Here is a 72,089-nt window from a genome sequence, read left to right as displayed (position 1 = left end):
TTAGGCTATTTGTATTGCTAATCCTAACATTCATTATTATTAAATAATAAATTCATTCATTATTTGTATTGCTAATCCTAACATTATTATTTGCATTGATAATCCTAACATTATTCTGCTTCTTCATTAAAATACAGGTATCTAGAAATAAAGCTATATAAATAATCTAAATTCTTCCTAATATGAACAATGGCAATACAAAATTTAATTTCAAAGTGAACTATCCCTTTAAAAGTCCTCGTCTGTGCTCCTAATATTTTTTACCTTAAGACCTCTTTTAAGGGTTAAGATGCTTTCTGAATTACTTTTTTCTTTACTAGGATTTTTCTTTAAATTTAAGAGTAAACGCCCACATTTCTAAGAATTTTCGTAGAATTTTGTCACCCAGGTATCTAGAAATAAATAAAAGAATATATAACTAATTTAAAATTTTCAAAATAGAAATAATGGTAAGAAAAACAGTTAAAATCATAAACACAGAAATAAATGTACTAGCAACCATTAAATCCCCTCAATCTGCTGACACCAATGAAATGAGACATCAGCATAATAAATGAGGTGAAAACAGGAACTATTGTCATGAAATAAAGAGTGTTTTCAGCAGATCTGTTAATATTGATGAGCCTCAGACTATCAACACTCATTCAACAAGCCATTCAGGATCATCAGCAGCTCATCTCACTTTATTCTGAGTGTTTGCTGTTAGAAACACATTATTTGAGTCAGGATAGGTGATAAAAGCCTGTAAAACTGCTCCACTGAAAGACAATACTCTTATTTCTCAAACTATGACATGGATAAAACATCAATAACACAAAACAATGACACTCATCTTCCTCAACCACTACAGATAAATAATTACAGCAGCATAATGTCCAGATCAATCTAAATATAGTTTGATCTTATAATAACTACATTAATCTACACATTAAATTTGAAATCCGGAAATCAACACCAATGTACTTAAAGGTGAACTAAGTAACTTTTTTACCTTAACTGAACAGCTTCGGAGTCATTGGAATGGTTACATTACTTATTTCGGGTTGAATGGTGGTCGTTTCGCACCCCCCTGGTGCCCGTGAGCGGAAAATACGCACTTGCAACTTTGAAGTTGAACAACTCAGGAAGTCTCGCGTGATATCAGGTCTCGCGATGTAAACAATTGCTTTATGGCCAAAAGAAATCTGCTAAAATGCTGTCATTATTGCGCTCCCTCACGCTGTTCGAACCCGAATGAAGAAGACGTTTTAAAGAATGTCCCATCTGCTTTGATGTCGTTGATCTACTAGCCTCTGGGCCCGGTTTTTCAAAAGGTTTAATCCGGATAAAATTGATCCGGATTTAGTAATCCTTTTTTTTGCAATCCGTGATCACGTAATCCGTCTTACTTTTGAGCCAGTTTTTCAAAGCAACATCGGATTGGATCAATCTGATCCGGATAGGAACTTTTCAGGATCACCAAATCCTGTTTACTAGAGCCTTAAATGGAACCAACAGTGTAGCCTACTGGCTTAGCAAAGAACAGCAGTTGGCAAAATACCGGTGGCCACAAATAACCGTTGTTTATTTTAATTTTAAGAAACAGGGGCCCGTTCTTCGTACGTCGCTAACTCAGTTAGCTGGATTTGATTGTTGACGATTTGGCATGATCTTGGATTGTTTGGTTCTTCGACGCTCATCCTGGACTTGCTGTCATAGCAACAGGTGCGCAATCTTAAACCTGCTCGGGAGCAGGCTTATTTCATGTTAACAGGATTAGACTGCGGCTCATAAACGGAGATGATACGGGAAGTCCAGCGCAGCGCGATAGTGCACTTTCTGATATATATTTTTTTTCCTCGTGACTCGTGAGATTGTCGTTTACATTATTAATTTGTTGGAAACGCACATTTATTTTCGATTTGTCGGAGTCGGGCTTTAACTACAGCACAAACTGTACCCTAAGATTAATTGCGAGTGGCTCTTTCCTTTACACTATTGGAGATGCGGAGAACTTGATGGAAAGTGCTGTCTGTAGTGTCATTCGGAGTTTACCTGGCGCTTTTAGGTTTAAAAAACAGTTTTAGTTTTTCTTTTTTTTTGTGGCATTTCCAAGCCACTGAAGACCCAATGTAAATCAGTTTTTTTAAGCAGCTTTTTTATTTTTTTTATTTATTAGACTATAGCCTACTATTTAAATATTTTTTTATGAAGATCATGCGATCATGACCATGCTGATTACAGTATGTCACTCAGGCTTATAGGCTAGACTGCCATCAAGGCCTCAATGAAGGGGATTATGTGAACAGAAAGGGGGTTCACAATGTAAATGTGCAGCCCAGTTACTATTGTGATTCTTAATATTCCAGATTAATAATATTATATCAAATAAAAAAAAGGCAGTTGACAAATCTTCCATATCACAAATGTGAAAGCAAAATGGTCAGGATCTGTGTATGACTTAAGAATTTTCAGAGATTCACATTTATGCACATTATTTGAAAGTGGTAAGGAAAGTTCCACAATTAAATATCAAGCTCACTGTATTACATACACTTATGCTGATCCTAACAGAACTGCATTTCTTCATAGGTGATTATGACATGTTCCTGCAGACAGGTGTTTTAAGACCCCATTCCCTGACCTGACCCAAACCAGTTACAATGCAGCTCTAGCCAGGACAAGGGCACACAATGAAATGATCTTTGGCTAACTAAAGGGAAGATTTCAGTCTCTGAAAAGTCTGAGGGTTGCACACCTGACAGGGCCTGTGACATTGTTGCATTTGCATGTGCCATATTACACAACACTGCCAAAAAAAAAAAAAAACACTTTTCATTAAATGTTTAATAAAAGACAAATATGCTTAGTTCCTTGAGTTTTATTTCAATTGTTCTTTGTAAAGAAAAGCCAGTGGTCAAGTGCCTCCAACAAGAGATATTAGACACATGCCTCATGCAACAAATAAAAGGAAAAGTTGGCTATACACTGCCCACCTGTAGGCCTCTGTCTCCTCTGTCTGTGCAGACTCTTCTGTAGGCCTTTCTGTAGATGTGGAATCATGCAACTTATATTGCAGCCATAAAGCATACAAGTATAAATGAAGTAAAGTTATTTATGCACTTGCAGGTAGGCTAGTTCCTCCATATGACAGTTATCTGAGAGGGTTTATTCACTGTCCAGTGCAATGGAAACAAATGGACATTACAAAGTCTTATACTTTCTTTCCTTTGGAAAGTTAGAAAATGTCCACTTAAGTTAACAAGTGTTGGTGTATTATGTAAAAGTGCACAAAAGAGGAAAACACAATGTCATTACAATGAACTACACTTGGGAAAAATGTGATCAATAACTCTTTTTGAACTCTTCTTCAATACATATTTTTACATTAACATAAGTTTATCAGTTTTTACTTCCACAAGTCAAAGCAATTCATCATTGCTCAAGATTTAACAGCTGAAATGACTATACGGCCTTAATTTAATGCAGCAAAAATACAGTGTAGGCTACTAAGATCTTTTTTTTTTTCTCAGCCTTTTTCTTGATTGCTTTTATAAACAGACAACCATTTATTTAACAGTGCCTTTTATAAAAGAGACTATAATATAACAAAAAATTACCATTAGAATATTTTTGTACTTCACTTTTATTTGTTCCCATGTTCTAGTGTGGTGACTCTGACATTACAATGAACAAAGTAATTATGCAATTATTAAAATACAAAAATATAGGCTAATAAGTGATAAAAACATCTAACATGGCCACTTCTAACGGATTTAAATTGTCTGCTACTTTTTGCCAGCCCTCTCTCCTGGCTTTTGCAGACTTTGAGGTGTTCCCTGGCGTTTTGATTAAAACATTAAAATTCCAGATAGCTATCCGATCTGAGAAAACACATGAAGTGGCCAGGTGTAAACAGCCCCAAAGAGAGAAAAATATAAACACCAATTCTGCATTTCCAACTTTAAAGAACTGTAAAATACACTGACAAATCATGTCTCATTGGCTCTTATTTAGAAGACGGGACTTATTCCGCCATATTGAACGTTGCACTTTTCCCCATTCAAAGCAATTAGAGTGCCACTTCTTGTGTTATTCTACAGTCTTTGGTAAAGCATTAGCTAGTGAAGCATTATCAAGTAAAGCGATGTCATCTGTTGCATCTGGACCAATCAGACACACAAATTACTCATTATATTTAACTCAATCTCCCAACAAAGGTCTATGAAACTTGTTGTAGCAAAAATTCTATTAAACAATTCTTACTGTGTAAGAGATACTCTGATTTGAATTGTCTTTTAAAAGTATTTATTCTTGCAAGAATAGGACCTAGTCATCGCACGGTCGGGCTGCGAGATGAGTGAGACAAAGAGGAAGAGTTGGCTGGCAGTTTTATAGTGTATCTAAAAAATTTCCACCACAAACTGCACCCCAAAACTGCATCTAACATCCCAAATGAAGCTTACACAGTGGCAGGACCAGGTGTTCTGTTAATTCTCGTTGAGGAGGATAAATAAACCCCTTTTAATTCTATACATAACCACTTGGAAAATGTATAAACATATTCATTCTCTCTTTTAAACTCTTTTGGTTTACTATTTCACACTTCACACGTGTGGCATGTTTGGTCTCTATAAAGGGTAATGTACGACAAGGTTTCTCAATCTTCATCTTGTTCTATTTATTTTGTGTATTTCTTTTACTCATCTGTCATATTGATCTGGATTATTCTCTCTGTGGGGATCTAGAGCTTAGATAGAGTTCTGTCAGCAGAGTATATATCAAGCCCAAGTTCTATCAATTCTACCAAGAATATTGAATTTTCCAGTACTTGTGCTCTTTCCGAGTCTTTCTCTTAGAACACAAATACTACCTTCTATTTATTTACTAACCGTAACTGCTTTTCATCACAATGCAGTGGTTTAGAAACCTAACAGCAGATGCAGAGAACTAACGACTTATAGTTACATACAAGATCAGATGGTTGTATCTTTAAAAATGAACAGTCATAATGAAAAAATATATATATCTTTAAATAATTCATCATAATGCATTTATTTTTTTTTATAAGCCCGAACGATGAAACTAGTTATTTTTAAAAGATAGGGAATAAATGACAAAAATAACAATACAACTGCTCTTTTCATACTGAGAATTACTGTTCACACAATCTTTAGGAATCAAGATAGATGGAGAAGGTGAAAGGAATGATGGAGAATGTGAGAGAAAGGGAAAATAAAAGGAGGTTGAGTACTCTTCCGAAGTTGGAGTTGGATGTTGGCTTTTTAGCGTTGAATTCAACAAATCCAGGTGGGTTGCTGCCCATGTAAGACTTGATCCAAGTCTGATACTGAGAAACTCTGGCAAACACACTGGGATATTTAGGGTTATCACATTTTCGTTCAGTAAAACTGGAAATGCCGGACTGAATCCACAAGGAGCTGTTCCTACTGAGCACTGGACCTCCAGAGTCTCCCTGTATTGACAAACATTCAGCATTTATTCAGCACAAGAAGTGGTTATGGTAAAAAAAAAAAAAAAACTTTTCTATGGGTAAAACGCAGCACTCCTCACTGTCACTTTTTACCCAACTTTCCAAATACAGGGGAAGGATGGATGAGACAAATACCACACTGGCCAACCATCACATCCTACTTGTAAACTATAAATAACAATGGACGAGAAGTTCATATTTCTGGTCAGTAATTGTTGTTGAAACAAACTAATTAGATACTAGTAACACATTACTTCTGTGGCTTGTGCCTCCAAAGTGCTCACAATGCCTTATTTAAGCAAATACTGTAGGGTTGGCAGTGTAAAAGTTAGCAAGTGACCAAAAACTGGCGAGTAGTGTTTAATGAATTGCTTTGGATTAAACAGGGTAAAATGAATGACTGGTATCTTACCGGACATATACTTTTCCCTCCCACATTTAAAAATCCAGCACAAATCATATTGCTTGTGATCCTTACGTAGATCCCTTTATAAGCATTATCACAGACACTGTTGCTCACAATTGGTATCATCAACTCCTGCAGTACATCAGACCCCTGGGTGTCTGTGACACAGATCAGAGGACAGATTTTATGGCTTTTAAAAAACATTTCTACACTGTAATACATTGACCTGTAAATGAATGGTAAATACTGGCAACAGAATTCACTGTTAATTGTGCAGTTCTTTACTGTAATCTACAGTTACTGTGTGACTGTGTACTGTGTTCAAGTGAAATGATTTCATTTGCAGAAACCTGCAGGCTGCCTTAATTTGGCCAACTGCTATTAAATGTTTAAACTAATATTTATAACGTCCTAATAATGTGAGGATATTATTACTGTGAACAAATTTCATTTCAGTTCACTAAAAAAAATGAAAGAGATTTTTACTGAATCAGCAACTACACAGTCACTGCCTGTTAAATAAAGCAACACGCAGCGTATCATCAATGTTTCTAGATCTTCTCCTGGACTGTAGCTTTACTCTTCAGCACAATGGGGACCAACAAAACTCAATTTTACGGTAAACTATCTATATGTTTATATATGTTTTTTTATTTATTTACAGTTTATTACTGTAAGAGCCATATTTCATATTTCAGAATTTGTATTTTCACATTTTTATTATGTAAATTTTGTATAATAATTATTTGTGTTAATTAATCATATACTGTAGAATTTATTTATTTGGTTTATATTTGTTCGCACTGCACATGTTCAGTGATGTTTTTGACTATTTAAAAAAAACTATTTTGAAGCGCATACAAAAAGTCATTGACGCACATGCAATAAGTTAAGATTCACGGTGGGAGAACACAAAGCTTTTGACCATTTATCATAATAGTAACATTGACGCAGTGTTGCAGTGAGATAATTGTTGAGCATTAGTGATGAACACCTGCTGTTATCAAGCAGAATCACTGAACAGAAGTGAACAAAAAAAACAGAAACACAAGAACTACAACTGACTTCCAGCCATTACATATTATTACACTTATTACTAACAAGGGGTGCATTCCCCATACAACGACGCAACTCACTGCTTAACTACCATTGTACGATGCATTCAAAGCCCCACAAAAACAGGTTGTCCTCCAGCTGGAAAAAAATCCCCAGAGTATAGTCCACCAGGTATATCTCAGACCATAGCGTGCACATATGAAATGGCTCCAACGTCTAAAGGTACGTTCACACCGCCGCCGACTTGAGCTGCAAAGAATCTCTGGCCGCCCAGTCAAAGACGCTTGTCAAAAAGTACGGGGAAGCTTGTTGACGCTTTGGCCGCTCTGACGTAGCAGCATTCTATGTTCGATCATGGGAGAAGAGAAGTGTCACACCATGAAATGTAAACAGAAAAAACAATGTATTCGGCAATTTAGGATATCGCGCAAGATTTGTCAACACAGAAAACATTTCATCCCTGGAGAGTTTTTTTTCGACACCACCGTATCAATTTATTTTGATTAATATGCGCGAGGGAGAGAGAAAGCAAGAGTCTTGCATTCAAGACAGCGCTCGGGTGAGTGCGCGCGCGCGGCCGGGGTTCTCTCTCTCTCTCTCTCTCTCTCTGCTCGTTCTTATGCCCTGTCAAGCTGACAGGACTTTAAAACACATGCAAATGATACACTTTCACTCTATGATGGTTAAACTCTGCAATTAATATTTTTTTCTCGGAACTAATGTTTTGGTAGGAACGAAAGTTTACATCGTATGTTTCTCCGGAATCAGCCAGCGCGAAGGATGTCTATATTCCGATTGGTTGCTGGCGTTTGCCGCTGCTTGCCGCTGAACCGCGTCATAGCTCATTACCATAACGTTGAGCTTCTCTCAACTTTCAGATTGACGCTCAAAACGCTCAAAACGCCCAAAACGCGACGCCGAGGAATTTGACGCTCCTTGCAGCTGAGAGAAGCCCGCTTCCATTGAAAATGAATGACTTCCGGTAACTTTGGAAGCTCAAGTCGGCGGCGGTGTGAACGCACAGTAATACACCAAGTCTCTCTTCCCAGAGATCATTTTGGAGAAATTTACTCAGAGCTAGGTTAGCCAAAAAACCATGCCACCTCACCAAACACACTTTTCAAAATGTTTCACACCGAACAAAAGACCCCTCAAACAAAAAAGCATAGGCAAATGCTCAAAATCAACATACATGCCGAAAAATAAATAAACGATAAACATATTGGCATGGCACCTACACATATATATATATATATATATATATATATATATATATATATATATATATATATATATATATATATATATACACAGTGCTATGCATAAGTGAATACACCCATGCTAAAGTTGACTAAAAAGAGGAATAAAAAATCATATTTTGGAAATTGAACTTAATGCCTTAATTTAAAAAATTAGGAAAAATCCAACCTTTAATGACACCAATTTTCTTTGTGAATGAATAATGTATCGTAAATAAATAAATGTTCTTCCTTAAAATACATGGTGCATAAGTGAGTACACCCCTATGTTAAATTCCCATAGAGGCAGGCAGATTTTTATTTTTAAGGTTTTTTTTTTTTTTTTTTTTAGGATACTATGCATCCTGATAAAGTTCCCTTGGCCTTTGTAATTAAAATAGCCCCACATCATCACATAGCCTTCACCATACCTAGAGATTGGCATGGTTTTATTTCAGTTAGCCTAATAGCTAGTTTGATTTGCATTGAGAGATGATCTTATGGAAAGTACCCCATGCCAATCTCTAGGTATGGTGAATTCTATGTGATGATGTGGGGCTATTTTAATTCCAAAGGCCAAGGGAACTTTATCAGGATGCATAGTATCCTAAAAAAAATAAAAAATAAAAATACTTAAAAATAAAAATCTGCCTGCCTCTATGGGAATTTAACATAGGGGTGTACACACTTATGCACCATGTATTTTAAGGAAGAACATTTATTTATTTACGATACATTATTCATTCACAAAGAAAATTGGTGTCCTTAAAGGTTGGATTTTTCCTAATTTTTTAAATTAAGGCATTAAGTTCAATTTCCAAAATATGATTTTTTATTCCTCTTTTTAGTCAACTTTAGCATGGGTGTATTCACTTATGCATAGCACTGTATATATAAACACAGTAAACAACATGTCTTGTTTGTTTGTTTTTTTACTTAAGTGAGCATCGTGCAGGGCTTTACTGTGGCAGTGTCACAGTATGAGCACACAGTGAGTGCGCTGTGAGTTACACTTTTAGCTCATTGTGACCTCACATTGATGACGTTGTGACCACATGGTGAGATCACTGTGAGATTAAAATGTTGACTGGGTTGATGAATCATGATTTGTTCATATAAAAGTTCATACGCAGATTTCACGCACAAATTCTGCAATTACTGAACGAGACCGATTGTGCTTTCACACTGACATTGTTTCTGCTACAGAATAGAACTGCTTCTAATACAGAAGATACTTCTGGGTTGCTATAGGTTTATTTCTGAGTTTCTAAAATGGCCATAAATTATTATTAAGTAAAAGCGATTTGAAGAATGAATGGAGCTTAAGACGTCTTCCCCATTATAAACGAAGCATTCATTTAATCAAGCTCTAATTACAGCTCAAACATATAGGGTTGTATCATTGCAAGAGCCATCGCCTCACACGCAGCAATTGGCAGCACCCGCTACTATTGTAAACAGTTCAGCAGAATCCGCACATGTTCTGACTAGGGGGCGTTAATAATTTATGCATAAGCACTGACGTTAGCCAATCATAACAGTGGGCGTTAACACTGAACTCTTAAAGGGGAAATACCCCCAGACTGTTTGAATCAGAGGATGAGAAACAGGGTGGGAAAAGGTCATAAATCACTGCATTTTAAAGTTTTTTTGTCCGAATACTTGTACTATATAATTGCACCTAAGGGAACATAAAAATAATAAAAAAAATATGTCATGACCCCTTTAATTTGAATGTGAAATTAGGCTCCACCTGTTCTGAGTTGTTTTCAATCAATGGGATGACAGTCAGGTATCAGTTTGTGCCCTGTTTTATTTAAAGAACAGGGATCTAGCAAAGTCTGAAATTCACAACAAGTGTTTGTGGAAGTGTATCATCCTCAGAAAAAGTGTTATTGTTGCTCATCAGATTGGAAAAGGTTATAAACCCATCTCTAAAGAGTTTGAATTCCACAAATCCACAGTCAGACACATTGTGATTAAATTAAGAAAATTCAAGACAATTGCTACCCTCCCCAGGAGAGATAGACCAACAAAGATCACTCCAAAAGCAAGACATGCGAGGTCACAAAAGATCCCAGGTTAACTTCTAAGCAACTAAAGGCCTCCCTCACATTGGCTAATGTTAATGTTCATGAGTCCGCCACCTTAAGAATATTTGGAGAAAGGAAAACACTTGTCCAGCATAAAAACCTTATCCTCTCTGTGAAACATAATGGCAGTAGCATCATGGTTTGGGTCTATTTTGCTGCATCAGGTGCAGGATGAATTGCCATCATTGATGGAACAATGAATTCTGAATTATACCGGTGAATTCTAAAGGAAAATGTCAGGACATCTGTCCGTGAACTGAAACTCCAGAGAAAGTGGGTCATGCAGCAAGACAACTACCCCAAGTACACAAGTCGTTCTACCAAAGAATGGTGAAAGAAGAACAAAGTTAATGTTTTGGAATGGCCGAGTCCAGACCTTACTTCGATTGAAAAGTTGTGGAAGGACTTGAAGCGAGCAGTTCATGTGAGGAAACCCACCAACATCCCAGAGTTGAAGCTGTTCTGTACTGATGAATGGGTTAAAATTCCTCCAAGTCATTGTGTTGGACTGATCAGTGGTTACCGGAAATGTTTACTTGCCATTATTGCTGCACAAGGGGGTACCACCAGATACTGAACGCACATACTTTTGCCACTCACAAATATGTAATTCTGGATAATTTTTCTCAATTAATAATTTTAAAAATATATATTTTTTGTCATTTGTTTGATTGGGTTCTCTTTGTCTACTTTTAGGACTTGTGTAAATTTTTGATGAGGTTTTGGGTCATATTTATACAGAAATATAGAAAATTCACAAACTTTCAAGCAGCATTGTATATCTAAATAATACTTAATAATCTGAATTTAGTAAAAGTTACTGATATTAAGTAATTGTGTGCGATTTCAAACATTGAGTAGTTTGCTCATGTATTTCACATTGCTTCATAAAAGTTTGGACACTATTCATTCTGTATTATTAGTATCACTATTTTCCACATTTTAGAATAAATTCATCAAATCTATAAATAAAATAAATGTAAGTATGGAATTTAAGTGGTGACCAAAACCCTAAACAAATCAAAACTATCTTTTAGCTTCTTCAAAGTCACCACCCGTTCAGACTCAGAACTTTCATTCAACCAAACTTGAACTGCATTGAACAGAATTCAACTCATCCTTTAAAATACATAGATTATGCATTTGTAGAGAAATTCATACAAATGCAGAATTTGAGTTCATCTACAGAACCAATTTCAAGCATTTAAGTCTTTAGATCCAAAGGTTTTTACAACCATGAGAAACATAAATTGTCAATTGCTGTTTCTCAGGAATTAAATGGCTTGTCAGTTATTAAACAATTGAAACAAACATTATTAAATTTACATCTAATTTCTAATGTAATATACTTTTTGTAAGATCCTACCTGCTATGTAGACAAGTATGAGACAGTTAACACTCAACGCGGTGTTAAACTTCATACTTCTGTTCTGGTCTGTGATCTGACTGCTGTTTCCACGACTGTCAGCTTTCTAATGGAATGTAAAGCAAGTGTCACTGCATTTATAAAGAGTTCTCTGCCCCACCCCACTGCGGTATTCATCTCCGACTCTTATTATAAGTGCAGGTTATTTCCCAAACATCAAACAAAGGCATGGCGTGGCATGAAAAGAGGGATGGAGTGGCCTAAAACCATGGACATGGACATGAGTGGTTACACAAAACAATACTTGACAAGGAACAAGGCAAACATGAGGGCTTAAATACACACAAGATTAATGACTGGACAAGATACAACTGTGCACAATACTCTTAGATCGACTACAAAATTATACTGGTGTTCAAGGACAAGCATTAAGCTGGTTCAGATCATACTTATCTGACCGCTACCATTTTGTCTATTTAAATGGAGAAAAATCGATCATAACTCCAGTAAACTATGGAGTGCCACAGGGATCTGTGTTAGGCCCTCTATTATTCTCAGTATATATGATGCCACTTGGAAATATTATAAGGAAACATGGAATTAGTTTCCATTGTTATGCTGATGACACTCAAATATATATTTCATCACGGCCAGATGAAAACGCTAAATTATCCAAATTGACAGAGTGTGTTAAAGATATAAAAGATTGGATGACGCGTAATTTTCTTTTATTAAATCCAGACAAAACAGAGGTACTACTTATCGGTTCAAAAAAACGCCCACAGAACCTCTCGCAATACAACTTTAATATAGTAGGATGTCCTGTTACTTTATCCTCTACAGTAAAAGACCTGGGTGTTATACTCGATTACAACCTGTCTTTCGAAAATCATATTTCATATGTTACAAAAACCGCCTTTTTCCACCTTAGAAACATTGCTAAGCTACGTAATATGCTATCAGTTTCTGATGCAGAAAAGTTAGTTCATGCATTCATGACCTCGAGACTAGATTACTGTAATGCTTTATTAGCCGGTTGTCCTGCATCCTCAATTAACAAGCTACAGTTAGTCCAGAATGCTGCCGCTAGAGTTCTTACTAGATCAAGAAAATATGATCATATAACACCGATTTTATCATCACTGCATTGGTTACCTATAAAGTTCCGTATTAATTACAAGGTATTGCTACTGACTTATAAAGCCCTAAACGGCTTAGCTCCAGTCTATTTAACGGCTCTTCTATCGCCCTATAATCCATCGCGCTCTTTAAGATCACTTAATTTAAGGCTTTTGGTCATACCTAGGATATCCAGAACCACCAAAGGAGGGAGAGCATTTTCACATTTAGCTCCAAAACTCTGGAATAGCCTTCCTGATAGTGTTCGTTGCTCAGACTCGCTCTCCCAGTTTAAAACTAGATTAAAGTCGCATCTCTTCAGCCAGGCATTCATATAATATTTGTAATTACAATCCGGCCTCTAGTTAGTAAACGCCAGAGGAGAACTGGCCCCCGACTGAGCCTGGGTTCTCCCAAGGTTTTTTTTCTCCATTGGGTCACCTGATGGAGTTTTAGGACACCATTAGGTCACTTGATGGAGTTTTTCGGTTCCTTGCCACTGTTGCCTTTGGCTTGCTCAGTTGGGGATATTCTGGGGATATCTAATTTGATTTTATCAATAAATTCCACTAGAAACAAACCTTGTTGTATTATTTTAATTTAATACTGTGAAGCTGCTTTGATACAATCTGTATTGTGAAAAGCGCTATACAAATATACTTGACTTGATTTGAATTGACAATCAAACAATGAACCAATCAGGGGCCGGTTCCCCAAAACGTTCTTATCGCTAAGTAGTTCTTAACCTATTCCTTAACCTCTCTCTTAAAGTTATTGCACGATTCCCGACACGTTTGTACGCTAAGTATATCTTCTTTAAGTCACACGTTCGTAAGGTTGGTCTGGACCATTCGTTAGCTCTCTCTTAGCATTGTTTGAGCTCAAGACGCTAGTCGCCACCACTGTGCAGCAGTCTTTAGAAATCAGCGCAGCGCAGTACAAGTCAAACTATGGTCTGTTCACAATGTTGTGGCCCAACGATGATTTATGTTATGGACATTTTAAGACTAATAAAAAAATATGTTCGCAATGAATACAGGTCTATTTATGAAGTTGAATTTATTTGTTATCAGAACTAATATGGTGGTAATTAGCCTAGGCTATTTCGTAATGTCATTAAAGCGTTCAAATTGGCAATCACTTTTGATAATTAAAAGCTGGCAAACAATTTGGCTCTAAATGGCTAAGATTTATAAATGGGTAAGCATGGTGGTGTCCAGTAAGCGGCCAACTATGGCAACGATCCAACGTGTCCTTGTATTGAATCAAAGACGGCGCCGGCCGCGGAGCCATTTAGTCCATGTAAATTTTTTTATTCGGCAAAACTTAAGCCCTTTTGACATTTTGCCTGACGTGGCTATATTAAAAAAAATTCGCCTCCCAAGACAACTCATTATGGAGCCATTCATATAAAAGTGTGTTACATAATTTTTAGAAGTCGTTAAACCCATGTCAAGAAGCGGCACAAGTGGCACAACGGAATAAGGAGGGTGGATGATTAGCGAGGGATACCCGGTTCATCTACCCGTCACAACATATCGTGTGAACATATTACTGACAATTTGATAATTTAATTAATAGTCTATATTTTACTGATAACTTAAACTATGTTAAAATAAATGTTACTGGAATAATTTGAGGAATGTTTCATTTGCATAGAACGTGTTGTCTTTCTTAACGCCATCATGCACCTTCGCGTGAAGTGGAAAATCGATTCCTGAGCAATCGATGCCAACTAATTCAGCACCTTCACTTGGGACAGCGCCTTTGTAACGTCGAACGTAAGAGGCAGGGTGTTAAGAAGCTTCCTAAGGGACACTTCGGGGAACACACTTAGGAACATAAACAACTTTGGTAAGATATATCTTTCGAGTCTTCTTAGACTTAAGAGTGAGCGTTATCGGGGAACCGGCCCCAGAACATTACACATAAGACAAGGGAACACATGGCTGGATCACATGACTAGAACAGGGGATCACATGACAGACATGAAACAAAATCAAAACAAGACTTCATCCTACATCTCCGAAAGCTTATCCTGAGCTTTTAGGTGTCTTTAGCGGATGTGGGTGGAATGTGTCTCCAACACTTTTTGCTGAAGTCGATTACATTCCCACCACCTTTGGAAAACCTTTGAAAAAAATGCCTTGCAGTAAGCATCTCCAATCCATCATTCAATTCATATATATATTATGAAATACACAAATACACTCTTTTACTGGCGTGATCGAAGTGATGAAGTTCATACCAAATGTAACATTTACAGACATAATCCACAATATAGCGCCAGTATATGGAGATGGGTTGTGGATTAAAGATATATAAAAATGTCTGTGAATGATACATTTGGTAGGATCTGTGTCATTTGAGACCTGTAAAATGATTAAAACTGTTTAAATTCACCTGTGCTCACTTAATTGGGATGTTGAGCTGAAAGAACACTGCCCACATAGCATCAGCTGAGATCTTCAGAGATTAAATGTGTTTCTTTTCTCTTCAGTTGATTTAATCTAAGGCTGTGTCTGAAGTCAGTTGTAGTTCTTGTGTTTCTTCTCGTCTCTTTTTCTGTTCTCTTCTTTCCTTCAGTGATTCTGCTTGTTAACAGGCTTATTAAGGCTGAGATGACTCCATATTTAATATACACAGACTTTGTGGCTCAGATAAGGTCCAGTTATGGTTTATTTCTTTGCTCTTGTCTGACATGTGGCATTGATATGGCCTGCTTGTGGCCCAGATCTGGCAAACAGGAGCGGTCCGCCCAAGTGCCATCATTCCACGCCGCATGTGGGCCAGATCTGGGCCGTCACAATGTTGCTATATGGGTGACTAATATGATATCTAGCTTTAGATGTAATGAGTTGAATGTTTTATCCAGCATTCAGATGGGCACATTAAAATAAACTGCATTGAGCCAAGTTTATTCAAATTAGCAAATTTCCATAACCACTGCACTTTAAAAAAATAAAGTTTTTATTAGAAAGACCCAAGACCAGATGCTATTGCCCTGAGACTGTCCTGCTTATGAGGAAGTTGATGGTGTTTTACCTTATCAGAGAAAAGACCTGCATGTACTTTCCTAACATGTAGGCCCCTATATCGTGTATGGCCAAAATGTGAGAAAACCAGTTTTCAGTACAGTCAACATTATTCATGCTCATAAGAGCAGAACAATCTTATCATCTTTAAAGATTCTTCTGTTGACAGGATTTCAGGCCTGGAAGTATGCAGAGGCATAAGTGAAACTGGAAATGACTACATTATGACCCTTTAAAAAAAAGTATGAAACTGGAGTTTTTACAAGAAGTGGATGCTCGCTGGTTTCTGCACAGTCACACAACAGTTAAAACCAGAGGACTTTCTACAGAAAAAGCAGTTTCCAGTAAGTTACATTATAACAGGGGAAATCAAACCCTCGTCATATCAAGGTGAAAATGTACTCGGTTACTGACGTAACCTCGGTTCTCTCTAGAGAGGGAACGAGTACTGCGTAAGTCTTACGCTAGGGGAAAATCTCTTTTCCGCGAGATACTGAAGCCAAAAATGATCCTTAATTTTTAAATAATGTAAAACGTGTTGCGGCAGCATGCAGACACAGGCGAGACGGCTCGCGCGCCTATTGCCTGCCCTGCGGCAACTGCAGCAGCCTATCGATAAGGCCCTTTCGTGACGTCAGCTCCAATGGGGGGCGCTTCGCGCCCATACGTCACGTCCCGCCAGAATGGGCGTGGCCTAGGGCTATAAATATAGCTTCGAGAGGCTAGCTCACTGGTTTTTCATCGCCGAAGCGAACCAGAGCGTGTGCAGGCACGGCAAGATACGCAGTACTCGTTCCCTCTCTAGAGAGAACCGAGGTTACGTTAGTAACCGAGTACGTTCTCTTACGAGAGGTTCTCTCGTACTGCGTAAGTCTTACGCTAGGGGAACAGAGTGTAAAACGCCGTGCATGCTAAGATCCAGCACCAAAAGTCCCAAGGGCAAGTGCCCGGGCTCATATAGTACATGATCATAAGGGACTCACAGAGAGCCCAGGAAAGAGTGGCTAAAATAGCATCATTCCTGTAATAATATAACATCCTATAAGGAGCAGTTATACTGATGATGTGTCGTACAGTCAGGGCGACCCCCGGCCTGGACTGACGAATATAGTGGGTCCCATAGAGCTGCGCGATCAAACAGCGAGCGTTTGCTCAAGTAGTTTCAGTATTCTGGCCCGAACACAACAGGGCAGACAGTACAGATTTTAGACCGAAAGCAGCTTAGCCTGCAAGGTGGGAACCTCTAGGTTCTAAAACCTTATAAATGTAGACAGGGAGGCCCAAGCCTGCCACCATACAGATATCTTGCAAGGCAATCCCACTAGACCAAGCCCACGACGAGGCCACGCCTCTCGTGGAGTGTGCTCTGACGCCTAATGGGCACTGTAAGCCCTTAGAGGTATAAGCCAGCGCTATAGCATCAACTATCCAACTGGATAGGCTCTGTTTCGACACGGCAAGTCCCTTAGAACGTCCGTAGAGTGAAACAAAGAGCTGCTCTGTCTGTCTGAAAACAGACGTGCGAGACACATAAGCTCTTAATGCCCTGACTGGGCAAAGGAAGCTTGCGTCTCCTTCCTCGTCAGAGACTGGTAGGGCTGACAGGGAAATGACCTGCGCCCTAAACGGTGTGTTGAGGGATTTTGGAACGTAACCCTGCTTAGGTTTGAGTATAACTCTTGAGTCATTGGGCCCAAACTCCATGCACGTCGCGCTTACTGAGAGCGCGTGTAAGTCCCCTATGCGCTTCACTGAAGCGAGAGCCAGAAGAAACACTGTCTTGAAAGACAGGTGTTTAAGATCAATCGTCTGTAAAGGCTCGAATGGGTCACCTTTCATGGCTTCCAGCACTGTAGAAAGGTCCCATACAGGGACTGAGGGAGGTCTGGGAGGATTCAGTCTCTTAGCTCCTCTAAGGAAGCGGATGACTAAATCGTTCCTTCCTACTGACTGACCCAGCGTTGTTTTTGAGAATGCTGCTATGGCCGCCACATACACTTTGAGCATGGAAGGGGTCATGCCCTTGTCCAACAGCTCTTGTAGGAAGGAGAGAACCTCCGTCACCCCACAGTCTAGGGGCGACACGCCACGAGCTGTGCACCAGCTGGAGAACACTGACCATTTCGAGGAATAGAGACGTCGCGTAGACGGAGCTCTAGCCTGCGTGATCGTGTTTAACACTCCGCTTGGGAGGTCAGCGGGTACCCGTTGATGGCCCAAACATGAAGGGACCACAGCTCTGGGCGCGGATGCCAAAACGAGCCCTTGGCCTGAGAGAGGAGGTCCCTCCTCACTGGCACTGGCCATGGGGCAGTGCTTGCTAGCTGCATCAGAACTGGGAACCAGGGTTGTTTTTTCCAGAACGGCGCTACGAGTAGCACTGAGCATCCTTCTCTGATCCGTTCTATCACCTGAGGCAGGAGAGAGACGGGAGGAAAGGCATAGAGCGGGCGGCGGGGCCATACATGAGCCAGCTCTTGGAGAAAAATTCCAGACAGTGAGCGTTTTCTTGAGACGCAAACAGGTCTACTTCCGCTCTGCCGAATTTCTTCCACAGCAGCTGGACTGTCTGTGGGTGTAGAGACCACTCGCCTGTCGGAACATTGTTCCTGGACAGTCTGTCCCGTCCTACGTTTAGGAGCCCTGGTACATGCGCTGCTCTCTGGCGATTTATGTAGGACACCACTGACATGTTGTCCGAGCGGACCAGGACGTGGTGTCCTCGTATTTGGGGACAAAAATGCGTCAGCGCGTTGTCTACTGCCAACATTTCGAGGCAGTTTATGTGTAGAAGCTTCTCCCGTTCTGACCATTGGCCGAAGAACGGTCTGCCCTTGAGCAGTGCTCCCCATCCCGAGGTGGATGCGTCCGTAGACCTTCACACTCGAGGAAGTCCCCAGGCTTACACCTGATTGGTGCCAGTCGTTTGCTTTCCAAGGTTCAGAGCTGCAATGCATTTCTGATTGACCTTGAGACGAAGCAGACCGGAAGCCCACGCTCGGCGCGGTACCCGCGCTTTCAGCCAGAACTGTAGAGGGCGCATGCGAAGCAAGCCCAGCTGAAGTACTGATGATGCTGAGGCCATGAGACCTAGCATCCTCTGAAATTTAATTCTGCGCCGCAGCGGAAAGAGCTCGCTGCGCGCTGAATGTCTAGTACACGCTGTGGTGACAGTCGCGCTATCATAGACAGCGAGTCCAGTTCTGTGCCCAGAAAAGATATTATCTGTCTGTGTTTAATAAATTGCTTTGCATTAAACAGGGTCAAATTAATGATTGGTATCTTACCGGACATATACTTTTCCCTCCCACATTTAAAAATCCAGCACAAATCATATTGCTTGTGATGATTATGCTGATCCCTTTATAAGCATTATTACAGACACTGTTGTTCACAATTGGCATCATCAACTCCTGCAGTACATCAGAAACCTGGGTGTCTGTGACACAGATCAGAGGACAGATTTTATGGCTTTTAAAAAACATTTCTACACTGTAATACATTGACCTGTAATTAATTAATTTCTCAAGTGAAATTATTTAATTTGCAGAAACCTGCAGGCTGCCTTAATTTGGCCACCTGCTATTAAATGTTTAAACTAATATTTATAACATGCTAATAATGTGAGCATATTATTACTGTGAACATATTTCTTTTCAGTCTACTAAATAGTCTACTCAGTCTACTTATATGAATTCCCCATACAACGACACAACTCACTGCTTAACTACAATTGTACGATGCATCGTTGAAGAAATCAACTAGCTAGTCTCGACTGTTTCCCGAAACCATATTATCGCAAAGTGGTCGTTCAACTACGTTGGTTAATGATGTCATGCACGTGGCGGAGTAATAACTACTTCTAATGAATCTGTTTGAGACTGAATTAATGCTAGATGTTTTGCTATAAATTACGGACAGGGCATCTGAGGACTATTTCTAGTCCGACACATGTCCAGGAAAATAAGGCTATGATGTTTTGATCGCCCCCTGGTGGCTGGCTGCAGTATAGGTCCCTATTCGCTATTTTCTAAATGAACTTGTTGTGGACTACATAAGTGAACTAATGTAGGAAATATTGAATTAGGGTATATTGTGTGATTTGAAACACAGCCTCTGAGTGTAAACGCTGTATATTTGCTTCATATATTTGCCGTACATACGAGTATATTCCTGCTACTTTCTTGAAAACTAAATATTACCCAGATTGCATTGTTTTCTATGGTGTATCACTGTTTTAATGGAAATGGTACTGTCAAAATTTGGCTTTTTTTTATAGCAAGGATTTACACAGTGTAGGTAAATTGTTGAGGTTCACAGTATAACTGGCAAGCAAATGTTCACTCACCTTCAGACTGCAGCTTGTCTGACTTTTGGGGGCTTAAAGGAAGGCTGATGCAACAGAGAATGCTATTTCAATAAAGTTGCATGGTACAAACTATTTCTCAAAATACCTATAGTAGCTTGGCCCATCCAGTGACCCAGCTCTCTGTACCTGCAGAAAATACACTACCAGTCGCCGCCAGACAGACAGGCTTAAAGTAATCAGAGAAATTTAGCTACATTTGTACACTATTATTTCCTCTGTGAGTGACTTTGGTCTGACCTTTGGGGGCTTAAAGGAAGGCTGATGCAACAGAGAATGCTATTTCAATAAAGTCAAATGGTACAAACTATTTCTCAAAATAATCTATAGAATGCATTACCATATTTGGTACAAGGAAGTGTGTATATATGTTAGCTGGACACTTTTTCTTGAGGGGTCTTTCTGCAGAGGGGCACTCGGCTTTGTTTGTGAAATAAAGTCTAATATTTATGGTATCAAAGATCTCTGAAGTCATTTCCCTGAAAAGAAAGAATTAAACCACAACAAATGGCGATGAGGATGGGATTTGGCTTAGGAGCTGAAGGAGCCACGAAGGGATCGCTGGTGACTGACAGACAACAGTGGCCGCTGTACTTTGAGTTGAGCAGTTTTTGCTTTTGAATAAGGTGTGTTAGTCACCAGTGGCCTGGATGTGGTAAGAAAAGCTTCTCCAAATTCAAAGAACTTAAAAAGTGCAGATCTTTGATTTCATAAATAATTGCATGCATTGTCTTTGTAGAGGTCAAGTAGTTGGTAATAGCGTGGGGAGCTCCCGATAGTGTTTACCAATTCTTAAATAATTCTATGTGGCTTATTTGAGATACTGGTACTGCTGATTTAGCGCTAAGAGTTTTGACGTACGTACGTAAGAATCTGTGTTTGCTTATCAAGAGGGCCGGATGATGAGCAAAGCATGCACACAGAGGATTTATAAGGATATAAGTTAAGTTGTGTTTACTTGTCAAGAGGGCCTGGAAGGATGACAAGCGTATTGATAAGGATATCAATTATTGATCTGTGTTTTCTTGTAAGTGGGCCTGGAAGGATTCAAGAATAGCATATATACAGAAGAAGCTAGGTCTTATTTCACTCTGTTGTGTTGAGGAAGTGAATCGCAGAGGTCTATGAAATAGGAGTGTATTGTTCAGATCTGACAAGGAGTACAGAATAGTGTGTGTGTGTGTGTGTGTGTGTGTGTGTTTGTGAGTGTCTGTGGGATCCTGTGACTATGCCATGTGGTTGAAAATAAGTGACCTCTGACCCTGGCTGCTTGAAAGGACAGAGAATGTGTGAATGACCTTTAGGGACATGAAATGGTGTGTATTAAAAAAAAAAAAAAGTATGGGAAACAATTGTTTCAAGATATTAATTATATAGATTATTGTAGTATAACATTAGTTAAAATAAGATATATATTTAATCAATAAATGTAATAATATATATTAATAGATAAATATAAATAATATTGCACGTGCTTAATATATTATATCTGAAGACGTCTAAAATTTGTATCTCGTTATCCCTGAAGACAGAGTGGAAAAAGTATTCCATTGCAGATAAATAAGTTTGTGTTAAGAGAAAAATAACTGGTGCAGTGCGCTGAATTTAGCAAGATTGAGGGACCAAGTTTCATAAATATTTTACATAACTCTTAGAATTGTAGTAAACGGGATTTGCCGATTGAGAATAAATGATAAGAGGAATACCTTGATGTTTATTGAGGACGATTTTAGTCACCATACTAGATTATTTTGAAGAGCATGCAAATATAGAAGAAAGATTGAAGTCTGATTTTATGATAGGGAAAATTATTTAATTGTATTATTCTCAGATCATCAGAGTTATTTATTGCTGATAAAGAAAAACAGAACTAGTTTGCTTTTCCTGCAACAAAGAACTTGCTTTACTAATAGAAGTGGGGAACTGCTGTGGTCAACCAGTGAGATTTTTTATAAAAAAGAACTAGTGAAAAGATGCATAGATAAAAAGCGAATAGCTTAACTGTAAAAGTTCAATTTGATTCATGCAGATCTCTGAGTGTTCAAATTTCAGATGGCTTCAATGACAGTGTCGAATGGAAGCAACAGGAGGGCAAAGGGCAAAGAGGCGAGTGCAGAAAGAAGAACAGAGAAGCGGGTGAGGGGTTCTCAGCTCCCCTCCTGAAGTTCAAAATGACTCAGAAAGGCTGAATTAATGCTGGAAAAGGTGAAACTTTCACTTGAGACTTTTCCTGAGGACAAAGAGGAAATTCTGAGATGTGGCATAATTGATCAAAAGCCCAAACTAAGAAGAGGCAGAGAAACAACAGAGCCTATTCTCCACTCTGCAACAACCTTTGAGTGAGGATTTAACCCTAACCCTAACCCTACACACTCTAACCCTAACCCCAAAAAAAACACAAGTCCCACCCCAAAAAAACACAAGTCCCACCCAACACAAGTCCCACCCAAAAAAAATAAGTCCCACCCCAAAAAAACACAAGTCCCACCCCCAAAAAACAAGTCCCACCCCAAAAAAACACAAGTCCCACCCCAAAAAAACACAAGTCCCACCCAACTCAAACACAAGTCCCACCCAACACAAGTCCCACCCTAAACAAACAAGTCCCACCCAAAAAAAACACAAGTCCCACCCAAAAAAAACACCCTAACCATTCACAAACTCCAGTCACCATCCACAATCTCCAGTCACCATCCACAATCTCCAGTCACCATCCACAATCTCCAGTCACCATCCACAATCTCCAGTCACCATTTTCGTTCGATAGGTCTCATCCAGCGCTACAAGAGAACAGAGTTTCAACCAATTCCGTTCAACCGTTTCCGAGATAGAAGCCAATAAAAACCCTGTCTTTGACCAGATGCAGCTCCAAGGCCAGACCACCCACCGCCGTGGGAATGGTCTCATTGGACGGTTCTCATTGGGACTGTTTCACACTGATCTTTCCAATCACTCACAGTCACTCCCAGGGATCTTTCCTATCACTCACACTCACTCCCAGGGATCTTTCCAATCACTCATACTCACTCCCAGGGATCTTTCCTATCTCACACTCACTCCCAGGGATCTTTCCTATCACTCACACTCACTCCCATTGATCTTTCCTATCACTCACACTCACTCCCAGGGATCTTTTCTATCACTCACACTCACTCCCAGGGATCTTTCCTATCACTCACACTCACTCCTAGGGATCTTTTGGGTTATCCAGGTCAAATGGGTATCACTGATATTCCCATCTGTCCATAAGGATAACTGTGAGTCAGAGTGAATAGAGGACTGTTGCAGGACTACAAGCACAAACACGCTTGATTCGATTAAGGTAACTTTAAAAAAAAAATTAAACATGTAATTTAAAGTGTTATAACCATATAAATGGTTAGTTACTGTGATATAAAGCAAAAAATGTCCCAATAAAACATGAAAGAAACATGAAAAATAAGTTTTTACAGAAGGTTTTATATTAAAATTAAACCATTAAGGAAAAACAGAGGAAAAGCAGTGCATTATGGGAGTTTTAATTCACTTACCATGGTTAGAAAACATGTGGCAAAACAGTATGTCCCTGAGTGAATACATACCATTTTTATACCATATTCCAGACCAGGAATGCTTGTCACCAACTGTTGAGTTTAATCTCAGAAATTGGTGTCAAAGAACTACACTTCCCAGAATGCACCAGCAGCAACAAACCGGCTGCTTATCACCTGATCAGGTATTATCACTGATTTGGAGCACCTGGGAAGACATGAGGTCCTCAGTCATTTAAACAAACAAACTTCACAGAGAAGACACTCCAAGTTCACTCACTCGTAGGTTCAGTCCAAAGACGCCAATGGTTGGTGAAATGTTTTATTTACTTTCATGGTGTTTGAAATGCTGCTTAATATGTTTGAACTATGTTTAACTGCTGTGTAGATTGGTTAAGGAACACATTGTAGCATTGATTTCATTGAATTTTTGTTAAATGGGTTCTTTATTCAATGTAAAAGGCTTAAGTGGGTAATTAATCATGAAATGTACTTAAAATTCATTAAAAATGTTTAACTGAAATGTTTAATTAAAAATGGTAATTTTTGTTCTCTGTCTTTAAAGGTTTACAACCTAATTCATTGAACAGACCAATCAACTGACAAAGCTAAAAGAAAAAGAAAAGTGATTTGAGTCGGAAATTTGAGTTGTCCTTGTGTCCTTTGGAAATTGAACAAGAGGAGAACTTGACACCAACTGTTGTCTTCGGTGAGGATGATGTATGTTTGGTTGCATTCATTCTGAGGGAGAAGAGCTGGTAGAAGCTTGATGTTCATACATCCGCCAGTTTGACTCCCGATACAAATTTTTAGTAGCATTTGCTTACTGTATGTGGGCTGTTCTTGATTCTCTTTGTTTCTCTTAGAAGCTGCAACTTATTTGTGGCTTATCTGAAACTTTTGAGACCATATCAGACCACTTTAAGGTAATCTGTGAAGGTTGAGATGGTGGTCTTGACTGCCATCCTCTGCTCTTTGAGCTCAATCTGATTTGGCCACCAGCTTTTTTTGATTGTGGACTCTTGGAGAGAATTTTACTCTGATTCATTGTAGTAAACCAGGGGTTCTTAACCTTTTTGATGTCGGGGCCCAAATTTTACAGTACAAAGTGGCCCAGGGCCCATTCAGATATTAGCACTGTATTGGTTTATTGATCTCACCCTTGGTTTGATTTGTATTCAATAACTAAATGAAATCCACTTGCAGTTTAACAGTTTATTATTCATGTGTATGTAAACCTGCACATACAACAATTAATCTGCATCAAGAACAAATTTAAAGGCTCAAGTCAGGCATATTAACACAAATCAGTTAGATTTGACAAATTGTACTTACAAAAAAATAGAAAATGTATATAAATAAAATAAAAACAATAAAATGTGTTGCTAAAATAAATAAATTCAAAATAATATTTTTCAAATTAAATAAGTTGTAAATGAAAATTGAAATAAAGTGCAAATGAAAAAAAAATAGCTTTATAATCAGCAAAATAATTTTTTCAGCAGTTTAAATTTTTTCATGGCAGAACCTGAAGTTGCTCTTCATATCTGTTATAAATGAACAATAACAGTCACAACAGTACAATTTGAACAAGCTACAACTCCCTATTTATGTTCCCCTCCGCACATATCCGCAGCGGCAGGTAAAACCAACTCTTCCGCTATCGTGAATGCTTAGGCCCCGATCACACCTGACGCGTTTTTTGCAGTGAGAGGCACCTATTGGTTTCCTATGGCAGCGAGCGTTCTGCATGCTGTTTATGCGCCTGCTGCGCCTCGCGTTTTTGCAGTTGAAAAAAAAGCAACTCCGAGCGGAAAAAGCGTCTGACGTCATCGCGTTTTTTTCCACTGTCCAATCACATGAATGGAGAGGCGGGCCTTCCGTTTTAGTGATGAAAGCTACAGTTGCTTGAATGCCCGGAGAGTGCGATGATGGAGGATAAACTTGTGGTGCTCTCACGGGTTACCAGGAGCTTAACGACTTCACGAATCGTAACTACCACAATGTTAACAGAAAGTAAATAAAGTAAATAAAAGGCTGATTTGACGTTTACTTGACTGACAGGACAGCTGTTACAGTGGTCGCCTAGCAAGCGCACTGCTCGTTCTGTGTAATGGTAAGTGCTGTGCACCTCGCGTTTTCAAACCTGAAAAACGCGTTAGGTGTGATCGGCCCCTAACTGAGACATTAACTTACTGCCACTAGTGGTGGGATGGTGTACTGCAACTGTCTCATGGATAGCAGTGGTCATTCTGGTGTCTTCAATTGATAACTTGTTTGGTCCCGCGGCCCTCAGGTTAAAAACGTAAAGTTTTTTGCGGCCCTCCAGGTGGCGCTCGCGGCCCATGGTTAAGAATAGGTGTAGTAAACCACTTATTACATAACATGTCATTGGTATTTGACTTCCATGAAGTTCTGGAGATACTAGGCCATTCTTAACATATCTGAACATCTCTGAGATGTTCTTATCTGCTTATTGGTTCCTGATTCTGGTTCTTTTTCCAAATTTCAAGCACTTTTGAAGTTAAGTCATGCTTTTCATGTTTACTGTGCGTTTCAGTGCTCTTAAAGTAATCTTTCAATGTACCTTTCTCGTTATGATTCTTTCCAGTATGTGAACAGTTTTTGATGACTATTCCTGCTCTTTGAATTAAACTTTCTTATTTTTTTAAATCTCTTTCAGATAATGGCTAACCTTGGACAACAAGACTACACTGATGAAGAACTGGATTTCCTGTATGGGTACCTCTTCAGTGACTCCTCTGAGGAGAACACCAAAAACCTACTGGATGCTATGTATGCACACAATTTTGTGAACGACTTCTTACAGAATGAAGACCTCACCATTCCCATTTTCTCAACAACAGTGCAACAAGCCAACCATGCCGTAAAATGTGAGTATGACTTTGATGGCATTGTTATTCAGATCAAGAACAAGTCTGCTTTGAAAATTCGGCTACACTATCTCTTTGTGGGAAAAGTTTTGATGCCCAGTCTGCAAAACCACTGGCACATTTTGAAAAAACATCTCCAACTCAACACATACAGCGGGGCTGGATTCTCTGCACTACATAAGCCCAATGGCACTGTGTTGGCCTTTGTGGATGGAGGACATTTTCTAAATTTGAGCATCTTGTCCGCTCAACACACTCACCCTGGCGTAGTTTTTGTCAGAAAATGCCGCCCGTGCCAATGCCCTAGGTACAATCAACACGGTCTTTCATGTGTTTGCTGAAAAAGTTACGAATCTGCCACCAGAACAGAAACAACGTGAAACAATAATGAAGAACAACAGCTACAATCTGGGACGGATGCACATCTTGAAACAGGATCAAGCATTTGTCCTACAACTACTGATGGAGGCAATAGGTGAAGTCGATTCAAATCCAGACCAATCCCTTGTTGTTACACTGACCAAATTTGGACAAAAGGACCCTGAGCCCATCGAGCTTGCGGAAATGATCGACATAAGCATTCAATCCATCTCTGTCCACGCAGCCTGCACCATCCGTCCGAAAGACTACCGCATGGAGATGATGTGGTCACGGCATGGACTGCAACAGGTGGTTGGACACAGGGGGTCCTTATTCACTGCATACGGGATCCCTGAGGTGAGCAACTTTCAGTCGAACCTGGACCAGTATCCCATTACAATCGAGCCCAATCTAAAGATGGTTTTCAGTGGAATGGAGCCAAATGCTGACTTAAACTTTGTACAACTATACGCAACGACACCTCACTGTCATGTGGGAAACACGACAAAGCACCCTGTCAGTCGAATAATCGCAAGGTGTGGTCTGCATAATCCACAGCACAGCCAATTGCTGTTGAAGCATGCAAAGGATTATGTGGATTACATGCGGGACCTTGCTGACAAAACCAAATGCCGTGTCTATACCAGAATGGAGGCAGTCTTTCTGCTTAAGGATAACATCCCAGAAAGAATTGAAGCACGTGATTTTTATGACGAAGCAGACATCTACGCCCTTCTGCAAGATTTTCCAATGATACTTGTCTTTAAAGACAACCAACAAAAATTGGGACTGCGGCATGTTATCCACCCTGTTGCAGAATGCCTCACTCAAAGCCTGTTTAATCTACTGACCGAATGCAAAGGACAGGGAGGGTATATGAACAGTTGGACTGCCTTCCAAGTTGAGCTGGCTCTCGAAGAGCTTTTCTTTGGAAAGCCAAACAACAGAGCTTCAGTGCCATTCTCTGTGAGCTTGGGCACGAATGGAACTAACCCAAACAGCTTAACCAAAAGGAGAGGCTTTCTTGGATTGTCTCCAGCAGAAAGTGCAAGCGTGGGAGAATGTCCACCACCGCTGAGCACCTGGTTCAATGACCCAGTTCAACAGATGAGAGTGATGAGGATATTCCGATTCACTGAAGACACCACCACTCATCATTGGTGAATCCCTGGTGCAAGTCCTTTTAAGTGACTTGCACGAACGTAATAATCGTATCCCAATCCCCCCTTTGTTTGGAAAGTTAGTCGGGTGCAGGACCGTCAGCGATTTCAGCAAGGACCTGGTGGAGCGGGATGCTTTCAAGTACCCACATACCTTCAAAAGGGCGCTACAACTTGTTGAGGCGGCTGGTCAGGACGTCAGGCAGTGCCTGCAGCTGGCCCTTTCCAAATTGAAGTACTTTCCATCAATTGTCTTTTGGGATGAGAATCGCCACCGAAGGCAAAAATGGAATAAAAGAGACTATATTGAGCTATATAGTCAAACTGAGATGCCATCCACTGAAGCTCAGGCAGCGGCACTAATGGGGGACATCTGTGCCAACATGGAAAGAAGCAATCTGACATATGCCAAACACATCCAAAAGTACAAAGAGGGGGGCATGCCATGGTTGGATACATGCCTACAACGTCTTCCAAAAACCATGTCAAAAGATCAGAAGATCTCCGTCCTCACTTTTGTGAGTTGTATTGCACTCATTCAGAACGGGGATTTTGTTTTGTTTTCATCCCTTGGGTCCCTCATTGCCAAGCTCCCAATGAGCCCACAACAGCTCCAGCAGGCACACCTGCTATCTCCACTGATCTTGATACACTCTCCACGTGTCAACCGGCTCCATGACACGGTGCCATACAAGGTAGCCGCAATCAAAGTCAGTACAAATAAACGTCCCCCATCAGTACAAAACCCCACCCAACAAGAAGAACCAGAAGATCCCACAATTAAACAAGCTGAAGAAGAGGATCAACTTATTGAAAGGGTGGATACAACAACAATACCTGCAAACGTCCAGGGGAGGTGGACAAATGAAGAGGTGGAACTAGTGATGGCTCACCCCAATTTGACCCATGCAGAGGCTTACAGTAGATACCTCACCACCTGTAAGCAAATGGGTTTAGTTAACTAAGCTTTAGGGTTAACTGAGGCTGGATTTGGTATAGTGAGGGCTATAATTTTCAACAACTATAGGGCTAAAAGCATAATAGAATTATTCTCTGGCAAAGAAAAAAATAGACGGAAACAGAAGGAAAAATAACTCCAAATAATCCAAAATTAGGAAATCAAAAATTATGTCAAAACTTGGATAATGAGATGGAAATGTTATTGGCCATGGATCCAAGATTAGGTAGAGATCTCACAAAACAAAAAGAATATGAAAAAGTAGACCAAACAAATGACAAAATGCATTTGAGAAATTACAGTTGGCAGCCTTACTCTCAACTGCACCAAATTAGGCCTATTATTCTGAAATACTTAATCTATTAGAGTTTGAAAAAAGAAAAAGAAAGAAGGGTTTATAACAACGGTGTTAAACTAAACATTAAGATCACTGACACACTTCTGAATAGTGTTTGCGTAGCTGTGTTGTGATGTTGTTTGTCTGGTTTCGTTTCATCCTCTTGTTTTATGTCTGTCATCCTGCTGATCCTACAATGTGTTCCCTTGTCTTATGTGTCATATTCTGACTGGTTTATTGCCTTGATTGTGGTGTCCCTTGTCTAGTCATTAGTCTTGTGTGCATTTAATCCCTCATGTTAGCCTTGTTACTTTTTCAAGTATAGTTTCACTGTAACTGCTGTTGGTAAGCCATCTCCATGTTCCTGTTTAAGTGTCATGCCACGCCATGCCTTCGTTTTATGTTATGAATAAATACTGCACTTGGGTTCTTCAACCTTGCCTCCAGTGGACTCTGTTACAGGAAGCCCCTGAAGCAAACACAATACTTGGCTATCAGAACCAAAATTTATAAAATTATTACTAGTGCAAGAAGAATCAGCAGAAAATAAAAATTGGACAATAACAATAAGTTTTCAATAAAATGATAATGAGTTTAATCAATTATTACTAGAAGTATAAAAACTAAGTAAAAATGAAAATGAACTAGGCAGCTCTCAAACAATGAAGAACTCTTCTTCAGCTCCCTGAACATGAAAGCTTAATTTTCTGGTGCTCTTCTTCTGAATGAGAAGGCAGAAGTGATTTCAGAACGAAGGCCCGAGTGAAACTCTTCCCGCATTGATCACATGTGTAAAGTTTCTCTCCGCTGTGGATCCTCATGTGATTCTTCAGCCTTGATTTACATTTGAAACGTTTTTTTTTTTACATTGAGGGCAGGTGACAGTTTTTTGGCTTCTGTTTTTACTTTCTCGTCCACGTCCATCAGATCTAAAAGAAACATTAAATCGTGAGATTTCAAATGAGAAACAAATCTGAAATGAAAAGTGAAGCTCAAAGTCAAGATCAATGATGAGTTCAATTGTCATTTTAATCTCATCAAATCTGGTCGACAACTGCTGTGCACGATTATGATCTATTTTAATGTCATGAAGATGATTTGTGTTATAAAACACCAGTTTGGTCATGAAACTCTAGATGGCGCTTGACATTTAATCTGTAAGAAATCACATCGTTTCCTACACGGCACAAGCTGATTGGCTGCTGCTGCTTCCGCAACCAATTTGCTTGTTCAATATTTAAATAGTTTGGTTCAGTGTTTGCTTCAAGCTGGTCAAACAAAAATGTTGAAACTTTCTCTTGAGAATTAAAGCACCAACCTCTTCGTTCTTCAGTGTCATGATGTTTCATTCTGCAGGTTCTGGATCACTGGCGTTCTCTCTGTCTTCTCCTTCCAAGATGCTTTCTGGCAGTTCTGCTAAAAACAAACAAGTTTCATTTCCAACAGATATGATGTGAGTAATAAATGTTTCAGACTAATCACGTGTAAAAAACAAAAACATATTGATTCATCAGGTTTTGTCGAAGCCACAGCAACAAAACTTTTCTTTGATTGTTTTGATGATCCAAACCATATTTTCAAAACTGCAGATTTGCTGTTTGGCCGTTCATCCACACACAAACGCAGCATCTGAAACCAAACTTTTTTGAAAACTCCTGCCAGAGTGAAGATTTTAATAAAACCTGATTGCAGTGTTTGACATGTAGATGGTGAAAACGTAGATTTTAGCTTGGTGACATCAGAGAGCGTGCTGTTATCCCTTTTGTTTGACGTCAGATTGTGCGCCACAATCTCCTTTGTTTACACGAGGCGAATCTGTGCAATGACTGTGTAAATCAGGAAGAAAGCGACTATTCTAGAGATGAAAATTGTGTCATGCACACTGTGGATGGACCCTTGCGTATGCGTAAAAACCTAAGCAGAAGGTTCTTCTGCTCTTTATTTTTGATAAGCACCAAAGCAAATAGAAAACACGGATGACTGTTTGATGTTCTCCGTAATGCCCGGTACACATTGTAGGATTTTGGACTGTATCAGACAAAAGAGGATCAATACTGGTTTTTGTGGTCGTGGCTCCCAAACCGTGGTGCTACGTCATACAGTGAGAGAGGTTCAAACATGGTCGTTGTCGCATTGCCGACCAAATAGTGTCTGCGATAAATTTCTAAAAGCGGCAGAAATTTAACATGATCAGCAGTGTTTGTTGCTACGACCCGTCTACTGACTGGCCAAAAAAAAAATGCAAGATGAAATGGCGTAAGGATCAACGTGACAGAGTGCTAAAACCTAAAACTATTTTCCTCAAGCTACCTTTGCATAAATTGGCATACCAAGATGGCCTCTTCCCAAGCCATGACCTCTTTCGCTTCCTGTTTTATTCAACGCACATAAAAAACACAATTACTGTGCGATTCACCTTGCCCTATTTACCATTAGCAAATGCTGATGACATTTAATTCTTCTATACTAACTTGCGTTGTAGCCTATGATTAAGTTTTTTTTTGCATTGGTCTGAACAGACAAATCTCATGAAAATTTTGCGCTGAACATTTGTGTTAGTGTGAAAATGTCCTGTCACTCATCGTGGCTGTTAGGAAAATAACTTAGAAGAGACATTTGTTTCTCAGCACATAAAGATGAACTACTTACCGTGATCTCAGACTGCGTTTATGTGGTTTCTCTGCTGTATGGATCTTCATGTGTAGCTTAAGGTGACTTTTAAAATAGAAACTCGCTTCGCACTGATCACATGTATGTGGCTTCTCTCTGCTGTGGATCCTCTCATGTGCTTTCAGATTTGATGGTTGACTGAATCTCTTGTCACAGTGTGAACACTTGTAAGGTTTTTCTCCAGTGTGAATACTCTGGTGCCGTTTTAAATTCTCCGCTGCAGTAAAAGTCTTCTCACATTTAAAGCACATGTACTCTCTCACACCAGTGTGAATTTTCTCATGTACTTTTAAATTTCGCCGCAGTGAAAAACTCTTTCCACACACAGAACATGAATGTGGCTTCTCCTTCGTATGAACTGTCAGGTGTGCCTTCAGGGCTGATGCCTGAAGAAATGTTTTGCCACATTGATCACATGTGAAAGGCTTCTCTCCGGTGTGAACTCTATTGTGAAGTACAAGACTATGTTTGAGTGGGAAACTCTTTCCACACTTTTCACACATAAACGGCTTCTCTCCAGTGTGGACCCTCATGTGTCCTTTAAGGTATGCTGATTGACTGAAACTAATCCCACACTGATCACACGTGAACGGCTTCACTCCAGTGTGGACATTCATGTGCCCCATAAGATATGTTTTATTTGTGAACCTCTTCCCACACTGATCACATGTGAAAGGCTTCTCTCCAGTGTGGATCATCATGTGCCTCTTAAGGTTTGATTTGCTTGGGAAACTATTTTCACACTGGTCACATGCATACGGCTTTTCTCCTGTATGAACTCTCATGTGCAGCTCACGACTTTCTTTGTATGCGAAGCTCTTCCCGCACTGATCACATTTGAAGGGCTTCTCTCCAGCGTGGATCCTCATGTGACGCCCAAGACTTGCTTTAGCTGTGAAACTCTTTCCACACTGAGTGCAGGTGAATGATTTCACGTCTATTTGCTTTAAAAATGTCTGTTTAGTCTTTGAGCGACTCAAAGGTTTTTCTCCAGGTTTGACATGATGTTCCTCCTCCACTTCACTCAGTTCTTCACTCTCCTCGCTCTCTCTGTCCTTTTTATCCAGATGCTGTCTGGTAGTTCTGCCAAAAACAAACAAGTGTCATTTCCCACAGACACGTTGTAAGATGAATAACAAATATTTCAGACTAATCATATAAAACTTTTTTTTTTTTTAATCCTGAATCCTCAGATTCAATGAAGCCATTGCAAAACACAATTCTATGGCTAAAACACATCTGAAAATAATGGAGGTCACACGGTGAGCAGCTGCAGGAAATGTGCACAAGCCAAGTTTTCCTCAACATGAAAATGCTTCACATCAAATGCTTTGAATAACACAGTTTTGCCTTGGACGCTGAACAGATGCCTATGTTGTTTACTCTGATGTGGTATTATTACAATTAATAGGCTACTCACTCAGATGAGTATTATTAGAATGGTATTCAGTATACAACGTGCACTGTCAATTGTTTAATGGAAGTAGAACATCAACTAAACAAATGGCAAATTATGAAAAAGGCATTTAAATATGTAAAGGAAGATCTTAAAAAAATGCATTAAACTGGCAGTAAGAACAAATATAGCTGCAAGCAGCAATTATTGGGGTCAAGCATAACAGATGCAAACAATGGAGCTAGCAGCAGACCAACTGCAAAAATTAGTAAATAAATCTAATAATTTTAAGCAAAATAGTTCACAACTCATAAATACATTGAGTAGTAATGAGTTCCCTTTCGAAAGGGAACTGACACTGTGTCGATGACGCTATTGGGGAATGACCTCCACATGAACCGGAAAAACTGAAAAACTATCCAATTACGGCAATCGAAATTGACCGGAGACAGCCTATGACGTCACTACTAGTGCGACCCGGAAGTGTAAAAGGGGCACCTAGAGAACATGTCATCCTCTTTTCGTCTTCAGGGACTGTTTTGTCTGATTTACAATTACCTGACACAACATCAGGAAGATCAGGCTTTTCCTAACTGAGCATGCAACACAACTTATCGAGCAGGCTCTGGTCATTTCTAGGCTTGACTAGTGCAATGCTCTTCTGACTGGACTTCCATCATGTGCAACTAAACCTCTACAAATGATTCAACACGCTGCAGCTCGTCTTGTCTTCAACGAGCCCAAGAGGGCCCACGTCACTCCTCTGTTCATCTCTCTGCACTGGCTACCTCTCGCTGCTCGCATCAAGTTCAAGGGATTGACGCTTGTTTACAGATCTACAACAGGCTCAGCTCCCTCCTACTTTCTCTTGCTCCTACGAGTCTACATCCCTACCTTAAGCCTACGATCGGTCAACGAGCGACGTCTCGTGGATCCATCACAAAGAGCCAGAACGTTCTCATTCACGGTTCCATGCTGGTGGAAAGATCTATCCACCCTCATCCGAAATGCAGAATTCCTGACAACATTCAAAAGGCAGCTGAAAACCCATCTACTGTATGTGTGCACGCAGAGAAAACCATCTCTCAGAGAGAGTGCGAGTACTAGATAGTTTAAAATTGAGTGTAGTATCGCCACCTGCAGCGCACTTGATGCTTGCCTTGTGCAACACATTTTGAGAGATAAGAGAGAAGACGTGAGTTTGAGAGAGGCGTTTCTCTTTTACAACCGTCAGAAGCTCGCGAGGGTGAGCTGCTGGATGATGATGTGTTATCTCTTACATCCTCTGATCCGGCAGCAAGTGCTCTGCTGGCACCTAGCCCAATAGAGCAGGAGATGACTGATGAGGGTGAAGAAGAGGTACAACCTGAACCCTCACACACCCTCCCTGTCCCGCGAACTGTTGGGTGTTATGGAGCGCGCTTCAGCTACCGTGGGGGTGCGTGAAGGAAGGACCTGTTCGCGGCAGGTTGGATGAGCGGTTCCTTTCTGACCATGGAATAACCCATATTCTGCATGCATCTATCGTCAGCAGCGGGCAAACTAGGCTGATGTTAAGGGGATGCGTGAACGTGTATATCTCGCTGCTGGAGAAGCATTGACACTTAAAGCTCTGGCCCTGCCGGCAGGGCATACGCGGCAGCAGGTCAAGCCAACCTGCTAAAGGATTTGGACAAGGGTCAGGGTCTTTACCCTGATGCAGTGGATGAGCTGCACCGCACCACAGATCTGCCTCAATTGGAAGTTTAATGGCAGTGACGGTGGCCACAGAGAGACATCTGTGGCTGAACCTCGCTGACATCGGGGAGAAAGAAAAGGGTCTTCTCTTTGATGCCCCTATTCGCCATCTGAACTTTTCAGCACCTCCATTGAGATGGTGGTGAAAAAGTTCAGAGAGGCGAAGGCACAATCCGAATACACACCCAGAAAGCCAGGGGGGCCTGGGCTATCCCAGTTTGAGGATCGGAGACAGGGCCAGAGGTTCAGGATCGCCTCTTGCGCTCCTCCTCCTACAAAGTAGGTCGCAGAGAAGGCGCAACTCAAAGAAGAAGAGGAATCTGAGGGAGGTGATCCAACACAGGCACACCCAGTGTCAGTGAGGGATCCCCTTCCTCTTAGGGTGAATAACATCCAGCCTCACCTCTATTCTTCCTCTCCCCCAGGCGCTTCTTACATCAAGCCTGAAGCCTGGACAGATGATGATATTTTCCGATTAAACGGAATGCTTCTGAAGGTCCGGAGTCGGGTTTGGTAGCGAGTGCACCCTTTCTAGCTTTTGGGTGGTAGGCCTTCATTCGAAGAATAGAATTTAGGCCACCGCTCTATGAACAGCAGGATGATCTTGGTAGGTCTTTATATAAGGTTGTTAAACTTTAGACCTCGGCTCCCTGTTTAGAAAGTTTTAAGGGGTATGTTTGATAGGAAAATATTAGAATTAGGATATTAGGGCCTTCAGTTAGTAGCTTTTTTATAGGTAGGCTTGCATACCTTATCATAGACTTCCTTGTGTTAGAGTCATCAGGTTTACTGTATGTAGTTGGTGGTGCCAATCTTGGTCACCCAGTGATGTACAGGTTGGCTTCATCTCAGAGAAATCTCTAGTGAGGTGTTAGATTTTGGTGTATTTGGCCGAGCAGTGGTGTGGGTGGCTCGCCAATGTATTAGATTTCTCCAATACATAAAATAAGTAAGCTTGACCAGAGTTCTTGTGGGGAGAAGAATTTATTGAAGGTTTGTAGTGTAGCAGTCCTTCAGCAGCGATGTTAGCATGTCGCCCTTCAACAATCTTAACCCCAAAGTTCTGTGTCTTGAGACAGAACTTTGTACATAGACATAGCCTATGGGCTACAAACAATAGAAACCTGTTAGGACCTCCCACAGGAGATCGATCTAACTTGCTAATCTACTCTGAGCAATGCTGATTCTTTTTATTTATTCACACCAATCAGTTTTTATGGGCCATACATCTGAATGGGTCATTCATCTGTATGGGCCATTTGGCACACACCTTTGCAGACACAGACAGAGTGCATTACATCTGATACACAGTCACAATGTAAATGAATCTGATGACTGAAAATCTTTCAGAGGCCACCATGCATGAGAGCCTCAAACAGATTCTGTTTCACGTGAGAAGGCTACCTCCCATTTGGGGGTTTTCTCCCTAGGCCACCGTTTTGTATAAAGCTCCAGTTAGACCAACCAAGCATTGGCCCGCATCGGGCCACCTTGATAGCCACCTTGTATTTGTATAGCAGGTCTCCTCTCACTTCTGAGAGTTGGTTTGAGACTTTAGCTTGGAACTCAAATGTAAGATATTCAAGTGCCATCCCCACAAGCGATGCCGGGACATCCCTAGTAATGATCTTAGAGGATTGCCGAAATTGCAGTCTGTAGCAGGCATGACAAGCGGGTGTCAAAAACAAAGTTGCATAGCGCTATTTTTTCCGCTTTACCAAGAGCGCTAGAGCCCTGCACGGGCCTCAAATCTAGGCCCGAGCCCGGCCCTGGCCCGAGATGCTCAGGCCCTCGCCCGACCCGTGTCCGACAGCTCATCAGAATTATCAGCCCGAGTCCGACCCGAGCCCGTCAAAAACATCATTTGAAATAAATCAAAAACAAACTTGCAGGTTATCTTACCTCAAAAATGCACCACAGAACATGGCCATTCTTTTTTTCCAGTAGTTTCCAACAGTTAAACGAAAATAAAGTCCAATCAAACGAAAAACGAAAAACATCAGTAGTTTCCAACAGTTAAACGAAAATAAAGTCCATTCAAACGAAAAGTTAGAACAGTCTCTTACAGAGCATCGTGGAGAAAAAGAATAGCATCCACAGTGGAAGATTTTAACCCAGTCCTCTCTTCTATCACGCGCGATTTTTCTCTTAATATTCTCCATTATTTGCACATGAGGTGAATCGTTGGTTCCGCTGACGGGAAACCACCTGTGTGCGCGTGCGTGCGTGCGACTGTCATGTCAATCATATGTCAGTGTAATTATAAGATTATGAAAGTTATGAGATTATTAAATGTCTTTCTATGTTTGTTTTTCTATCGTCGACGTCAACTTCTCTTTTTTTTTTTAATTAATGTCTAAAAATATAAAAAGAAGGATAACTCAAAAAAGGCCCGAGGCCCGGCCCGCATGTGAACTATGACGTGAAAATTGGCCCGAAGCCCGGCCCTAGGGGCGTAAAAAAGTCGGGGCCCGTCGGGCTCGGGCTGAAATGCAGGGCTTTAAAGAGCGCCACCTACTGTCAGAGATTGAATGTGCATTTACTGCCATTATTTTGCATTGGTCTGAACAGACAAATCTCATGTGAATTTTGTGCCGAACATTCGTGTTAATGTGAAAATGTCCTGTCGCTCCTGGTGGCTTTTAGGAAACTAACTTAGAAGAGACTTGGTTGATCAGCATATAAAGATGAACTACTTACCGTGATTTCTGTGGTTTCTCCACTGTATGGATGTTCATGTGTAGCTCCAGGTGACTTTTAAAAGCGAAACTCTTCTTGTACTGATCACACGTATGTGGCTTCCCTCTACTGTGGATCATCTCATGTGTTTTCAGATTTGCAGACTGACTGAATCTCTTGTCACAGTGTGAACACTTGTAAGGTTTTTCTCCAGTGTGAATTCTCTGGTGCTGTTTTAAACTGTACGCTGTAGTAAAAGTTTTCTCACACTCAAAGCACATGTACTCTCTCACACCAGTGTGAACTTTCTCATGTTTATGTAAATTACAGCGCAGTGAAAAACTCTTTCCACATTCAGAACATGAATGCGGCTTCTCCTTTGTATGAACTGTCAGGTGTTCCTTCAGGTTTGATGCACCAAAAAAAGATTTGCCGCATTGATCACATGTGAACGGCTTTTCTCCGGTATGAACTCTATTGTGAATTCCAAGACTATGTTTGTGTGTGAAACTCTTTCCACACTGATCACACTTGAACGGCTTCTCTCCAGTGTGGATCTTCATGTGCCCCATAAGACTATTTTTTTGTCTGAAGCTTTTCCCGCACTGATCACATGTGAAAGGCTTCTCTCCAGTGTGGATTCTCATGTGCCCCATAAGATTATTTTTTTGTGTGAAGCTTTTCCTGCACTGATCACATGTGAAAGGCTTCTCTCCAGTGTGGATTCTCATGTGTGTCTTAAGGTTTGGTTCACTTGAGAAACTCTTTTCACACTGATCACATGTGTACGGCTTCTCTCCAGTGTGGATCCTCGTGTGCCCTTTAAGGGATGCTGAATGACTGAATCTCTCCCCACACTGATCACATGTAAAAGGCTTCTCTCCAGTGTGGATTCTCATGTGCCTCTTAAGGTTTGGTTTGCTTGATAAACTCTTTCCACACTGAGTGCAGGTGAAAGATTTCTTGGCTCTTCTTTTCTTTAAAAATGTCTTTTTAGTCTTTGAGCGACTCAAAGGTTTTTCTCCAGGTTTGACATGATGTTCCTCCTCCACTTCACTCAGTTCTTCACTCTCCTTGTTCACTTCCATCAGGTCTGAAATGAAAGAAAAAAATATATTTTTAAAAAATTGAATTTCAGTACATCAAAATAATTATGAAGAGAAATATGAAGTGAAATGACATGAGACAGCACTGATGTAAAAATTATGTAAAATATTATTAACTTTTTGACCTATTTTCATAAATTAATACATCCCTGAAACTTTCCATGAATGAGATGCATTGATCTTACAATTTTTTTTTTTTTTTTATATCATAGGCTAGGGCTGTGCAATTAATTGAATTTTGATTTTGGTTCCCAACGATCACCAAAATAGTACAATCGAGTAAAAACAATTATTTTGCCATGTTCTGTTTTGCAAGAACACTCTTATTTTGTCTTGTTTTCTGAACGACACGCGCACTTCCGCCCCTCCCGAAGCCATAAACTCTCTCAGCTTGAATGTTTAAACTGATAAGACTTAAAGAAGTGAAAATGATCAACTTTAGTTGCGATGCAATACTGGCCGATTGTGCAAGTGACAATTCTGTCATGTCCCGACTCCTAAACGCGAGAGTGTAGTTTTGACGCTTTTGACGAGACAGAGAGAGAAAAGACGCAGCACCACTGAACACTCACGCGGTTTGTGAAATTGCGTCTTTGCAAAAGTTTTAAAATGATAGATTTGTTTTTATAATCTGTGTGGATTAATTTAGGCTACTCATACAATCTACTTGCTAAAGTGAATCAATGTTTGTGGGGGAATTTCCTGCATTATAAGTGGTAGACCTGCAGGAAAATTAAAATACTTGAAGTATTATCTGTTATATTATTTATTTCAATAGTTCAAAAAGTACAAAAAATGTTCAAATTTCACATTTTTTAAGAATTGTTGAAAGGTGTCCTTTTAATAAATGCAACACATTCCCAAAGTCATGTGAAATAATCGTGTTACATAATCGTGATTTCAATACTGACCAAAATAATTGTGATTATTCCATAATTCCATAATTAAGCAGCCCTATCATAGGCACAAATATGCATAATTGCCTACGTCCTATTTAAAATGACTTATAGGCAATTATGCTATGAGGCTAACTGGCATTAAAAATATACAATAGTTCCATAATTTTTATACCAACATTTAGATTGATAAAAAATGCATTTTTCTAAAAACTTTTTACATTTTTAAGGGCTGGACTTTTCGTTGCATTGACTTACATTCATTAGGGCTGGGACGATACATCTATCTACCAATTCAATACTATCACGATACTTGGGTGTTGATAAAATATGTATTGTGATTTTTAAGAATCGCGATTCTAGAAGTATTGGTCAAGCCAACCTGAGAGGTGGGACTTTTCTCAGGCTTTATAGAGCATCTACACGAGAGGACTCTCTCAACCAGAGTCAAGGACAACATCGAGAGATTGTCACAATTTCTTCACTCAATGCAGAAGCCAATCAAAACTTCAACTATCGATTCACAGAACCATGGAGAACATCTTCAAAGATGTCCACTGCAAACGAGAAGTTGCAAGTAACTCGCATTTTAAAGAGAGGTTTAATAATAAGCGGTGGATGTCTCTTATGAGGTGCTTTGAAAGGTGAAAGCTGATGGTTCTTTTCATAGTTAATTAACTTTTCCATAGTTTAATTTCCTGCTTCTGGTTTCATTCTGTCATTTTTTACCCATTTTACCCATGTATGTGTGATTGTGTCTATGTGTGTTTAGAATAGTTGTGTTTTACAATTTCTGATCGTGTGAGACACTCAACAGTGTGCATACTATGAAATAGGGGAACATTTTTAGAAATTTTTCAGGGCCGATGCCAATACTGATTATTACAGATCAAGTAGATTTTGAACCGATAAATAGGCCTATGTCTTGTGTAAAAATGTAAATTAATGTCAAAATTAAGAATAACCAAGGGTTTTGACATACTTTCTTTAAATGCTTTTAAACATATCTTTAAATCTGATATTATTATTAATACTACTACTTCTACTACTACTAATAATAATAATAATAATAAGAATAATATGAAGATGTTTTTAGTACCGTTGCAGCCTGTGCAGCCTAGTGTTGTTGTTGTTGTGGAACACGTGTTCGACGCACGCTGCCCCTAGATTTCCAGCTTTACGATCAAAAAGTGGAAACATAAAAACATACTCCGTCATTTTGTTTACAGGACATCATTCAAACGGCAAAGTGTTTAAGTTACTGTTAATTAAAATTAAGGAAAACAAATATATTAATCTGAAATGTAAGAAATTAATTTTCAATTCATTCAGGTACAATTACCAAACATATCTCAAGGTCTTTTTGTCTTTTTATTAATTTAATTAATAAATTAACTATATAAACTATTGTCAGTGCACTACAAATAAACGGGTCATATGCCTTTACTTTATTAATAAAACTTATTTAAAAATACAAGGCTTAAGTAATTTATTTTCCTTTGGTGGTACAGCCTGAGACATGCACAAGCCTTCTGCATTTTTGTTTTGCTTTTCCCTCCATTGTACCAAACTCATACCGAAACCGTGATGTCTGAACCGAGGTATGAACTGAACCGTGACTTCTGTGTACCGTTCCACCCCTACTGTAGACTTTTAATTTAAAGGGATACTTCACCTCTGGAAAGATGAATGTGTATTTAAAATAGGTCATTTATGTAGAAGGAATGTGAAGAATTGTTTTAATTTGGAGCTTTCTAGACTGAGAAAAGCCAGAAAATGTATTTTTGGCTCATGTGGATGAAAGACACCAACTCCCAGAATGCACTTGCTTCGCTGCCCTAGGAGGCCACGCCTACTGGTAAGAGAGCGCAGTTTAAAACAAGGTTAGGCTACAAGTGAGTCTCCGTGAAGAGTCTGCCTGGGATTTCGGGATCGCCCAAAATGTCCGGGATTCGGCTTTTGCGTTCTACAGTCGCCATTCATCATGTTTACTGTGGCGAGCAGGACGAGGCTGACGGCCGCGGGAGAACGAGGCTGGTGGCGCCGGTCTCGCAACGGAGGTGCGGGAATTTTCTTAGCAATGTTAAAACGCACTTCAACCGATCACTTGTTTAGCGTTCATGTAAACACTACATTCAGATTCACCGATCGGAATGAATTCAGTTAGATTGAAACAAGAGGTGTGCATGTAAACTGCGGCGACCGCAGAAAGCAAAAGCCGAATCCCAGACATTTTGAACTATCTCGCCCGCCGGACAAGTCAGGGAAAAGGAGGATGGTAACCCCTACTTACTCAGCTTTCTCCTACTTACTCAGCTTTCTCCTACTACTCAGCTTTCTCCACAGAACAAGAGCCTGCTAGCTTAGCTTCCAAAGAAAGACGGCTGACTGTGTGTGCATTCTGTGCGTGAGATCCCACCCTCTATGGGCGGGCTGAAAACATGCGGAACAAAGCCTTCTACTGGCGATTTCTAATGACGATTTTTGCGTCATCGGAGGATTTTTTCCAGACAAAAAATACATAAATCTCTCCTCTCAGGGGGATGTGAGGGTGGAAAGCATGGTAATTCGAAAATACTACAGTTTTTCTACTAATACAAAGCTTAATGCTAAATCCTGAAGTATCCCTTTAACTGTACAAGTGCAGATTGGTCAAGTGTGAAATTTTGTCTATCTTAAGTAATTATTTGTGTTACATTCTTTCAAATAGAGGTTAAAAACAAGCACATATCAGCCAAATATTGGCCAAAATAAATTCGCAGCATTTATCAGCCATCGGCCAACACAGATTGCAAAAGATCAGCATCGGCCTGAAAAAAACACATATCGGTCGACCTCTAACACGGACTGTCCGTCACGCGTAATAACACTGTCATTGTTTTGTTATAAGCAAGAAAATGTAAATAAACATTAAGTTTAAAGTTACAGTAGATAAACCTGCTTTACTTTTAGTCAGCATTTCAGAATTCTAATGTGTTCCAGGATTATGCATTTCTTATGTGTTTCTATTTAGGTCATGTTCACTTTAAGATCGCATGGTTCTAAATGTCCTATTATGCGATCCGCAGTTCTGTCGCTCTACATAGGTCATCTGGTATAATTGAAACGATTGGCTATGAGCTAAGTACAGGCTCATTTGATAGACATTCGTAGAGCCCAATAAACGTCTCTGGGCATTCGTAAACCACTCCTCAAATACGAGAAAATTAACATATGGTTCCCAGACCACGTCTCAATGAGAAAGAGGTCTGCCAGGCTACGGTAAAGGTGCTATAATGACTAGGGCTGGGTACCGATTCGATACTTTTTAGGTACCAACCGAATTGCCTCGATACTATCGAGTATCGAAAAATGACTTGTTTTTCGGTACCAGATTTCGATACCTAAGGGGTTAACTCGTCAACGTCAGTGCTCAAACAAATACATGAAATGCACAACGACACACCTAAAGTCGCTCACGCACATACACGCAAACTCTACACACACGAGACGCGCGGAAATCTCCGCGCACATATTCATATGAGAGGCGCGCGCTCACACAAACTCGCGCACATACTTAATGAGACGCGACTCACGCGAGCACACACACACAAACTCTCCACGCACATAGTCCTATGAGACGCGAGCGCGCGCGCACACACAAAACCCTAAAGATGTGGATAAGTCGATCAAAAGTGTGGCTACATTTCTCCAGGCTCGATGCCAACAGCGCGCGATGCAGTATTTGAAAATAATTGCTGCAAAGACCGGTACCGCGACAGATATGATGAAGACCTTGACAGTGCACAGAGTAAACAAGAGCAGAAAGTTGCTTCGTCTTTGACTGGTAAATGAAGAGATACCTTGTTGATCACTCTGACAGTGTTTATATTGCAATAATGAACTACTGAATGTAGGCTACACTGCCGTTCAAAAAATTGTTGGTTAGTAGGGGTGGGGGAAAAAATCGATTCTTAGATGCATCGCGATGCGGACGATTCTGAATCGATTCACATATGTCCAAAAATCGATTTTCAAAAAAAAAAATATATATATATACTGTATATATATATATATATATATATATATATATATATATATATATATATATATATATATATATATATATATATGTATGTATGTATATATATATATATATATATATATATATATATATATATATATATATATACACACATACATTTAAAATAACGTAATATTGACGGAACGCAAAAGATGGAACTCTGAAGGGCGGAAGTGCAGTGGCCGGACCGTCTGTGGCATGCTCATAACAGAAACGCAATGATGGCTGAGCGCGAAATCCAAACACCCTCCTCGTTAAAAGCTGATGTGTGGAAATATTTTGGCTTCTATGAAGTTGAAGGGGGAAAGGAGCTGGACAAGAGCCACACTATTTGTAAGCTTTGTAGAATAAAACTAAAATATTTTGGAAACACGACAAATATGAGAAACCATATGACACGTTTCCACCCAGAGGAGGAAAAACCCCCGGCTGTACCGTTCGTTTCTGCCAAACAGAGGACTATCGAGCAAACAATATTGTTGAAGCTTCCACCCGGCTCGGAAAGGGCAAAGCGCATTACACAATCAATCGCAACTTTTATTGCCAAGGATTTGCGTCCATATTCAGTCGTTGAAAACCAGGGCTTTCGCGCTATGTTGCACACTTTGGAGCCGAGATACAACGTCCCATCTCGGAGATATTTTACAGACACAGCGATCCCCACACTCTACAACAAGACCAAAACTGAAGTCATGGAATCACTGAAGAAAGCGGGTAGGATAGCTGTAACATGTGATGCGTGGACATCCATTGCCACAGAATCTTATGTCACCGTAACTGCGCATTTTATTACAGATGAGTGGCAGCTAGCGTCTCATGTACTCCAGACAAGAGCAGTAAATGAGAGCCACACGGGTGCAAATATGGCTGAGCTGTTAAAGAATGTAGCAGAGGAATGGAAGATCACTAAAAAAGATTTAGTTTTAGTTACTGATAACGCATCCAATATGGCTGTTGCTGCTGAATTGTGTAATTTCCTGCACGTGAAGTGCTATGCCCACACGCTAAACCTGGCCTCTCAGCGTGCGCTCAAGTTGCCCACTGTGTCAAGGCTACTAGGAAGGGTGAGACGCATTTCTACGTATTTTCACCGCAGTACCACTGCAAAACACCAGCTTGAAGAGAAGCAGATTCTTCTTGGTCTGCCGAAACACAAGCTGAAAACAGATGTGAGTACCAGGTGGAATAGTGCGTATGAGATGGTTGACAGGTTTCTGGAGCAACAGCCTGCAGTCTCTGCTGCCTTACTGTCTCCTCAGGTAAGGAGAGGAGAGTCTGACATCTGCACTCTCACTGAAGCAGACATCTCAAATGCTGAGGATATTATCAAGGCCCTAAAGCCAATGAACGATGCAACTATTCTCATGTCAGAGGAGAGCAGCCCCACCATCTGTTTGATTGCTCCTTTGCAAGCTCAACTCATCCAGGACACGAAGGACAGTATTGGAGAGTCATCAATGGTCCGGGAGATAAAGCAAGCCATTAGTGGGGACCTCAGCAAGAGATACAAAAGCGAGCAAGAGAGAAACACTCTTTTCACAGCTTCTGCTCTGGACCCGCGATTCAAGGGCCTGCCTTTTCTTTCTGAGGAGGAGAGAGGGGAGATGTATGGAAGAGTGATTGCTGAGGCTGCATCACTAGAGGTAATTTTGCTATTTTACTTCATGTAAAATGTCACTCTGGGCTTATGACTTATGATTTAATTATAATAATAATAATAACAACAACTTCTATAATAATACAAGGTCAATATATTGTATAGAACATTTGTGTTTTGACAATTTTGTTCAAAATGTTGTTCAGATTGAAGATAATGATTTAAAAATGTAAGGCTTTTGTGTTTACCTTTTCTTCTCATTGTGTTTAACAGCAAGAGGTGAGAGTTGAAGAGGAGGAAACCCCAGAGCACAACACATTGAGGGAAGAAGACACCCTGAGCACTGAGGAGGAGCAATACCAAAGCCTTTCTAAAAAAAGAAAGTCATCATCTTCTCTGCTAGAGAATCTGCTGGGGCAGACCTTTACTGATGCTAGAGTCCAGCAGCAGCCCATGTCTGCTTATGCCAGAGCTGATGAAGAAGTTACCAAGTACCGTAGTGCTCCATCACTCCCTCTCTCTGAGGACCCTCTTAGCTGGTGGAGTAAGAATCAGATGATGTTTCCTCTGATTTCCAAGTTGGCCAAAAGATACTTGTGTATTCCTGGCACCAGTGTCTCTGCAGAGAGAGTCTTTTCTACGGCAGGAGATATAGTAACAGCACAGCGGAGCACACTTGCATCTGAACATGTAGACCAGCTCTTGTTCTTACACAAGAACTTACACATTTAATCTAGCTAAGCACATTTGCACTGCCACACATTTGCACAAGTTCATTGTGGCCTATTTTGCTACTGCAAAATGTTTATTTTTGAAAGATTATATTGCACATAACAGGAGGATGTTTGTTTGAAGTCCATTTTATGTTACAGATTCAGAATATGCTGAAGTTTGTTAGGCAAGGCAAGGCAAGGCAAGGCAAGTTTATTTATATAGCACATTTCATACACAATGGTAATTCAAAGTGCTTTACATACTATTAAAAATAAACAGAAGAAATAAGAATATACAAAACAGTTTAGAATAAAGAAACAAGAAAGAACTAAAAATAATTAAAACAGTTTAGAATAAAGAACAGTTTAAAATAAAGAAACGAGAAAGAACTAAAAATAATTAAAACAGTTTAGAATAAAGACTAAAATAAGACACAGTATAAACAGTCGGACAGACAGTGACACAGTGCTCATTCATTAAATGCAAAGTTAAACAGATGTGTTTTGAGTCTGGATTTGAATGTGACTACTGTAGGAGCACATCTGGTCTCCTCTGGAAGCTGGTTCCAGCTGCGGCTGGCATAATAGCTAAAAGCAGACTCTCCATGCTTAGAGTGAACTCTTGGAACTTCTAGCTGATGTGATCCTAATGATCTGAGTAATCTGTTGGGTTTGTATTCCGTGAGCATATCTGCAATGTATTGAGGTCCTAGGCCATTAAATGATTTATATACTAGTAATAATACTTTAAAATCAATCCTATAAGTAACTGGCAGCCAGTGTAATGACCTGAGTACTGGTGTGATATGTTCATATTTTCTGGTTCTGCTAAGAATCCTGGCAGCAGCGTTCTGTATGAGCTGCAAATGTCTTATGGTCTTTTTGGGAAGGCCAGTGAGGAGTCCATTACAATAATCCACCCTGCTGGTGATGAAAGCATGAACAAGTTTCTCTAAGTCTTGACTGGAAACAAAGCATCTAATTCTTGCAATATTTTTCAGATGATAGTATGCTGATTTAGTTATTGCTTTGACATGACTATTGAAACTAAGGTCTGACTCTAAAGACACACCAAGATTCCTGACTTGATTTTTAGTTGTTTGACCTTTAGAGTGAAGGTATGCGTTCACCTTGAGAACTTCATCTTTGTTTCCAAACACAATGATTTCAGTTTTGTCTTTGTTTAACTGTAGAAAGTTTTGGCACATCCAGCTGTTGACTTCATCGATGCATTGGCACAGGGAGTCAATGGGGCTGTAATCGTTAGGCGATAGGGCTAAGTAGATCTGTGTGTCGTCTGCATAGCTGTGGTAAGCGATTTGGTTCTTTCTCATTATTTGGCTCATTGGGAGCATATACAGGTTGAACAGGAGTGGCGCAAGAATTGAGCCTTGAGGGACTCCGCATGTCATGGGCGTCCACTCAGACTTATGGTCACCTATACTCACATAATAACCTCTCCCATCTAAGTATGACCTGAACCATTTTAGGACTATCCCAGAAATCCCCACCCAGTTTTCCAGCCTGTCCAGAAGTATTTTGTGATCGACAGTGTCAAATGCAGCACTGAGGTCGAGTAGAACCAGCACTGATAATTTGCCTGAATCCGTATTTAAGCGAATATCGTTTATTATCTTAATGAGCGCCGTCTCTGTGCTGTGGTGCGGTCGGAAACCAGATTGAAAATTATCAAAGTATCCATTTGAGTTTAAGAATTTGTTCAGCTGGTTGAAGACAACTTTTTCAATGATTTTGCCTGTGAAAGGAAGATTTGAGATCGGTCTATAGTTGCTTAATATAGTCTTATCCAGATTGCTCTTTTTCAGGAGGGGTTTGACAACAGCAGTTTTAAGGGAGTTTGGAAAACTTCCATAGAAAAGTGAGGCATTTACCACTTCTAGGAGATCTGCTTCTAAACAGTCTAACACACTTTTAAAAAAAGATGTGGGAAGTGTGTCAAGGGCGCAGGTTGATGTTTTAAGGTGCTGAACGGTTTCTTTCAGAATTTTGCCATCAATTTCTTCAAAATCAGACATAGTAACTACTTTCTCAGGTTGTAGTCTGATCTGTCTGACCTCAGTGCAACTCAAGGATGTGCTGATCACCTTTCTAATATTATTGATTTTCTCAGAGAAAAAGGTAGCAAACTCACTACACTTGCTGTCGGAGAGCATTTCACTGGGAATCTGGCTTGGGGGATTTGTTAGTCTGTCGACAGTAGCGAAGAGATTTCGAGTATTATTTAGGTTTCTGTTTATGATATTGGAGAAGAAAGTCTGTCTAGCTTTGCCTAGTTCCATATTGAAAGCACGAATGGTGTCTCTATAGATGTTATAGTGGATTACAAGTTTTGTCTTTCGCCACATGCGCTCTGATTTTCTGCATTGTCTTTTCATAATTTGCACTGCTGTTGAGTTTCTCCAAGGTGCTTTTTGTTTACCATTCTTCCTGACTTTCACAGGAGCAATATCATCAATTACATTTTTAACCTTCGAGTTAAAAGAAACAAGGAGAGAATCAACCGAGTCAGCAGATATGCTCGGTCTTAGGGATATGGCCTTCATAAATAGTACACTAGTGTTCTCATTTAGGCATCTCTTCTTGACAGACACAGATCTAACTTCAATGGCAGGAGAGATCAATAAATCAAAGAAAATACAGTAATGATCAGAGAGTGCGACATCCTTAATATCATTCAATGAAATGTTTAGACCCTTACTGATAAGTAAATCTAGAGTGTGTCCACGATTGTGTGTGGGCCCATGTACATGTTGAATCAGATCAAAAGTTTTTAAAACAGTATTGATTTCTTTTGCCATATTATTTTCTGAATTATCTATGTGAATGTTAAAATCTCCAGCAATAGTGAAACTGTCAAACTCTGAGGAAATTATTGATAACAGTTCTGTAAAGTCTTCAGCAAAGGCTGAAGAGTATTTTGGAGGCCTGTAAATAGTGATAAGTAAAATCCGTGGAGCACCTTTTAACACAATACCCAGATATTCAAAAGACGGGTAATTACCAAATGATATTTGCTTACATTGATAGACATCTTTAAAAAGAGCAGCTACACCCCCACCTCTCCTTCCAGCTCTGGAGACACTCATAAAGGTAAAGTTCGGAGGAGATGTTTCATTGAGGATTGTTGCACTGCAGCTGGCTTCTAGCCAAGTTTCATTTAGAAATATAAAGTCCAGGTTGTATGTGCTTATAAAGTCATTGACTAGAAGTGATTTATTTTTAAGTGAGCGGATGTTTAAAAGTGCTAACTTAACAGTCTTGCTTTTTGTGTCCACAATCTTAGTTTGTCGTGTGATAGGCACCAGATTAGATGGGTTTGCTGTACGGCTTTTAAAGGCCTTAGACTTTCTAACATGTGAATGAACAGATGATACAGGAACACTGGGTTCCCGCTTGTTCTGTAAACATTTGAGAAAGTTACTGTTATCACAGCGGGGACCCGGCACAAATCACTTGGAGCTGGTATCAGTTGATTTTGTAACACCTCGAGCAGACGGTGGAAGTTGTGGGCCCTGGCGTTGTGGAAGGGGCCTTAATGCTCGGGGAGGAGGGGGAGGGGGGAGAGGGCGAGCTGCGCCCATAGACTTTGGTGGTAGTGATGTTTTTCTGGTTGATATCTGGGGGCTTCCAGCGAATTGGGTTCCAGCATACACTAGTTTTTCCATTTTCTCTGAGAAACACATCAATGGGGATGTAGGAGATAGTGATAGCGGTGAGAGTGGCTGTGGTGTTATAATTTGTTATTGTTATATTATTCATTTACTTCAAGTATGCTGCTATTTCAGGCACACATTTATTTTCCTGTTGGTTATTTGCAATGTTAATAAAATATATTGTACGTTAATTCTTTATGGGTCATTATTTGGTACTTTTAAAGCAAAGTATTTAGTCACACACAAAAAAAAAAGATTCAGATAATCGATAATCGATAATCGCTTTAGCATCGAATCGCTGCCCTCTGAATCGTAATCGAATCGAATCGTGAGGTGCCTAGAGATTCCCACCCCTATTGGTTAGTCAGAATTGTTTTTCAGTAAGGATGCATTAAAGTAATCAAAAATGACCCTAAAACATGTGTAATGTTACAAAGGATTTCTGTTTCAAATAAATGCTGTTCTTTTTAATTATTTATACATCAAATAATCATGAAAAAATGTATCATATAATTTCCAAAAACTGTTTTCATATTTCTGAAGGATCATGTGACACTGAAGTAATGATTTTGAAAATTTAGTTTTGACATCACAGGAATAAATTACATTTTGAAATCTATTCAAATAAGATTTTAAATTGTAATACTATTTCACAATGTTACAAGTTTTACAGTATTTTTGATCAAACAAATTCAGCTTTGGTGAGCATGAGCTCTTTATAAAAAAAAACATTTCCTTTGTGCACTGGCTAAGGAGAATGAGTCAAACTGAAAAAATAAAACCAAAGTTTTTCTGAGGTAATGTGTTATGTAATCTTGTAAAAATGGATTTCATAAAATGGGTATCGAAAAAAGTATCGTTCAGGAACCGGTATCGAAATCAAGGTATCGGTATCGGTATTGGTATCGAAATTTTTGGAACGATACCCAGCCCTAATAATGACCAGAATGTTGTTCACATGTATTTCTTCTCATATATTAGTGTTAAAATGAGTACAAACGAAAATGCAACAGTAATAGTGCAAATTAGCCTTTATTCATGTGTAATTTGTCCTTGCTCTTTGTGTGTTGCAGTTTCACCTTTTCTCTGTAACTCCAATAAACCTGTGGAACTAAGAATTAATCTGCAGAGTCTTGGTGTGGGGAAAAAGTTTAGCTGGCTGTCAGGATATTAAGTAGACATATTGAGGATGGCACAGTCATGAAGGCTACAAATGCACACTTCAGAATATCTGACAGCTGAATTTGATTAGATCTGCAAGGTTTGTGAAATTAAATGTTTATTAAAGATTTGTTTAAATTATATATCCGAATATGGAATTGATAAACAGCGCCATCTTGTGGGTGTTTTGAGAATCCCGCCATTGCACCAGAGACTCCAACTGCATCCACAGGTAAAGTATATGTAGCAGCTTACTACTTGCTTTGCTTTAATTATTCAACTTTTATTTAACATAACAGACACTCAATATACACTCAACTATCTTTGAAGAGGAGAAGAAAAAAAGAGATGCTGAAGAGGCAAAGACATCAAGCCACATTCAAGCTTCTCTTCCTATGATGATTGGAAAAGCAGACAAAGTGGAAGACGTCCGATGTCCGCTCAGAAACACTGGACGGGATGATTACAGAAATGATAGCTACAGACAATCAGCCTTTCATCATGGTTCAAAATAAAGGCTTCCAGAGACTCAAGCCAACTGCAGAACCAAGAAATACTCTGAAGAGTGAGAAGTTCTACCGCACAGAGATGTTCCCCAGTATTCACAACAGTTTTGTTGAGAAGGTTAAAGCACTGCTAAAGCCCGATAAAGCAGGTTATAAGTTGGCTTTAACCACAGACTGCTGGTCCGGTACAACTGAACCCCTAATGAGCTTAACATGCTATTTCACTGATGATCAGTGGATTCGCAGACAAGTCATTCGAAACACAAAAGCAATGATTGGATCACACACTGGGGAGCACATTACTGAGATGTTATTGGGCATGCTGGAAGAATGGGAAATTTGACATAGAGTGGTTCTTGTTCTCTGGTACAGTGGTGCTAACATTGTTAAAGCAATTCTGTCAGTAATTAAAAATTCTGTCAGTAATTACTCGCCCTCATGTTGTTCCAACCCCGTAAGACTTTTGTTCATTTTCGGGACACAAATTAAGACATTTTAATTAAATCTGAGCGCTGTCTCACTCCTCCATAGGCTTCTCTGTAATTGAAACTTGCCGGCCCAGAAAAGTTAGTAAAGACTAGGGCTGCACGATACTGGGAAAATATGCGATATACGATGTTGTTGAGTATTGTGATAATGATATCTCTTGTGATATCAGGGCTCCAGACTGCGACCAAATGGTCGCATTCTGCGACCAAAATTTGAGAGTGTGCGACTAAATTTTACATCCAGTCGCACATGTGCGACCAGTAAATTTCATCTCGTTCAAAGTGGGCGACAACCGACGTCGCGTCTGCGATGCTTTGTTTACGACATCACGACAAGAAGACTAGCATGTTTAATTTTTTAACGGTCCTCCATGAAGGGTTCCGAGTGAATGAGTGTGTGTGTGCGCGCGAGTGAGTGAGTGAATGAGTGTGTGTGTGTGTGTGTGTGTGTGTGTGTGCGCCCGCGCGCAAGTGACGGTGCGTGTCCACTGGCGCGTTGCGAGCGTTTTCAATTCATTCCTATGGAAGTTGAGCTTCACGCTCGCGCAGTGCATTTTGGGATTGCCAGCGGACCGGAGAAAGCGTTGAGAGCGACCGAGAGCGTCAAAAAGGTTGGGCAGTTTTTGACTTTATGCAAATATCAAGCGAAAAACGCGGTCGGCAGCCAATTGCTGTGAGGTTCGGGATGTGACGTCTGTTCTGAGAGTTTAAAAATATGCAAATTGTGCCGGAGTTAATGCTGGATTTAGTGCGTAAATCATTTTGTTTACAAATTAGACGCTTTGCAGTTGTTATATATGTTAAAGATTTTATTTTGGATGTGTTCATTGTGATTATATTGGCTGGGTTAATAAAAGTTTATAAAATTGAAAGGATATCTTTGCTTGGTGCATTTGGAAACAAAGCTTGCCTATTTCTAAATGTAATGGCGTGCATCTCTGATGATTATATTGTACGTGTGTTGTAAAAAACATAGATTAAACACACTCGCAACAGACACACCCCAAAGCGGAGACGTTACAGCGTTACCAGCGGCACTGAGCGGACTTTTGCCGCTGTAGTGGACACGCACCGTGAGTGAGTGAGTGAGCGAGCGAGCGAGCGAGAGAGAGTGAGAGAGTGTGTGCGCGAGTGAGTGTGTGCGTGCGTTAGTCTATGTGCGCAGGGCCGTTTCTAGGCATAGGCAAACTAGGCGGTCGCCTAGGGCGCAAACAGCTGGGGGGCGCCATTGAGAGCCCCCACCACACCAAAAGATTTTTGCCCAAGTGAGTGGAAGAAAAATCCTTCTTTCTTTACATTTCCGATAATGGAGCGTATATTTGCACTAAGTGCCTGTCTTTTTTAGCAAAAATACGCCCACTACTATATATCTACAGTGGCATAGGTCGTAAGGCGTGAGGTGCTTGAAAGTAGCTTTGGATGCGTTCGACCTGAGTTCGAATCCGCCTTTTGCCGAAATCGCTCTTCTCCCTTTTCCCAACACTTGAGATGTAAAATTTATAGCCTAACATAAAGGTCTCTAGCGTTATATTTTGTCAATGAATTAAAATCGAAATCAAAAGGCTTTGTGCCTTTATAAAACAGCACAAGACTTTAATTAAGTAGCCTAGACATTCTGTTTGTGCTGCATGATTTAAAGAAAAGTGCGCACTTTGCTCATGCGATCAGCATGGTGATCTGGTGTTTTTCTCCAAAATAAAAGCTCAAGGGTTTATTTCTTGCAAGTGAAGAAATTACGAGGACAAAAGTATTGTAATTTTCCGATACTATAGTGTAATGTAAATTATACTTTTGAAATATTCATTTTAATTTATAAAGTAGCCTACATATGATTGGCTATATGGATTTTACGTCATAGGAATACTTATATAAATCATAAACACCAGTGATAATGTAATGTAGACTGAGACTCTATATCATGATAACTAATGAGATGTTTGAGCCCTCTTTAGTGTCCAGGTACAAGTCAATGGTTTTTCTTTGTTCAATGTGCACAGTTCATGGGTTGAAGCTCTTAATTTTTAGCTCTCAAAGTACCAGATTGATGCATTAATTTAACCTTAAAATGTACAAAATTTTCTTGCGGGGGAGCATGCCCCCGAACCCCCCTAGAAGGATAGTGGAGGGAGGGAGGGAGGGGGGGGTCAATAGGAATCTTGCCTAGGGTGCCAAAAAGGCTAGAAACGGCCCTGTATGTGCGTGTATGTGAGTGAGTGCGTGTGTACATGTGCGAGTGAATATGTGTGTGAGACGGCTCGAGATGACTGGTCGTAAAGCAATGTGTAGTCTGACAATGTTTCTTGTCCAGGACATGACAAGATTTTTAGGAGTCGAAATCGTGTAATCTGATACATTGACTATAGTAACAGACAAAAAAATTGCGTATTCTGAACCAGGCATAACTATAACTATGGTATACTGTGGTTATGAAAGTAGCCTACACATCTTTTTACAGCACTTCAAAACTATATCCTATTAAAATGTTGTTGTTTTTAATGTGTCGACCAAAACATTTTGTTCATCCTTTAAAGATTGTCTCTATTTATAAAACTGAAAGTTTCAAGAAGTAGGAAAACTCACACTTATTTTTTTTTAAAAGAAGACTAAATTACCATTGTAAACAGCTGCTGAGGGTGCTTATTGGCTATTTTCACTCCCTAATATCTATTTTGTCACTCATTTTGCTTTTGAAATAATATTAAGACATTATGAAGGATAATAATTATATTTAATTTTATCTATACACCACAAATTTAGCTCAGTGCTTTGTCATCCCACAGTGCTACCAAATACTTTCTGTAGAACTTAGAGCCGCGGCCCTCAGATGTTAGTCTGGAGCCCTGTGATCTTAAAATAAAACTGCACCATAATTTCTGTACGCTTAATCTATTTATTATCAAAGCATTTGTCTGTAATAGTTATTTAGGGGGAAAATGTGAAGGTGTGCCCCTAAATTTTCTGCTTGCGCTCCTAAAATTTTAAGTCAGGGGCTACAGCGCTCCTAATAAAAAAAGTTAGTCTGGAGCCCCGGATATAACATTTCCCTAGAGAAATGCTATTTTTATTAAGCTTTTTTATCATTTATATGTAATGATCATACTGAAATAAACAGGTATAATGGAAGCACGTTTTTCCAGGCCCGCCTATGCAACGAAGAGATGAGAACACTCAACTTTACAGAACGCCGCAATATCACCGCAGGTCACGTGACAAAAACCAACCGATCAGAGTTTCCGTAACAACACCGAAAGCTCGGCCGAACAGCTGCTCATAGCCGTACAGGGCGGGATTTAATTTCTCATCTCAATAAATATATCTAGTAGTAGGGGCTAGAAATCAATTAATCCTTTGCTGATAATTTCTCGCCAAGCGCATTTAATAAACGTTTGACCTATCAGGTTTAGCCCTGAAGACATGGTTGGCGCGTTTATGCTATTTGGCCAATCAGGTGAAGCCCCAGGAAGTGTCTCTCGGATTGATTTGTGAGGTGTCAATTTAGTTGCGACACTGTGCCGTTAGCAAGTACGATGGCGAAGGGAGGAGAGAGGAGTGAGGAAAATGTGGTGGCTGACAAAGACCTTGTGGTGAAAAAGAACAGCACTTCAGCTATATGGAAATATTTTGGATTCAGGAGAGATGACGTGTTACAAACACAGGTACTGTGTAAAACATGCCGAACAGTGGTGGCAACTTCAAAAGGAAACACGACGAACCTCCATCACCACCTGCAATACAATCATAAAGACCTACACGAACAATTCAAAACTAGCCAAACAACAAAACCAAAAACAGAGTAGCAAATCTAAAACTTTGCCATCACTACAACAAAAGTCAATTGCTCAGAGTTTTGCGAGTGTGACTCCTTATGACACAACATCCAAACGCCACAGAGAAATCACAGCGGCCATAACTTGTTATTTGGCGAAGGACATGATACCTATAAACACAGTGACTAAAGAAGGTTTTGTGAGCCTGATAACCAATTTGGACCGGAGATACCAGATTCCATCACAGACTTATTTTTCGCAAGTCGCCATTCCAAAAATGTATGACGCATGCAGGGAGACCGTGGAATCGGAACTGAGTCAAGTTGAACACTACGCTTGTACCACAGATCTTTGGTCCAGTTGAACAACAAAGCCCTACATCAGCCTCACTGTGCACTTTCTGGATCAAGACTTTGGAGGCTAGAATCCTGTGTGTCCATGGCAACGCTCAATATGGCGTCGGTTTCTGATGTCTATAAGATGTCAGGTTCTGAAGTCAATATGATGTCGGTTTCTACAACCAAGCCACGTAATAAATGGTACTATTGTAGGCTATTGCAAGTATTATTTTATTACCTGAACAACAGACCATATTAGTCATATCATAAGATGATTATATCTGCCCTGGTTTATTACGTAATAAAATTTTTGTCAGTTGCACTGTGTTGACAAAGATCGAGTTATCGGCGGGGAAAAGCATGTGATGTCATGTAGGCAACTGTCTGAATATTATTAAGTTGAAATAAACAATAGCAAACACTGAGCACTTGTAAAATTAAGCATATTAATTTAAGTTGTATTTCCCCACTGCATGGTCAGCATTTATCTAACAGGGCTAGTGCCTATAGTACTGGATTATCACTGTGTAAGAATTGTAGTTAATTATGCAGCCTTTGAAATATTACTTTATTACAATAATTAAATAATTATATTATTATAAAATTATATTTTATTTAGTTAAATTATTATTAATTATAAATAATTCAATAATAATTAAATAATTGGCTACAATGATTACTGGTAGTTTGAATAGTTTGTTTGAATACAATTTATTTCTTATCTTCTTTCCAGGAAATGCTGTTAAGGATGACAGCCGCATTGACCGTGCTGCTGGGCTGTGCAAAAAATTGGTGGGGCATTTTTCCCACAGTTGGAAGCAGAAGACGGCACTGAAAAAAGCACAACAGGAGCACAACCTCCCTGAGCACTCACTCATTACAGAATGTCCAACTAGGTGAGGCTCAAAGCAAACAGATGATTGAGAGGGTCTTGGAGCAGCGGCGGGCCATTTCTGATGTCCTATCAGCAGACCGGAAAACACGGCATCTGGTTCCCTCCTGGCAGGACCTGGATGAGCTAGAGTCTGTAAACCTAGCATTAGTCCTGCCGGAATTTACTGTTGCTCTTTCCAGGGAAATCTATGTCAGTGTTTCATATGTGAAACCCGTCCTTCATCTTTTAACCCTCTGAGGTCTGAGCTGTTTTCTGGGCCCTGGAGGTGTTCTGACATGCTCTGACATTTGTGGTTATTTCTGTTACTTGTGACATTTTCATGGCTAAAGTCTAATTACACTGTATTCAGCACAAACTCTGCTACAATAATATATCAGCAGCATGTATGTAAAAGTTTGTAGTTTTGAGATAATGACATTTATGCGTGGTTTGTGAAAATACAAAAATAAATTCTCACTGAAATAAGGTCATGAAACCCATACTGATTATTTCTTCACAAGACTTTTGAAAATTGTATCACGTAGCCTAGAATATTTGCTCTAAAACTATGTGAGAATCACCCTGACTGCTCATTCAGAGAAGACAATATATTGATTTAAAAATTTTACGACGTGTTTTGTGTTAGAAAGCAATATGCGAAGGGGCGGATCACCTCATTAATATGAAAGCTTTCCACACCTGAGAAAGACAAAGAACCTCCCTAATGGCCCTATTAGGAGCTTATCAGGGCCCATCATTCTGACCAACCTTGCACAAAGAATGAGGAGATTTAAAAAAGAATGGCTTTTAAAATTGTTTGGATTTATTTACAACACAACATAATCTAAAGATACACAACAAAAAAGCACTTATTGAAGAAAGAGACCTTTGTGCCATTCCTAAAAACATTGTACATACCTTTCATTTTCTAAGGTGTTTGATTTTCACTTTACCATGTTCATGTACAGAGACATGTACTGTGAATGTTGAAGTCAGCAGGACTCAGTGGCATCTGGGCCCTGAAAAAAAAAAAAGTGAACATACTGATATCAAGAGAAAGGCCTGCACGATTTTGGGAATACATTTTAGATTTTTCTTGTTAAAATTGCTTTTTAAAATTCACAGAATACACACACACACTCACACAAATGTTTCCAACAATATATAATGAACACCAGGTTTGTTGTGCCTTGTAGGTATAGGCTATGCGCAGTGCTGCATAAAATAATAACAATATAGCAGCCTATATATATTTTCAAAAAGATTTCAGTAACAACTAAGCTAGAGAAAAATATATTGATTATCATGTTACTTCAAATGTTTCCATTCGTTATGATGATATGAAATGAGATAATAGTAAAAACATGAAGCCGTTTGGAGCGTTTTGCTTTTCCAAAATATGATACATTCAAACGCGATCGCGATCAAAAATATGATACATTAAAACGCGATCGCGATCAAAAATATGATACATTAAAACGCGATTGCGATCAAATATAAAACATTATGGTTAGGCCTACCATATACATAGTCTATCTACGTTTGAGCAGATATCCACAAACACAGTAACAGTAAACACGGGTCTAAATATTATAATATTCACCATATATCTAGCAACAGTTCAACTGCAATGTGAAATTTATGCAACAATAGCAAACTAATATGTAAGAATTTCTTACCTTATCTTTCTTGTCTTCAAATATCGTTCTTCTTCTTCTGATGTAAATCCAATGTAAGCTCAGGCACGTCTTTCAAACTCGACGAAAAGTGAAGTGAAGTGTTTTGTTGTTGAGGTAATGAGGGTGATCGCGTTCCATGTGGAGATTTGCATGTGAATATATTTTGCGCGAGTGGGCGTGGCCGAATTAAAAATAATTAGGAAGCGTTTGAGAAGCTGGAAATCTTGTTGGTTTTATACAAATTACTTAAACAGAGAATATTTGTTTTCGTTTTGAATCCGATCATTTAAAAGTACACACTTAAATGTTTATAAAGGTGTATGGCTCATAAATGTGTAACAAGTATTCGCTGAGTTTTGTTTCAGTTTATAGACGTGCTCAAGAAAAAAAAGTTCACCGCGACGGAGAGGCAGAACGCACACACTGTTTATTTTCTTTATTTTACAAAAGCACAATGTTTTGATTTGATTGGAAGTGGACACATACAAAAGTAGAAATACCACAGATTCTTTTTTTATATTTATTTTTTCTGTATGACCATAAATGACGGAGAAATTTAAGTTTAAAGTGCTACAATGTGGAGAAAATCCAGCAAAACGCGCCGGCGCGTTTGTCGACCTCAGAGGGTTAAAGACATCGGCTCTTGTAGAAAAGGAAGATGACACAGATTTAACCAAGTCCATTAAAGTGAAAATCCTGGATTACATGAATACAAAGTATGATGACCCAGGAACACAAGAACTTCTGGACATCGCATCTTTCATGGACCCCAGGTTCAAGGTCACCTACATCAGCAGTGAAAAAGTTGAGGACATCAAGAACAGGATCATGACAGAAATGAAAGACTCAGCACAGAAGGAGGGGACACCTTCTGACATCTGGAGCAAGCAGTTGAAGCTGAACTTAACAGCTACTTGTTCTCCCCCATCATTCACAGTGAAGCAGACCCTTTAGCCTGGTGGGAACTCCACCAGGTCACCTACCCTAAGCTGACCAAACTTGCTCGGAAGTATCTTTGTATACCTGCGACCAGTTCTCCCTCCGAGAGGCTCTTCAGCACTTCTGGGAATGTGGTAACATGTCAACATACATGTTTGAAACCTAGCAAAGTTAACATGCTGGTTTTCTTGGCCAAGAACTTGCCCTAAAGAGATAACCAAGACAGTAACTTGTCCTAAGGGGCATAATATTTGTTTGCTGGTTTTATGCGCCATTACAGTTATTTTAATTGGCCATTTTTATTTATTTGAGTATAAAAGTTTACAAGAAATTTTTTTAAAAGGAGCAGGGGAAATTGAACGTTAATTTCTTATAGTTATAATGCCTCATTTATGTGTAATTTGTTCAATAAAAGCATGTCAAAAATTATCTATTTGATTTCTTTATTCAGTGGCAATAGGCTATTCAATGTTTAGGTTCGCAAAGAACCTATTAAAGCACTAAGACATGGGAACAGTATAGCTAACAATCACATTTGAATATCTATCGTGAGTCATTTCATCATTGCAGTATTAAACAATGTTATCGCACATCGCAGCTTTTCCTCATATCGTGCAGCCCTACCTTACACAGTACCTGCATTAGGGTTGGGTATCGTTTGAATTTGAACGATTCCGATTCCGATTCCAATTCCTTGTTTCGATTCCGGTTCCTAACGATTCTCGATTCCGATTCTTTTAAGAGGAAGGGTCAAAAAAGTTTAAATCAGTTTTAATTCTATGAACTTTTTACTTTTTATGAACTTTACTATGAATTTCTCACAGGGCTGTTTTCAACTACAATATAAATATCAAATCTATTTTAAAAAAATTTTTTAGGACATTTTAAATGAGCTAGCTAACCAACGGTCTTTCTGAAGGGAATAGTCTGACCTTCTCCAATTGAAATATAAAAACATTTGCATCACAATAAGTGTATTGTGATTGTCACTAACATTTTAGTAACTAAACTGAATGTTATTTGAATGAATGAATATGTACATTTCGGTAAGTTGTACTGTATCTTTCAACAGTGTTCGTGTTTTTTTTACTATTAGCTAGTAGAGATGATCGGTTCACGTGCGCTAGGGATCTGTCACGTCACATTTACAAGTGCCAAAACGGCATTTATTGTTTTAATCTCGTAATAAAATTGACAGAATCTGAGGGCTGAGATTTTTTTGTATATCATAAAGTAACTGCTCTGTCTAGTCTGTCGGTCTCCGTGTCCTCTTTGCTTCGCGATTTTATTGTGCGTGAGAAAATGGATGTGTAGCGTGAGAGCGTTTGAAAAGTGTCAATTGCGTGTCCCACAGTGAATGCATGAGAGTTGGCAGCTCTGCATGAGTAAATGTGTTTGCATGATTTTTTTTTTTTTTTAAGTTCGCCGGCATCGCGCGCAGTTTTCAAACGGACGAGCAGAGGACGATAGAATATGGTTGCAACTTGCAAGATACCGAAGAAAAAGAAAACATCATGAGTAAGTTAAGGTTTAACGTCAGGGTTGTTTGCTGTGAATACATTTTATGAGACGCTGTGTGAGTTAAGGCAACTCACACAGTGTCTCATAAAATGTATCGGTTCGCAGTTTAGCATAACAATCCATATACGCTTACACCTGTGCTAGTAATACACGCATTTACCATGCCGTGTGTACGTTACAGTTTACAAATGTTTAACTAATGTGGGGAAGGCTATAGCAGCCTGTCAGTGTTCAGTGAGTTAACTTGTAAGTTTGAAATCGATTAGGTAGTTACTTCAGTTCAGAATAGGGCTAGAAATTATCAAATAGGTAACTTATAGACAGCGGTTTCTTCTTCCGGTCGGCGGACTGTGAATCGAAGCTAGGAATCGAAATTTAAACTTTTGAACGATTCCGGGAAAATCGAAAAGCTAGTCCCGGTTCCAATCGATACTCGATACTAGAGATGTGACGGTGATAATATTCTCCCACCGGTTAATCGACTTGTGACTACACCGGTATTACCGGTTTCATCGTGGGGGTGGGGGGTGTTAGAGTGATGTATTTTTATTTTTTTTTTACATGGCGTCAATTGATCATTCCTATTGAGTTTGATTGACATGCAATCTGACCAATCAAATTCCACCATTTTTGTGCGATAAAGCAGTCAGAAGATTTATTGATAAACTTCAGTGGATTTGAACTTGGCTTTAACTGGGGCAATCTGTCATGACACATTAAAGAGCCAAAAAACGGTAGGCCTATTTTATTTTTGTTTGACTGACCAAATTTGAAAGTTGAGACTTTGTTTCATATTAAATATTACCTGCTCGGTCCTGTCTTTCAGCGCGTTGTCAGTGTCCTCTATTTTTCACTGCTTGAGATCATGTTGAGAACAATAACGCCCTAGTGTACCGAGTGTATAGGGCGCGGTTTCGGATTCAACCACAGTGTTTGAATGGTGGGTTCGTTATTATTCATGAAAAACGCATGTTATTATTTCAGCACTTCGTGAATGGACAGCGACTCTTAAATATCACGAATGCGTTCTCGCGCATTCATTTTAAGTGCATTTTTGGGAAACGCGCGTGGAATTGCGGCGTGTGACGAGCGTAACCTTGCACAAAGAGAACGCTCTTAAGAGCCAAGATACATCGTTATCGGGAAACCCGGCCCTGGTCTCCGCACTAGCCTAACTGAAAACTATGAAAGCCGTGTGGCCAACCGGTAAAAAAAAAACTAAAAGAAAAAAAATACATTAAAGAAACTATTCCCTCTGATTTTGTTTCATTAATAAAATTTGACTAATCGCAGCAGTCTCACATTCGTTTAGAGCTCGTGTGAATTGCACGTATAAAATGAAGTTAACGAACAACCTCGTTCCATCAGGAAACTTTCACTGCGCTTTATGAAGAGTTTTTATTTTGCGCGAAGAAGCCGTTCGCCGGAGATGTGTTAAAAGATTCATTCATGCACACAAGAGAGTGTATTCATGATTATTAGGCTACCGGTAGGCCTATACTAATTCTCCTGGCGCCGGGTCTGAGTAATTTACTCTCTTACCTTTGTTCTTTGATTAACATTAATGACACTCCATCTGACACGCGTCCCATTTTCTCACAAATCTCTACATTCATTTATGATATTATTTAAATCATTTGCTCTTATGAGAACACTCAACAAAACGGACATTTTGGCATAATTTGTGTGTGTTATGTTTTGTTCAAGGCCGAAAAGAGAACTCGATACTGACGCGCGTCTTTTCCGTGTGTGTGTGTGTGTGTGCAATAGGCAGGACTTACAGCGCGGTCTCTTGTTTTGTCGCGCTTGAATGGTTGAGCGTGATCATACAACGCTAGTAAACTGGTGACAGAACGGATACTGCAGGGCTCCAGACTAACTTTTTGCCTTGGTTGCACTTGTGCGCCTAACATTTTTATTTAGGTGCACCAGCACAAAATTTGGGTGCACCCAAATTTTTCCTCGGCTGTATCACCTTTAACGCCACAATTTTAAGGTCACCTTTTCATCACGCTCTATACACATTCACATATATTATGTAAATGAATTTAAAAAAGAAGGTGTAGGTAAAAACTTTTATTTATTTTTTTGAAGCACAATTATTAACGGTATTCCTACTCTTACCGATACTGCTTATCGATACAGTACTTTAACTGTATTCTTATGGTTCTTTTTGTTTTATATATAATAAACAAAGATAAACAATAGATAAACAAAAGATAAACAATTAAACAAAGATACACTTTATATAGGCCTACAGTGCTTTAATTTCAGGAAGGCCTACTGTTCAGGCATGGTCTAAAAAGAAATCTAATAAAGTAATAAAATGTAAAATAACACTGTAAAATTTATCATAAATAGATTAATGCTTATTAAAGCTGAAGTTATTCTTTCAAGAGCTGTGAGTGATTTTTCTCTTGTTGTTTGATTTGCAGTAATGGCGCAATCGTCAGCATGTTTATTAGACTGCGGCCCCTTTAAGACCGGGTGCAGATCTAGGCTACTGATGCACCATATTCTCCCAACTATTTCCATAACTACGTCCATTTAAGACATAAACTGTTTTTAGTGAATCTCAAAGCCGGTAATTTTGACACGCTTTTGTGTACAATTGATCGTTTAGACGCGCACAATCTGCACATGAAACCGAAAGTATAATTATTGTCTCGGTCTGTTTCGGAGCGCACGCCGCCATGCGAACAACATCTATTGCGCAGATTTTTGTGTTTTTATTAGCTTTTTCAATTATTAAACGCGTCCCGCAATTTAGCAACAGTAGCTAGACTGCATTTACAACAATCACCGATCGCGCTGATTCTGAGTGTTAGGGAGAAATGACAGCGTAATGCTGCGAAGGGAAGAAGTTGCGCGTAGTTAGATAGTTTTTAATGGTTTTACCTCAATATATTATTTTTTATAATCTTTGGAAGCCGAAATTTAAAATAAAATCAGACTAATATAACAGACCTTAAGTGTAACCAGGCTACGTTTGAATGTTTAATTCTGTCCTCCGTCGTCACTCATTAAGCAGAGCTGTCGTGTTGTGCGAGCTGTGGCATCGCGTGAGAGAAGAGTGTGAGTTCCGTCAAAGGAGAACAAACGCCAACAAACGTTCGTGGAGAGGCAGCGGATGCGAGGACGTTAGGTGCACCGGTGCGACCTAGGAAAAATGTTAGTCGCACACTTACAAAATTTGGTCGCACTCTAGAGCCCTGTACTGCGTAATTGCTTTAAAAAATTTTTTTTTTTTTTGCGGTGCTGCGGTGGGCAAGTGATGCAACCTAGGGCTGCACGATTATGACAAAAATCATAATTGTCGATTATTCCCTTGAAATTGTAATTGCAATTATTAATTACGATTATCACAATTTACATTGAATATATATATAGGCATATTATTATACATGTTTGCTTAAAAATTGTGAACACACACACTGTCCCCCTTTACTTAACATATCTGTAAATTGTAAGAATATGACTAATAGTAAAGACTACTAAGAAATAAACATTAGGCCTATGCTAAAGCTATTAAATATCAGTCCCAAACTAGCTTTTGTTAATACAATGTTGGTATGAGCCACCACAGTCATTTAAAATATAAAAAAATAACACAAAGTGAAAATAAAGTGCCATTTTGGGGTTAATACACTGATCTATATAGAATGTCATTATATAGATCAGTGGGTTATTATTAAAACGACAGTTACCATGGTGATACACAATACTAACAAGAACTGTTAATGAAGCATGGAAACTGCTCCTGGTGAATAGAATGAAAATCATCCCTGCATGCAAATCCTTCTCAGCTAACACAGGACGTACCACTAACGTGATTTATTGGTATTTTACTTTTGTGACTTACCAATTTACAACGTAACAACGTTGCATTCTCGTAGTTTCCTTTGCACTTTATACACAGCGTGCGCCGCCGCATTTGCGCGTGCAATTGAAGAGTGTGCGCTACGAACACAGTAGCCTATAACGGCTGACATGACAGGAACGTCCGTTTTTCTGAGGTGAAAGACTTTTTATTTCAGCGTACACATACGTCGCTACCTGGTAGTTCCTTCCTATTGTGCTGGGTTTTCTGAAGTAGTTGTGATTTGCCTCTCACAACATGCTCTAAATGCACGCAGAGTTTTTTTTTTTTTTTTTTGTAATCGCGGCTTTGAACGATTACGTAATCGTGGCATCCATAATCGTAATCGCGATTAGAAATTCGATTAATTGTGCAGCCCTAATGCAACCGGTGTTGCGACTGAACACCGTGTAACATCGGTAACACCGACTATCGCGCCAAGCCAACTCGATACTCGATACCCAAGCCTAACCTGCATTAATGACACGTCTTCTCTATTGAAGCCAAAATATTGCAATATTTCAGACGTACAGTTCTTTTTAGGCACAGCTTCTTCGCTGTTGTCATTTTCCTCGCTTCTCTACTCCCGCCATTAGTTTTAATTTTCCACTCTCTGCTCTGAGCCACTAGGTTCCCCTTTAGGCCCAATCTAGCCAATAGCATAATAGCACCTACTGGGGAGGCAGGTATAAAGACAGTAAGGCTCCATCTGATTGGTTGAATTTGGATAAACAACCTATGCATGCAACACACAAATGCTTGGCAGTTGGCACATAAAATAAATGTAATTTATCGCACCTCTCTGCGATACAGATATTGCATACTATTCAGTGTTTCCCACACAGATTATTTCGCGGCGGTGTGCCACAGAATAAACCCTGGTCGCCACCTATTGCGTTTCGTTTCGTTCTTTATTTATTTTTTTATGCTATTTAAAACACGCAGCGTATTCGTTCAGCTGCATTTCCTTTCCCTGCTCTCCCTCCGTCTCTCTGTCACTCACACATCTCTCACATACACATACACACAGCTCCTCCCCTCCGTGCACACCACGTCTGTCTCCATGAAAACGAGATCATCAGAGATCAACAAGATAAAAAAAAAATTATATTCTGAATGAAATGTTATTCAGACACAACAAGCAAACAAGCAATTGCGCCTTCTTTAGTAAGTTAACTAACGTTAGTCGCATGTTTGCGGTATAGTTGGATTGACGAGGTCAAAACAATATATAAGTTGTTATGTCATTTTTAGGGTATTAAATGTGTGGATTTGGGGTTAGGTGTGTGGATTTTGCTAAAGGTGTGAAGCATTTTTTATTCATATTTAATATAATAAAGTTCTATGTAACAAATTATTAACGAAGGAATTATTTTGAAGTTGATGGGTCTTGGATAGATTCAGCAGTAGCTTCTAGGACCAGTGATTGATAGAAGGATGGGCAAGCCATTTGAATGGTGGAAACAAAATGAGAAAAGGTTCCCTATTCTGGCTCCTTTACCCCTCACCATCTTCAGTGCCCAGTGAGCGAGTCTTCAGTGAAGTGGGAGCCATTTATGAAAACAAACGAAGCAGGCTTACAGGGCAGAATGCTTAAAGACTCTGTTTTCTACACGACAACCTAGTTCTGCTTAACTGGGAATATTAAGCTACACTAAAATAGCTATGTGATTTTTTTTTTTTTATTTAGATTTACATTTTTTCCCCAACTGGTTAGAATTTTTTTGTGCTTTATTTTTGACCTGTTTGTTTACTTCTTCAAAGCTTTTATTTTTAAACAAAGACACTTTAGTAACAGTGCACTTTATTTTTTATGTTTGGCAGACCCTTCTATTTATTGGTGTATAAATACGTTTTTTTTTTTTTTTTTTTTTTTTATGGATGGATGGATGGATGGATGGATGGATGGATGGATGGATGGATGGATGGATGGATGGATGGATGGATGGATGGATGGATGGATGGATGGATGGATGGATGGATGGATGGATGGATGGATGGATGGATGGATGGATGGATGGATGGATGGATGGATGGATGGAGGGAGTGATTGTTATAAATAAAATGGTTTGTTCAGTTCAGTTGTGTTGTAATAATTGTGTCGTAATAATTGTGTCAAAAACAGAAAAACATTTTGTCCCGACAAAGCCTTATTTGATTGGTTATTGTGATTTATGAGTGATGTAGATGTGACAGAGCACAAGATTTGTTTGCCTAAATTACCGCTGGGTGTGAATTGTGCTCAAAAAACATCTTCTCTGACATGCGTTATGCACATGATGCAGCTGACATTAACCACATGTTCAATAAAAAAAAAAGAGTATATTTATCCAGTAATGAAGTGTTTCTGTGTTGACAAGAATCTTGGCGATGTCTTAACAGCCGGGATTCGCACACAGTGCATCCACTAAAGTCCGATTTGCCACCATCCCCTAATAATTCCTTTGAACTGATTCATTTTAATGACTGGTTAAAACAACTGATCTGTCCAAAACTGAACTATGGAAATATGGTGTATAATCATTTACTCAGAACACCTCTGAAATGAGAATGCTAGTGTGTTTACCCCATTAAGCAAGAATTGTTAGTTAGAAAGGACAAGATCGGAATTTTACACTTAAAGCGCTGTTACAGGTCGTTTCTGATGAAATAGAACAGTTAAGATTAAAATTTGGACACATGCTGCTGTCCCGAGAGTTTTAGGTTTATTTCGCTTTCCCCAACCACCTACACAATGGCAGCCTATGGGCACAGGAACAATCTTTCCTAAAATGCATTAAACTTTCGTTTACAAAGACGTGGAGCTCCCCGAGTGGTCAGGGGTGTTCACTGATATGCTCACACAAAAATCGCTGCAAAAGATGCTTTCCAACAGGTTTTCCCGTAGTTTTTGTCCAACTCCATTGACTTGTATTGAAAGAGCTGTGTGAGGTACAGTATTACTCCGCCGCTTCTTCTTCTGCTTCTTCTGTGTATTCAATGAAATGCCAGCGGTTTGCTTGCAATTGGCAAAGGTGCATTATCGCCACCAACTGGGCTGGAGTGTCTATTATTCAAGCTTTCAACGGAAGAATCTACGGGTGTGAGACGTTTGGAAAAATAGATCCACAGTTTTACAACGAATGGTAAAACACCTGTTGGAAAGCATCTTTTGCAGCGATTTTTGTGTGAGCATATCAGTGAACACCCCTGACCACTCGGTGAGTTTCACGTCTTTGTAAACGAAAGTTTAATGCGTTTTATGAAGGATTGTTCCAGTGCATTCTAGAGGTTTTGGGGAAAGCGAAAGAAACCTAAAATTCTCGGGACAGCATCATGTGTCCAAATTTTAATCTTAACCGTTCTATTTCATCAGATACGATCTGTAAACAGGGCTTTAAGTGTAAAATACCGAACTTACCCTTTAATAATTCACAGTATTTTCAGGGTATTGATATTGTCTGAGAAGTAAATTAATTGAATCAATTAGTTCAGACTGAAGTGAGGTCAAACTAGAAAAAAAAAAAGAAAAAAAGCAAATTGTTGTTAACTAGCTGCTACTTTTATTCAATTGTATATGGTAGAAAATTAGACTATTTGTTAAAATAAACATTTTACAACTTTTATTATTGATATGATTATATACCAAAATCATTGTTATATGGTGTTTAACATGCTATCTAAATGCATGACTTTTAAAACACACACAATTAAAAAAAAAAAAAAAAAAAAAAAACACTTTCTGATTTCACTTCTGCCATATCTGCCTAGAGTTCTGCCCAAAATTGCAGATTGCATTTATTCAGAAAATTGTTTTAACTAAGTGTATATCATTGAGGGGTAGGAATTGTTGGGAACCTGTAGCCTACAATGTGGACTCGCAGCAAACTCTTAAATGAGCGAAAACCTAGCAGTCTTAACATACAAATGTGTTACTAATTTACACTTATGAAAGTATTGTCTATATAGTTGTCCTTTCATTCTTTGTATTATTGTGCTTTTACCCTAGTTTGTAGGGTACAGAGATGTTTGTGAACAGTCATGGTATGTGTTGTGAATAAATGTTATACAACAAGTGTATTTGATGTCACATAACATAACATGACTGACTGTAGTAGCAATTTACCCTGTATAACATGTCACCACTAAAGCCTTGTCTTGCATCTTCAGATTATGACTATGCAAGTAATATCACAGGTTTATCATGGACAAACAACTTTTCTAGCAGGAATACTATAGAATGTTGCCATAAAATAAATAAAAAGTTACAGAAACAGTGCAAAACAATTACACTATTAAGGACCACAAGTTCATTACAATACAATACAACAAAATCCTGTGGTAAAGCGTCCCAAAAAACAACACAACATTACACACTTGCCACACAAGTTTTGTTTGTTACTTTTAAGGGTTTATCACATGAAATATCACAGAAAATGTTTACAAGGGCTGTCTAAAGCTTTGTTAGCGTATTAATGTACCAGACCAGTCATTAAAGATGAATCTAGAATAGACACCAACCTGTTTGTTCCTCGTGTTTTATTCTCCAGGGTTTTGGTTCACTCGAGTCCTCCTCAATCTCCTCTTTTAACAAACACGATCTTCTCAGTTCAGCTGCAGCAACTCCACGTATTCCTGCTTGATTCAAAACTTCTGGTAACTTCTATGAGAATGGGAATATTACAGGCATGTGTTCACTCGATTCAAAATCTTTCTGGACTAAAAGTACAGTTTGAATGAAGCCAGTAGCACGAACACCAGAGATCAAGCTGTAAACTCGAAAACAAACGCATGACTCACCGCCACCCGCTGGACTGGAGAGTGAAGCGTCGAGAGTATGAGGGAAAATACTAGGAAAGAAGATGTACTAGATAGGAGAGGTCATTCTGTAAATACTGGGATTCAGTAATATTTCAACTTGGATTTTTTTTAAACTACATATAAATCATTTGCTAAACATCCCACATCATTAGACATATTAAACCTCCAAAAAATCATATTTTCCCACCTCAGGCATTTAAGACCTTATATTTTTCAGATTTAAACACCTTTTATTCTAAACCCCGTAATGGACAAAATGGACTTGGTTTAAAGATGATTTTACACAAAACTTGCTATAAAACAAGCATCTACCTACTGCTCATGTGTCCCTCATAACAATTTAATAAATGTAACATTTATGACACTTTTCACATTATTTGGGGACTGAAGTTAAAAATAGACAAATTGTGTGTCTGGGGTCTCTATATTTTTGTAAAAAAAAAGATATTGTAAATTTAGATGTTTAACTAAAACCACAATCGTATTGTGTTAGTCTTGTAATCAAAATTTAAGTTTTTAGCTTTTAAAGGTGCCATCCTTCAAAAAAAAAAAAAATCATACACCACATTCCATACCAGACGGGGGCAGTATACCTCCAGAAAGTGAGTTGGTCTACTCTAGAGTATGAAAACGACATCTTCAAGCTACTCCCCTTCACCTTTACCAGTGAATATGTTCATATTCGTTTTGTTCATATTACATTTTTATTGTTAGTTTAAATTACATTAATTTGACAGACAGCATTCGCTGATGTTGACCAAGCTAGCGCCAACGTAACTTAATTCAGAGCTGCCAACTCTCACGCATATTCACCGTGAGACACACACAATTGACACTTTTCACACGCTCTCACATCACACATAAATTCTCACGCACAGAAAAATCGCGAAGCAAAGAGGACACGGATACCGACAGACTAGACAGAGCAGGTTAGTTATGATATAAAAAAAATCTCAGCTCTCAGATTCTGTCAATTTTATTACTGAATTCAAACAATAAATACCGTTTTGGCGCTTGTAATTGTTACACGACAGATCCCTATCGCACGTGAACCGATCAACTCTACTAACGTTAGCTAATAGTAAAAAAAACACGAACTCTGTTGAAAGATACAGTAGGCTACAACTTACCAAAATGTATTCCTCATACTCATACATAATATCGACCAATCAGTGTTTTTTATCAGCGTGAAGAGGTCAATAACACAGTTGGAGAACAATTATGTCAGATTTACCTCAGGAAAGCCATTTAATAAACATAATATAGGTCACGTAGTTGGCAAGAAAAAAGAGCTATAGAGATTGTGCTATGTGTACTATTACAATACTATATTTATGTGCGTTATATATACGTTTATCGAACAGCCTTCGATACGTTTCTATGTTATAACTTCCCGAAAAAACTACACAAACATATAAAACAAACTTCTAACGAAATACTAACAGCATCTATCTTACCAATCCAAAAGAAATGTTGCAAGTTTGGAGTCGAACCTCATTTCTTTCATGTCCATTAGTTGTCTCCAGCGATGGAAAGCAGTGCCAATGTTTACTCTGGTTTTGTTCCTTTTTTTTTTATCAGATTTTATTTGAATGTAGTAGTGGGCTGTAAGCTACTTTCAACACGATTGACATCAGGTTCAAGTATGCCCACAAGCCGTGCGAGTTATTCGTGTATTGCATGTTTGACTGACTGGTGGTTATGTTGCCCGCATACCGCCTTCCATGGCCGAAACTGGTATCACGACACCTGTCGGGCCGTGGCTAGTAATGCTAATGCTAATTCAAGTTGATATCTCTGCAGCACTATAACTTGACATTTTTTTAATGACATCATCTCCCTTATTTCTTCTCATTCTTTTGATGCGTGTAGGTCATTTTTTGGATATTTTTACCTCAATTTTTACATATGGCACCTTTAATATGTTAGGCTTTTGAATAAGCTGGTGTGTTCCAAACCAATGACAAAATTCGCATTCAAGAGATAAAAGGCTTGTTCGGCTACATGCAGCTCTGCGCAGACCGATCGGCGGCTGACTTGAAGCAGTGCATGCCGGTTAGAAATTTTGTCCGACTTGATCAGGCGGGAAGGAAGTCGACCGGAAGTTGAAGCCGACCGCGTGCCACCATCTTGTAACAGAACTTCACCTGCAGTTAGCATCCCATTGACTCCCATTCATTTTGACGTCACTTTGACAGCGAATAACTTTACATCTGAGGCATTTGAAGACTTCAT

At 39.4% G+C, this 72,089-nt stretch overlaps 2 protein-coding genes across 3 annotated transcripts; one reads left to right on the top strand and one right to left on the bottom strand.

Moving 5' to 3' along the window:
* Nucleotides 1–29,959: 29,959 nt before the first annotated feature.
* LOC308687684 (uncharacterized protein) lies at nucleotides 29,960–69,841 on the bottom strand. 2 transcript variants are annotated; one of them, XM_081360394.1, is made up of 5 exons: nucleotides 69,555–69,841; nucleotides 37,895–38,966; nucleotides 32,041–33,144; nucleotides 30,710–30,804; nucleotides 29,960–30,320 (listed from the first exon to the last, which is right to left on the bottom strand). In XM_081360394.1, the coding sequence occupies exons 2-4, from the start codon at nucleotides 38,959–38,961 to the stop codon at nucleotides 30,756–30,758; spliced, it is 2,220 nt and encodes a 739-aa protein (XP_081216520.1). In that variant the 5' UTR covers nucleotides 38,962–38,966; nucleotides 69,555–69,841; the 3' UTR covers nucleotides 29,960–30,320; nucleotides 30,710–30,755. The 2 variants fall into 2 exon arrangements, with proteins under 2 accessions (XP_081216520.1, XP_081216519.1); XM_081360393.1 differs by having other exon boundaries at nucleotides 30,710–30,807; nucleotides 69,555–69,799.
* On the top strand, nucleotides 44,160–46,267 carry LOC308695121 (E3 SUMO-protein ligase ZBED1-like; the record flags this gene model as incomplete). The annotated part of the gene is made up of 2 exons (XM_081373106.1): nucleotides 44,160–45,581; nucleotides 45,809–46,267. The coding sequence occupies 2 exons, from the start codon at nucleotides 44,160–44,162 to the stop codon at nucleotides 46,265–46,267; spliced, it is 1,881 nt and encodes a 626-aa protein (XP_081229232.1).
* Nucleotides 69,842–72,089: the final 2,248 nt, after the last annotated feature.

Source organism: Scardinius erythrophthalmus (genome assembly GCF_964197995.2).
Source record: "Scardinius erythrophthalmus genome assembly, chromosome: 1".
In the NCBI taxonomy this organism is placed as follows: domain Eukaryota; kingdom Metazoa; phylum Chordata; class Actinopteri; order Cypriniformes; family Leuciscidae; genus Scardinius; species Scardinius erythrophthalmus.
Note: the sequence above shows the minus strand (reverse complement) of the source record. Positions and strands in the feature narration are given on the sequence as shown.

What these genes read in the sequence shown, in the direction of transcription:
- LOC308687684 (XM_081360393.1), bottom strand. Translation starts at nt 38,961, where the DNA reads ATGGAAGTGAACAAGGAGAGTGAAGAACTGAGTGAAGTGGAGGAGGAA. An exon ending in GAGAAACCACAGAAATCACG is followed by an intron (nt 33,145 to 37,894) that starts GTAAGTAGTTCA and finishes TGTTTTTGGCAG; the next exon opens with AACTACCAGACAGCATCTGG. An exon ending in AAACGCAGTCTGAGATCACG is followed by an intron (nt 30,808 to 32,040) that starts GTAAGTAGTTCA and finishes GTTTGTTTTTAG; the next exon opens with CAGAACTGCCAGAAAGCATC.